This window comes from Protopterus annectens, chromosome 1.part1, assembly GCF_019279795.1.
Source record: "Protopterus annectens isolate FY-2018-M chromosome 1.part1, PAN1.0, whole genome shotgun sequence".
Classification (NCBI taxonomy): domain Eukaryota; kingdom Metazoa; phylum Chordata; order Ceratodontiformes; family Protopteridae; genus Protopterus; species Protopterus annectens.
The window spans coordinates 1,153,199,538-1,153,271,626 of NC_056726.1; positions in this window are offsets into that span (position 1 = coordinate 1,153,199,538).

Below are 72,089 nucleotides of genomic sequence, written 5' to 3' on the forward strand. Positions count from 1 at the left end.
CCCCCTCACAACCTGACGTCAGTGTTTCATCGGACTCTGATGATGATGGTGGCCATAGTGAGGCACAGGTGCGGTTGTCAGTGGCTGAATCTGTCCCAGAGGTTGACATCCCTCTTCTGCCCCCATTGTCCTGCACACAGTCAGTATGCCCACACATACCCAGTCATCAGAGGCCACAGATACTGGACAGTCAGAGGGTGGTGACATAGTACAGGACAGTGTGAAAACTATGGCATCAGTGATATTAGACACTGGCCATAGCCAGAGAGCTGGTGAGGTCCCACACAGACATATTGACAGGGGTGCTTGAAGGAGGACTGCTGCTCATCCACCTCCTGTTGCAGGTGTCACATCGTGGGTCACTCTCTGCATGTTTTGGGTGTCATAGAGACACAGGTGTGAGCTGAACACAACACCAGATGGATACTTAGAGTTATGGATGCAGCACAGACTGACATTTACACACACAAGTTAGATGCTGTGAGATTAGAACCCCTACCTATCTAGTATGACACACTACAGCTCACAGTACTTACTGCAAGCTCCATGTTGTTTATGTGATAATACACTATTAGCCAGTGCTCTTAAGGTGGATGCCATTAACAGGCCTTGTAACAGAGGCTAATGTTGATGCCAGCAACTAGTCAGTGGGCATAAAAAACATAACCATTGCAGAGAGGTAGCCCATACAGGCTTGTCTGAAGTGCTGCATGGGGACATATTCACACACACACACACACACACACACACACACACACACACACACACACACACACAGTTGGATAATGTGAGAATAGAACTACATATTTAGTTGTACACACTATAGCTTGCAGTGCTTATTGCATGCACCATAGAATTTACCTGTTGTAAGATAGTAAGCTAGTGCTCTTAAGGTGGATGACATCCACAGGCCTTGTAGAGGAGGGAATTTAGAGGCCAGCAGCCAGTCACAGGGCCATAAAATGCATACCATTGGACAGAGACAGTCTATATAAGAATGTCCATAATGCTGCAAGGGGATGCAGTGATACATACACACAGAGTTGTAGGATGTGAGATTAGAACACCTACCTATTTAGTATAACACACAACAGATCACAGTACGTATTGCACATGACACATGTTATATCTCTTGTATATGTTGATGCAGGCACAGTGTTTGTGGAGTATGCAAAATGGCCTTGTGTTAGACAGCAAAAACGGCCTTGTGTTAGACAGCATGTGTGGCCTGCAGAGTGATTCTACTTGGTATTATTATTGTGTCTAGTGTCCTTGGGGGGATACCTTGTAATATCCCTGCTATGTGTGTACACTTACCAGTCTGGCCATATGTGGCTGTTTGCAGTTTGACAGGCAGATATGTGGCCTGTCCAAGGAATGTGTTGCACCCATTGTAAATTATACCACCTGCATACCTATGTCTGTCTGCAAGATGACAACCCACAGTCTCAATGTTTTGTGGGTGAGTGGATTATGTACTGTTGCAGCCTTGGTCTGGTGCCATCGGACAGCTGTTGTGATGTGTATGTGCAGATAACCCCAGCATTCAGGGGTATGTGGGAATATTCATAATCCCTGCTCATATCTATATCAATGTGTATAACAGAGGTGTCTCCTTAAATGTAGTTGTGTGTATCAGTAATGTAATTATGTTCTGTAGAAGTATGTGGGGACTCTATGTATCACTGTACTTTATATAGCTATATATACATCTTGTTATCATATATATATATATGAGTGACATACTGATAGAGACACTAATCAAGCATGAGCGGGATAGGGAGAGACAGATATGTATACGTGGATGTACATCTGTACAGACATATTTCCACATAGCAGGTCTTTGGGCAGTAGAGACAATGGAATTGGGCTCAAGTTAGTTAAGTGTAAGAGCATGCCCAGTGCGATTGTCAGTACTTACAAGGTGGCTTCAGGCCAGAGCTACTTGTACTCCAGTCCAGGATTATTGTGTGCTGCAGGCCATTGGCTGCTGCACCTGTTACCACAGTACTGCAGTTGCCTGATATTGTCCAAGGCATTCCTCGGCTGTTTGCTGGCCTTAATATGTGACTCAAACTTCAGAACTGTAGAGAGCTTCACAGACTATCCAGACTGTTGCCACATATTTTTGGCCCATTTCACATAACATTGTTGTTTTCTGGCAAATGAGTGGCAAATCAGTCAAGATTGAAATAACTTAATAATGACAGATATTTGAGTTTCAGACTCCATGCACAGCAGGAGAGTCATGTGAATGCAGGACCTGTTATTCTGTCCACATTCTACGTTTGTAGGAGAAAATATTTAAAACCTGTCCCAAGCTGTAGGCCTTGGTCCCACTTTTATTCACTTTATTTCACCAGATTTCCTGCTGTAAGAGGTTGAGAGGTATAATGTGACTGGGGTATATTATGAAACATCACACACAGGGTGACAGTATGCATACCCATATCTTTGAGATTGAGTAAAGGATTTGTGAATCAATAAGAGTTTATGCTTTGTAATATTTGTTTTACTATGTGATTCTAACAAGTTGAATTGATGCATATGTATATACTAAGAACATGAAGGGAATTTTTATACTTTTATATATATTTATTATCTTTGATGCGCTTCATCACCCTTCTTGGGCTGTTATTGTTTATGTGAATGGTCAATGCACTTTATTTTATAGTGATGATACAGCAATGTTTATATTTAAAGAAATTATAGAGAATCTTGAAGCTTGATGAAACAATTTTCATGTATGGGAATGAGAATACGAATGTATTTTATTTACTATTTATTATACATACGTGCATACACGTATACATTATACATTTATTCTTGATCTTTGATATAATTTGATAGGAAGACGACTGTGATACTTCCTTTTGATTGGTAGAGTGAAAATAAAATTTAGCCAATAAAATGCAGGATTTTACCTGTTTTTGAATGGTTAATTTGATGCACTACATGGTTTGATTTTTTAAAATATGATTTGAGTACTTGAATTTTTTATTCACAAACATGATATTTATTTTTTATAGTATATAGTTATAATAACTTTAAAAAATGTGCATTTTGCTATTGTGACCTTTGACCAGAATAGCTATTGGCGATTAGGAGTATTTAAGGGTGATAACTGACAAAATAATTAGATCTGATGAAGGACTTATTATAAGTCTGAAAAAGCTTATCTGTATTTTTGTTTTTATTGTTTTTATTGTTTTTATTGTGCTTCTCATGTACATAAAGAAGTTTATGCCAGTGACCACAGCTTGGGTAATCGCTACTGTCTTTGGATTATATAGAGTATGTATATATATATATATATATATATATATATATATATATATATATATATATAAAACCTTCATTGGCCTAACAGAAGAATATCAGAAAGCAATGCCAATAGAAATACACACACACCAAAGACATGTAATAATATACATCCAAGAATCTACTGTTAAGGTTATATAACAAATAGGTTGTACACATGAAGTCTGAAAAAGTACACTAGTTAATTTATAACACACAAATGTAACAAAAACAAGGATGTCTTGCAAACAATAGCCAACAACTTGTATGCCTATGCCTGCATCTGTCTAATGCCCATGTAACTACCACGTGTTGACCTTCTAACAAAACAACTATATGAAAATTTATGAGAATTCCAAGAAAATTCCAAGAAAGATGAACACGTACCATGCATATGTGGAAGATATATGACATACCTACAAAGGTGAAAGTATGGTGGACAATGTGGGCCCACATCAAGGAGGACATGGCAATAAAGGTTCGCAGGCAAACCATAAAGCAAGACAACACCAAGGGGACACATTCAAATGCATGTGTATACGATATAGGGTGGTATTACAATTAATCCAAATTACACTGAAGTGAATGGCCAATGTATGTCACATGGGGAGACTGGATTACCAACATCAGTAAAAATGGACAAAAATGGCCATGTGTAAATTACACAGACACAGTATTATGCAATCATATAACAGGAACAGGCATAAGTAAACACGCTAAGAATTGGTATTACATTCACACACACACATACACACACACACACACACACACACACACACACACACACACACACACACACACACACACACACATAATATCATGCTAGTGTAAAGCAACATGTAGAACAAACACCTGTAGTTTGATATCACTGAACATGGGTATGATTGAGAAGAGGGCAGTCCTCTGAACAACATTACAACATGAAGTCAATGTCTGTTCACAGTCCCAAGGTACAATGGGGTGTCTGTATTGATCAGAATATATGCTGAGACATGTACATAAATACGTGCACATGTATACCATTTGCCAGAATGTGCAAATTCATGTGAATAACAAATGGATGTGGAAATGTAACATAGGTCAAAGAAGGCATACAGTTATTATGTGTTATGTGTTACTAAATAAATCATCAGTACCACAGTGTATACATGAATGGTACATTAACAGTTAATGGATTCAGTAAAGTAGGACTGCCTATATGTAGCAGACACATTTATATGATAAAACATGGCATCATCACTGTCAGTGCATGCCACACACAATGCCAATGTAACAACACAATTGTCATCAAAGACACAGGGCCAAGGACACGTCCTACTGTTGAACAGACATGACATGGCAACACACAAATCATACCCATACCACTGTGTTATTTGTAGATTATGGGTGACATGCTGTTTGTGAGTTGCTGTCAATCCTATATATGTATGCAGTGTAACTCTTGCAGCAGTCACAGCATGTTAACTGCTGAAACTCATGTGCAGCTGAATTTGAATGGAAGTTTAATGTGGTGATGTGTGTCATGCACCTACTGCAAAATAATACTAAATGTCGCATGACATCTGAAATGTACGTTTGGCCGTATATCACATAAGCATGACAACAAAATGCTATGTATGTACAAGTGTGCCTGTTCAATCACTTATGTGGCACACACTACGGTGGCAACATTACACAAGTGGATCACACAGACAATATTTTTAATCATGGTGGCCTACCTTGATGGGGATGAACATCAAAAAGGATCTCTCTGGCTATTTCCCTGAAAGGGTCTTGCATAGCCCATGCCATATCTTTTAAAAAACTCCCCATAATGTCCCTCATCTGTGTTCAAAAGACATCAGTCCTCACTATCAGGATCTGTTCATGATAATCATTGTGTTGTGGTGCTGGGCAGCATCTCTTCTGAGGTGAAGCAGGGATGATGACACATGCAGGTCCAGCTTGCACATCATCATCAAGTCTGTCATGGTCATCATCATTATCAGAGGACTCGAGCAATTGTCTGGAATGTGCTCGTCTCTGATATCTGATGGTTGAGCATCCACCGGTCTTGTACTATGTCAAAGTGAATCACAAGACAAGAAAAAAGTACATATGTATGCCTGTTACTTTATGACTACAGAATATACCCACTATGACACAATGTACAGGCAGAAAAAAGTCAATATTAAACTTTAGAATAAGCTATGGCCATAGTCAAATGCACCACCATATGTGATATAGGTCTTTACTATAAAACATAATAGTGAAAAACTGCATAATTGTCAGGGCACACATTCCTGTCAAAATCATTGTTGACATTAAACAAAAACTGATGTGCACATCTGTACTCTAACAGACATTAAGTACCATGCCATGGACATGTGAATCTGCATATAGGTTCATAGGTTCATAGTTGTGTACAAGGCTAATGACCCCGGAGCCTTTACAAGCCTAGCCCATAGGATTACCCTGGCATCATGCCACCCAACCTTAGTTCCTAGTGCCTCTGTCGAGTAGAGCCACTAGAGTGATCCCAGGGGTGAATTTTCTATTTTCCATCCACTCATCAAGATTTCTCTTGAAGAGGGCCAGTGAGGTGCTCTGTTTGACATGCATGGGATGTCTATTCCATAGCATGGGCAGTCTCTGGGTTATGAACCTTTCCCTCCAGCTTGTTCTGTTGATTGTCGTAATGAGGTTGAGGTCTCTGGAGCATGTGGTGTGGAGGGATTGGGATTTCTTTAGATATAGCATTTCTAACAGAGCTGGGTCAGACATGGCTTTGTAAGTCAAGCAGAGATTGCCAATAAGTAGGCGATATGAGACAGAGAATTGTTGGGGTTTTTTGAGTCTGTCCATATAGGACAAGTGTTTAAGGCCTAGGATCCTCTTTGTGAGGTACTTTTGTGGCCTCTCCAGTTGTTGCAGGTGTCTAGTGAGGTACATGCCAAATGGGGTATTGTACTCGATGACTGGCCTAATAAGGGAAGAGTAGAGGGAGGCAATGACCTCTTTCTTCCTGGATGCAAAACCCTTAGTAATGAGATGTGCCACATAGAAGGACTTTCTGACCACAATGGCAATGTGGTGGTCAAAAGAGAGGTTGCTGTCAACCTGTGATCCCAGATCTTTTATAATGCCTTCTGTGTTCAGTGGACTACCATCAATGTGGTAATTCATGGGAACCGGGTTTTTCCCAAAGGGGATGATGACACATTTTTTTGGCATTGAGCTTAAGGCCATGGTTCTGACACCAGTTGTTGGTCTCAGTGAGGCCTTTCTGTAGGATGAGAATAAAGGTATATCAACATACATTGCAGTTGTGGGAGGGTGGCCTAATGGTTAAGGTGTTTGCCCTGCAAGCACAAGGTGCAGTGTTTGAGCGTCACAAGGGATAATTGGCTAAGCTTAAAATGGCTCACAAGGGCAGTTAGCTTAGTATTAATCTATGAACCTATGAACCTATGATATGGTCTAAAATAATTATGTAGGAGAAGTATAATAAAAATATTTGCTCCTACTAGATGGATTCTCATACACATACACATGACACATTCCACAATACAGGCCCATGTCAGGGCCACTGTATCTATCACGGAATGTGAGCAGGTTACTCCAGGCCATGCTATTACATGCATAACACAGCTTACAAGTGGACATCCTGACATTACCTTAATAGTTGTTTAACAGCCATCATTATGCATGACAAGCATGTGCACAGCCAGCACACTTTAAATAGCCTAGCTTTGAAGAGAGTAGGCCATGACACTGTGTCATGCAACACACTGATATGTGTCTACCTTGCAAAACAAAACTGGGAAAATGATAACATAATGCAAGTGACATACAGTGATTAATACTTGTGATGTATGCCTTACTACATTGGCCAGCAGACTGTCTGACAGAATATCACGATTTCTATGTTTTCTGTCATATATGTAGGCTTTGCACATTCATGTTGGTGTGTGAATGTCAGCTGAAACCCAAATATCTTTGCATGTAATGAGTCATGTGAACAGTCACCAATTAACATATTGGTATAATAAAGATACAGTGAGATAACAATCCAGTGGGAAATATAAAAGCCATATGCAAAATATCTGAGCAAGGCAAAATGGTCATTGGCTGACCAAACACAATTTTTTTGGAATGCAACACAACACACTAGAAATAATGTACAACCATAAATACGTTGACACCCTGTGACATATGAAAACATAGTTTATATCCTACAAAAGGTACTGTCTGTCTACAAATGTATCAGTGCCCTATGTACAATTATTAGCAAACACTATGTACGATCCTGCAAAATGCAGACAACATGTTTCTGATTGCTGATTACTGATTATGTGACAGACAATTAGAAATGCCTATGTGCACAACTATCCCTAAACACAGGATACAAATGTGTTGTAACCAAGCCATCAAAAGTGTTATAAGCAAATGTGATACCCATTTTGAACTGAAGGGTATGCCAGACATAGTCCACCAACAACAGTGAGAATGATAACACAACAGACACCCATTTCATATGTGAAGAGGCAGAGTATTCACAACAGATTGGTCACTGAGCACCACATCCAGACATACAAATAGACCAACACCTGCATTATAACTGGTAGGCAAAGCACTGTCAGCTTATAGTACATGAACCATCAAATAAAGAGCACTGTGACAGTTACACACACACAGGACTGTCATCTAAGTTGTGATGTAGAATTCAAAACATTATCTTCAGCAAACATAGCTTAATGCTAACTCATAGTAAACAAATTTTTATGTAATTCACACTTGATCACAGGGATTCTATGACTATTGCACTTACCTTACAGATGCATGATAAATATTCCTGCAGTAGAAATCGTTTACATGGTAATGCAAAAAAAAATACTCTTTAACAATGATCAGATCAATTTCAGTTAAAAATTGTGAAAAAGTAATCAATGTAATTGTCTCCCTGTGATGCTCCAGCCTCTGCAGTCACTTGGTGCACAGGCCCCGATTCTTAGCATAATCTTCATCACTGGCAAAAAGTAAAAAGCATGTATGTATGATGTAGGTATAAACTAACACTTATATACATTGATCAACTCATGTTCTCTAACTTTTAAATCAAACACATTATGGAATATGCATACATACTTTTGAATGTTTCTTACACAGTCCTTTACACACTGGAAAACAAACCAACACACATTAGAGGACCTGAGATTCATCTCTCAGCTATATCCATGCTCTTTTCTTAACACCTGCCTTCCTAGCTAATCCATTTGGTCTAAGGTTGCCTGGAAGAAATGCAGTTAAACAAATCAGCAGTATGAATATGCGGGGGTGGTAGTAATATGGATCATGGCTTACGCTTTACAAAATGGTTAAAATATAATGCAATGTGCATGCATGCATAAAAATAAAATTGCAAGCATGAATGCATGTCAGCACATTGTTTACACCATAAAAACACAACTGTAAAATTTCATTCCTCAGATAATGGAACACTATTTTGTAACACACAGCCGCTCTTAACAGACAACTACACATTCCTGTTTATTGCATACACACAAATATAATTTGGATGGGCATACATAAAATATATACATGTATCTGGTTGTCAATTGACAAATTATACATTAAAATATCCTGATATCAGGGGATGTTCCTGTTCTATGGTCAAAATATATACATGACCGTCCACTCACTCCAAATATAAGTATGAGAAGGTGGTGAACTGGAATTAATAAATTTCAATAAATTAAATTAAATTTGCCAATTTTATCCTATTCCACATTATTTTTGCAGAACTTTCCCAGTATGTGCAAAGCTTTGCACATAAAACTGTAATAAAAGAGTGGCTGTTGGCAACATTATGCATAATGGAGATATTTGTAAAAATCTGACCAATAAACACTATAGTTTTAAACATGTGCAGAATATCTGTTTATATCAGCAAGCATGTATCTATACAAGCATTTTCAAAACTTTCAAGCAGACACAATGTTCTACATTTAATAAGCGCTATCCCCTATACAGATTTGTACCCACAGTTGGCCACAATACATACATATGGGGCACTTGCTTTACAGGCTGAGCTAACACACAGCCCAATGTATGCCTTCTTCACAAACTAGCACTGGGAGTGTGTCCATATTCTTGCAATAAGGGATGAATATGGAAATATCCAACACCTAAATGCTATAGGCTCTCATGCTCCACACACATGGCAGATAGCATCATGTTTTACAATGTAGAAGATATGGGTAGACACTCAGACCTACAGTCGTCTTGTGTTAAACAAACTGAATTTTAATAATACTGTGCACTCATAAAGCAGAAGAGACTAACAGATGTCTTTATGGATTAGTATTCAAGACCATGTAAAAAGCAGAACAACTTTTTAATAATAAGTCACTGTGGAAACAAAAAACGATAAGCACTTCCATCCCATAAAATTTGGCACTTTATCAGATGATCATGCAAGGTAAATGCACAAAGACTTGCTTGCCATGTTTAATCACCACGGTTATGAATACATGGACTTACTAGTGCAACATAACAAAAAAATCATTGTGGAATCGATTACTGAAACTAGCAGTCTGGACAATAGTATTACAATGGATTTAAATTATAAAAGATACCATTTTGAACATGTTAGAATTTTTTCTAGCATTGATGCCAGAATGGTACAAATTAAAAATTAGAAGATTTGGAAACTTGACAGGGACAGAATAGATTATGCCAATGGTGCTGCATATCCTGCCACACCGTGTTCACAAGTTTGGAGTAAAAAGTACCTTCATCAACAACCATTAGGTAACTTTAATAATAATAATTCCTTAAACAGGTATGTTCTTGTAGGAACTAGACAAGAGTATCACCCCAGTCTAAATCAAACTGAGAACTCTTACTCAAATAACCCCTCAGATTTTTTTGCTTCTGAGGAGGTCAGAAAGGCTGAAGGAGAAGAACAGAGTGAACCAATAGGTAGGAGAGATGGTGCCTTGACCCCCCAAATGGGGGTACATCTGCATTACTAGCATGCACTACTTCCCCATATGCAGTTGCACAGAAAAATGTAAACAGCATCATTGAACAATACATAAGGCTGCACTAATAGATTTTCCATATTTATTAAAGGTGAATCGGTGCAGTCTCTGGTTTATGTATGGAAACCTAAGGATTCCATCATTATCCATATGTTGTTGTCTGGTATGTATTTGTAGTACTGTTGTGGATATTTATTCACTGATGCTTATTAAAACATGTACTAGAACTACTGTCTTAATAAAACTAAAGGAGGTTGGCCTAATGGTTAAAGTGTTTGCCTTACAAACACAAGGTGCAGGGTTTGAGTCTCACAAGGGATAATTGGCTAGGCTTAAAAAAATGGCTTGCAAGGGCAGTTAGCCTAGTACCAATCTATGAACCAACACACTTGCAGATGTTAACTGAAGGCAACTCCTACAGGTAAGTCCTAGGCCCACTGTTTTTTTTTACTTTTCATCAACAGACATCCTTGGAATCTGACAGATATTTCTTATACCATCTCTGTAGATGATGTAAATATTACTAGAGCAAACAAAAACAGTGCAACATTAACTAATAAACTGCAAAAGGGTTTTGTATTTTGAACTGATCTAAAATGTGGAAAACAACAATTCCATTGACTTCTGGATCTGTAACGGATCAAAAGACATGGTAGAAATCACCACTTAGGAGTTCATAGAACGCTAAATACAAGGGCAGTGCTTCCAGCCTCTCTGGGTAGCTGTTGTATTTTAAGCCTGTGATCATTTTACTTAGGGACATCTGGGGTCTTTTTAGTTGATTAATATGCCTAGTAAGATTCATCCCGAAAGGGGAAATGCATTCAGTGTCAAGTGTTATTAATGATTAATGCAGAATATATTAGCGTAAGAACATTGTTTTGGATCTAAATGAAACACCCTTTGTAGTTACCTGTGCTAGGTAGAAAGATTTCGTCATGACCATTGCAACATGATAGTTAAAGGTGAGGGAGTTATCCTCCTATGATTAAAATTCTTTAAAAAAAACTTTCATTTTAAAGTGGGGTGTTGTCTATATTATATGATGGATAAAGTGACCATTTACCAAATGCAACTATACTGCACTTTTTATCATTTAGTTTTAATCCATGTTTTGAACCAGTTGTTGACATGTGTGAACTCAAGTTGGAACTTTGCGTATGACAGGGGGACTTGAGGATAACACCAAGTTTATAGTCATCCTAAGACTTGATTAGCCAGAGATCCCTATTTGTAATTTTTAATTATATTGCAAATCATAGAAATCCCATCACAAAGCCCTGAGGACTATCAATGTCACCTTCATGTTGAACAAGGATGTACCTGCCACCCTCACTATATGGGTTCTATCCCTCGACAATTTGCTATCCACCTAACTTTGTAGGGATCCATCTGAGATCATCCAACTTTTTTATTACTTTAGCATGTGTTATGGTGTCAAATATTTTAGCAAGACTGAGTTATAGTGTATGGACAGCATAACAACTGTACTTGGCTTGCGTTAACCTCTCAAAGAAAATGACCAGATGTATTAGACAGGATCTACCCTTAACAAAGCCGAACAGTGGGAGGTCAAGTCTTACAAGATGTCTGATATAATAGTTAATTAGAGCAGTTATGATACATTCCGTGACTTTACAGATGAGACCCATCATTTCTGGGGTCAGTGGTAGGTCCACTTTTATGAAATGGCAAACAAAACAGCTGTGATCCTGTGGTCAAGCTCAGGCTGAATAGCTTCAGGAGGGGATACATTAGAGTGTATTTTGTACTGTTTATCAGGCAACTGGATGATGCATTTTTTGTTTTGTGGTGCACCTTTCGCAAGTGTTCTTTGGTTATGATGGGGAGATTTTAGATATAGTGGGGTATGTAGGCTTTGTATAGTTCTTTCAGGTGTGCAATTTGCACTAAATTTGTTAGGTAGTATGTTAATTACATCTACTGTACCTGAGTAAGTAGTGCTATTTTTGATTAAGTTCTGAGTAATGGTATGTCCTGTCCCTTAATTTTCTAAGCTAACTAAAGGATGATTTGTAATTGATTTTAGCTTTGGATGCACACCCAAGCTCATGTAAGGCTTTCAATATTTTCTTATAGTGTTGTTCCATTGATAACTGTTTAATGTTGACCTTCATTTGATTTTCTTGTAGTATAGTTTAAGAAGGCTGTTCTCTTTTAATTGATTTTCTATTTATACATGTGGGCCACCAGGCTGGTTTACTTTTAAACTTTTCATTTAGTTTGGATCTGGTTGAGATATTAAGGAAAAGCAGGGGGAAACACTAAATCAGATACCAAAAACCCTTTAGCACTACACTAATATCTAGATGACTGAATGAACACAAAAGAACATTTTACCCAAACAGTAAACAAAAGTACCATAACACTGAATCAAATATCTATAGGACATTTTTAAGTTCAACTGAAAGCAACTATTTTCCTGCTCTTTAAACGAGGAATTAGTCCAAAACACCAACTTTACAAGGATATAAATGGTATTGTAATTATGAAAAGTTTCCTTTATATGCAGATAATATCATTTTCTTGTTGAGTAATCCAGAAAAGGACATTTTTGCATTGTTAAACACTTTGCTACAGTGTCAAGTTCTTTTCTGGATATAAAATTAATGAAGATAAAACAAAAACTATAGAGGTAAACTAGATACCAACCAACACATGAATTAGTTCAGCAATGCCCATATTTATGGAAATGTGATACATTGAAGTATTTATTTGTGTGGATTAAAAAAGGATTCTGTTATGGCAGCTAAGGATATGTGGGTAGAGAGTAAACAAAGGATAATATAAATACTGAGAAACATTGAGCTTTTGTATGTGGATATGGATAGCAAAAAAACAAGCAGGGAAAATGTTTTAGTCCCTTTAGTTTTATATAAAGGTCAGGCACATTTTTATCAGCCAGAGGAGAAATTGAAGATGATAATTAATACAGGAGAAGGAATTTATCTGAGAAGATAAACTAACTATGCTCCCTGGTTAAGCAAAGACGCTCTCTCCCTCTTGCAGAAGAGAGACAATGCTTGGAAACTTTGAAATAAACTCAAAACACCCTCTAGTCTCCAAAACTATAGGGAACTATGGAACACTGCAAAAAAGTGTCATCCTTGGCAAAAAATACTTTTATCTAGACCCACAAAGAAGCCTGCACTCTAACGCCAAAACATTCTGGAGTACTATCAATAAACTACTACACCCAGGGAACCCATCTCCTCCTAACCCATCCCCAAACAGCTCTTCTCTTGAAACCGCCACTTTTCTGAACTCCCATTTTATTAACTCCATACAAAACCTAATTAAACCAAAGATACCTGCCTTGATTCCCCCCCCCCACAAAACTCCTTACTTTATTAAGCCTGTACTCACCTCCATCATCAGATGATTACTCTATAAACTAAAGCCCTGCTCCCCTTCCACTGATATCTATACCTCAAACTAGCTGCCCCTTCTATCACCTACCTTGTCTTCATCCTTATCAATAGGTCAATTCAGGAAATACTGTCCCTAATATCTGGAAAAAGTCCTATATTATACCATTACATAAAGGGGGTAACTCTTGCCAAAAATAAATAAATACAATAAATAAATAATAAATTAGTGTCATGCTTCTTCCTCGACTTTTCCAAAGCATTTGACACTGTGTCCCACAAACACCTTCTCTCCAAACTCTCCCACTTTAATCTCTCTACTTCTACTCTATCCTGGTTCTCTTCATACCTTTCTAACAGAGCTCAATCTGTCAAATGGCTCTCTGCAACCTCACCTTTCCTGCTCATTCAAACTGCTGTGCCTGAAGGTTCCATTCTTGGCCCACTATTATTTAACATCTTTACCAACAATCTCTACCAATCATGCCCGCTCTCCACACTCATGCACTATGCTGATGACTCTACCATCATCATAACCTCTGACAATCTACCCCAACTACTCTCCCTCACTCAAGACACCTTCCATTCAGCTGAAACATGGCTCACCTCTAACCAACTGCTACTCAACCCCACCAAAATGAAACTACTTCTCTTCCTCACTAAATCCCTTCAACACCTCAAATCCTCCTTCTCAGTCTCTTCTCTAAACAATACTACTATTATGGTTGAATTTCACAGAAAACTTCTTGGTGTTTATATTGACGATGAACTTAAATTTGACATCCACATCCATAACTCCATCATGAAGACACACCAGAAACTAGGATTACTATACAGAAATAAAAAAATCCTAACACAAGAATCTAAATTGTCTCTAGTGCAAGCCTACATATTGCCTACCCTACTATATGCTACCCTAATTTTCACTAACCTCCAAAAAAATATGTCAACCAAACTCAAGCTTACCTACAACAAAATTGCTAGATTTGCCACAAACCTTCCCTATCACTGACATTACTGCCTCTCCTTACAAAAACTCCACTGGTTAGAACTCCACAATCAACTGCTCCTACCACAAATTCTTTTGACACATAGCATCATCCATCAACCAACAGCCTGTCCGTCTCTAGCAATCATCATCTCTCCTTATGTCCCAAACTGTGAACTTTATAGCTCCGACCAACATCTCCTTCATATCATTAAATCAAATATAGCTATAGGAAAAATGCTGTCGAGCCACTCAGTTGGCTCCTCTTGGAACCACCTCCTCATCCATATCAGAACTATCCAAAACTCATCTAACTTCAAACTCGCTATGAAGGAATATCTGCTTAACTCCTGGAGCTGCCCCTGTAAAGACCCTACCTGAACCCTGCCTACACTCCCTCCTCCTCCCTCCTCTTTCTCAATTTCCCTGACTATTCTGCCTCTTCTCCGCCCCCCCCCGCTACTTTCCCTCAATGATACATAGTCCTATCTTTATTTCTAAACTCTCCCGCTTTATGGCCATGCCCATCCATTATACTCTAATCTCCACTCTTAACTTCTACCTCCATTCTCACCCTCCTCTGTTGTTCCTTACTCCTCGTCTTCTTTCCACTTTTTGCAAGGATCACTCTCTCCGACACCTGTAAACCTCACTACACCAAGGCATAGATTAGTAATTTCCCTTTCCAAAGAACTGATTATCATTTTTTTATGCACTTCCTGTGCCTATAAGGCACACATTTGATTGATCTAGATTGTTGAATGTTTTTCTTTTCTTTCTTTGTCTCCAGATACATTGTAAAATGTAATCTAGTCTGTTGTATGTACCTGCTCTATATTGACAATATAAATGCTGTATAAATTGGATGTGCAAATACTTTATTGATTGTAAAAATTTCTGTCCTGTGAGTGGAGCTTTTCTCCTCAGGTCTCTGCTGAAAAAGGGCGCCTGCCCAGCCAGACCAACTCGGTTAACAAATGGCAAATAAATAAATAAATAAGAGAAGAGGGCAAGAGTGAAATAGGATACATTGATTCTCTCCATAGCTGTACTGTTATTAGTGTGCACCTGAAATGTTCCGTGCTCTAAATAGCTGTCAAGCCAAGTTATTGTATCCTGATCAACGTTACATTTGGCTAACATATGTAACAGCAGGTTATAACTGTTTGCACAGCCCTAATCATGCCTTCAAAGATGCCAGCAGTTGCAAGGCCTTCGTTGATGTTAATGTAGGTGGTGCTTGTTGCTGTGAGGAGAGTGGTAGTAATGTTGAGTGTGTTTCTGAATCCATGTCGCTTGACAGGCCAGAGTTATATATAAAGAAGTTTTTCAAAGATTTTAGCCAATGGATGGAGGGGAGAAAGAGGGCAAAATTCCTTATGAGATTTATGAGAGGGGGAAGAAACTTTAGGAAAGGAATAATAACAGAATGTTTAAAAGTAGGGGGAGAATACCATCATAAGTGGCAAATTATACATATAAGTAATATGTCTTGCAATTAAGTTTGCGTGCTTTCTAAGGAAAGTAGGGTAGAACTTAATGCTTCTGGGAGAGAATTGCAGCAAGTTAATTAGTAGCTGTCTTGTTTCTTTAGAAGACATCATTTTAATTTGGAATGTTGAAGCATACTCTGAGAGCAGTTAGAGAGAAATCGGTGGGGGGGGGGTCATTAACTGTAAAATATGAGATACCAACTTGAGAGAAGGAGTTTGTGATGTCATTGATTGTGGAAATGATGAACAATGTGTACTCTTTTGCATTATGTTTGTGAGAATTGCTTGCCCCAATGGAGGGTGATGGAAGTTGGAAAGTTATATTTTATCTCTGTTCAAAATTGTTTAGAGATGTCAGCATCTCACAGATGAGTCAAAGTTTAAATGATTCTTTTGATTGGGGATGCCTAAGCATGGTAAGGCCTTACTAAGTTTAATGCTACTGGCTGCTAAAATATAATTACTGGAAAAAAGTCAAAATCTAAAACAGCTGCAACTGAAGTACTGAATATTGAAAAGGAGATTATTAAACTGTAGGAGGGATATTTGGAAAATGGAAGGAGCATATTACTAATAAACAGAATTTGGGGGAACAATACATGCAGAAAAGTGTTACTGCCTGGTTTCAAAGCTACCTCTGTAATCAATTCCAACCTGTTACAAGACTTATATTAATTTCTCCCAGTCTCCCCTGGATTTCTTCAAGGCTCCATCCTGGACCTTACACTGTTCAACATCTTCATCTACAACCTCTCAGAAGCCACAAAGTCTACCACCTGTCCTACTCAAAACTTACTGTACTACAGAACCTCATTTACAACTGCCCCTACTGCCCTTCCTTCTCAACCCTCATTAACCATAGTCCAGTATGCTGATGAGCCCACTCTTATTTGTAGTGACCATAACATAGATAAATTGCAAAAAAACTACCCAAGATTTCCTCTCTTCCATTGAAGAATGGCTAACCAACTCTCAACTATTCCTCATCTCCCAAAAAGGTAAACATGTTCTCTTCACACCACAACACATCTCATCCCAAAAAGCATTCTTTGACATGGTCTCTAGAAATAACACCAAAATTGATATTGTCCCACAGACTAAACTTGTAGGTGTGCACAGTAATGAGTACCTCAGATTCAACTACTGCGTCCTACACGGTGAAAAAAAAGAAGAAAACTAGGATTCATCTATAAAATCAAACGGCACTTCTCCAACTCAGCCAGAAAACACTTAGCTGTAACACACTACTTCTCCCATCCCTTTTCTACTGTGCCCCTATCTTACTAACTTACAATAAACACAACTTGCAAAGCTTGAATAATGCCACTATAAGATAGCTAAATTTGCTTATAACCACCCATAGAGGACCCATCATTGCATAGCACTCAAATAACTAAACTGGCTGGAACTGTTTACCACCTGTCTTACTCCAAGCTTACTGTACTACAGAACCTCATTTACAAGCCCCCCTACTGCTCTTCCTTCTCAACCCTCATTCAGCAATACACACTCATTAGATTACTATGCTCCACAGAAGTCTCCTCCTTCAAGTCACCAAATCTAATAAGGCAGCCGTTGATACCTTTTTTTCCAGTTATGTAGTCAAAATGTGGAACTCTGTACCTCCCCAACTGAAACAGCTGCAAAACCAGAAACCATTTTAAACTCTAGCTAAAATCACACCTATCCAAGCTTTGCCTCTGCACATGCACTACAACCAGATAACCAACAACCACTTTACCTCCGTCTATACCACTAAACTCCCTACTTACCACTGTAACTTCTTACTATGAGCTAAGACATTGCCAACATACTGGCAGACAGGTTCAGCGCAAACTTCACCCCCCTCTCCCCCCCAAAAGGAGAGATAACTATCCCAACTGAGAGCAGCCTCCCAGACATCTCAAATGCGCAGGTAAAAGCTGCTCTCTCTAAAGCTAAAAACACAGCATCAATGGGACTGGATGGGGTCCCCGGCTGTGTGCTACATGAACTCAATGAAGAACTAAACCCGCACATAAGGCAGCTGTTTAATCTTAGCCTCACCACAGGATATGTGCCCAAGGAGTGGCGTACGGCAACTGTGGTCCCACTCCACAAAGGCGGTGCCTCTACGGACCCTGGTAATTACCGCCCCATAAGCTTAACAAGCCTGGTCTGCAAAGCTATGGAGAGGATCATAATGGAACTCATAAACAAGGACATAGGGAACTTGCAGACCTTGGACCCAACCCAGTTTGGCTTTGTCAAGGGCAGATCTTGCCTTTTGAACTTGGTCGACTTCTTTGAAACAGTCACCAAGGCCATTGATGAGGGAAAGGCAGTCCATACAGCCTACCTTGACCTTGCAAAAGCTTTCGACACAATACCCCACTCGGGTATTATAGAGAAACTTACCAGCTTAAATGTAAACCCATAGGTCACAAGATGGGTTGCAAACTGGCTAAAGGACAGAACCCACAGGGTTAGAGTTGCTGGAGCCATGTCAGACTCCAAGCCGGTTACAAGTGGAGTCCCACAGGGCTCAGTCCTTGGCCCCTATTGTTCGGCATCTACTTCTCAGAAGTACAGGCAAACATAGGAGGACTATGGCTGACAAAGTTTGCGGATGACTGCAAACTGGGTGCCATAGTGGATAGTACATTGGACACAGACATCCTTCAGAGGGGTCTCACGGAAACTGATAGCTGGTGCCAGAGCCATGGCCTGAAGTTAAACGCAAAAGTGTATAGTCATACCCTTCGGGAAAAACAAGGTAACCCCAAGCTACCATATAGGTGGCAACCCACTAAGCACAGAAGAGGTTATCAGGGACCTGGGGACCCAGGTTGACAGTGGCCTCTCGTTTGATGCTCACGTTGCTAAAGTGGTTCAGAAGACCTTCTACATTGCCCACCTGATCATGAAGGGATTCACATCCAGATCAAGTGAGGTCATTGTTCCCCTGTACTCTTCACTTATCAGACCAATGATCGAGTACAATGCCCCATTCGGGATGTATCTCACCCGACACCTGCAGCAATTGGAGAGACCCCAAAAGTTCCTCACCAAAAGGATAAAGGGACTCCAAAACCTGTCATATGCTGCCAGACTGAAGAAACTCCAACTCTATTCAGTTGCATACCGTCTGCTCAGAGGTGGCCTGTGCCTGACATACAAGGCCATGACCAACCCGGAATTAATGGACATGCTCCACCTCAAAAAATCCAAATCCACCAAAACCACTAGAGCGAGAGACTTAAACCTTAGCACGGATATAAATAGGACGTGCTGGAGGGATAGATTTATCACCCAGAGACTCCCCATGCTGTGGAATAAAATCCCGGTCCATGTGAGGCAGAGCACCTCGCTGACTCTGTTCAAGAGAAATCTTGACCAGTGGATGGGAGATCGTAGGTTTACCCTGGGAATCATCTCTGTGTCACTACTGGACAGAGGCACAACAAACTAATGGGCACAGTATTTCTAACATAAGGGGCGGCGTAAGCCACATAACTTTGGGCTAGGCTTATAAATGCCCTAGGGCAGTTAGCCTAGTATAAACCTATGAACCTATGAACCTATTACCCCCTCTGCTTTTTACTATCATGCCCATCTACATTCCTCAATCTCTTACTTTCACTTCCATCCACATTCCTAATATACTCCATCTCAATCCTTTCTTTCCTTCACTTTCCCAACTTTCTTTGACTTTCCTAATTCTTATTTCTTGCTACTGATTCTGTGCCCATTGCTCAGTTTCAACTTATGTTAAAACAAGTTGTCGATACTGCAATGACCTGATGTACTTGACTCTCCTTGTAATTGTAAATATATAATGTTTTTCTTTGCTATGCTATCAATATGCTTATGTACACTTGTTAAACCATCCACTGTACTATTTGGAGTTTTGGCCCCTTAGCCTCCACTGAATAGAGGACTTGCACTCAGATGGAATTTCCCAGTCAACAAATGAAATAAATAAATAAATAAATAAACAAATGAATTAATTAATTAATTCATCTGTCAAGTCTTGATCAATTTTTCACTGTTCCAGGACTTCTTTATACTTGCCACTATAACTATAGGCGTCCACGTTTTCTTTCCTTTTCTTCAGGTCTTGTTCTTTACTCTATTTCTTTATGTTTTGGCACGTTCAGTTGCTCAGTGATTCTCATCTAAATTTGCTATAATTTCCATTCTGAGTCCTTTCCAAAATGCTTCTGCTAAACTAAACACAGATGTCTTTTTAAACATCTTCTCTTCATAGTTTAGAACTTTCACTATGGTTGGATCTGATGATGCCAACAAATATGTATATAATCCCACAATTGCTTAGACCTATACATATCACTAATATCAAGAAGGCCTATATCTCATTCAGAATGAGGGATATACAATCCTTGCACAGACTGGGGATGTATATCATCTGATAACCAGGAAGCATCTTTATTGAATTCTTCAACAGCTTATTCAATGCTGTTTGGGCTAGTCAATCAGACTGAAGTTGTCAGAACATGAAGAGCAAGTTAATTTATAGTGTGAACTTTAATTCTAGATGTCAAGGCAGCTTTCAATATTATCTTTAGTTTTTTGAAGAATTACTTACTAAGCTTTGTTCTCATATTTTCGTGTTTTATTGTTGACCGTTCATCTATTCCCAAATACTTATACACATCTCCTTTTCCTTTATATCATATTCCTGTCCTACAATAATATTTTCTTGGTTCTGTAGATTTCCTACTTTAAATGTTACTGTTTGCACTTTTAGAAAAGTCAAATGCCATATTTTATATCTGAAAATGTTTTAACCATTTGGCATATGTGTGTTCAAATGCTTGCCTGATGAGATATGCAGTCATAAATCATCCACGAAAAGCTGATAATGTATCTTTGAACAAGGCTGGTTTCCAGAAGTCTCAGTTATAACTGATTTCCCTTCAAATATCATTGCAGCTTCATTTTTTCACATTGATTAATTTGGCTTTCTCCTGACCTTAAATATTGCACATGTCCATCTTTCTCTTGTATAGCTTCTGACAATCTCTATTTTGTTTTCTATTTTGTAACACTTTTTCTTTTGCTTCCTTTTCTAGGCAGCCAAATGTTTCTTTCTCTGGGTAATGATCTGCTTGGATCTATTTTATTAAGGATCTTAAATTATTATCTGGAGCTTTTAACAACTTTTCTTGTGCAAGTATTGTTCTTTCCAGTAATTTCTTTTGTTTAGTTCATATCTTCTCTATGGAAATTCTGAGTTTGTTGCATAATAGTTACAATGCATAATGTATTTCTTATCATCAACAGTCAGCTTTACTGTCTCCATGTCTCTTGCTTGGCCTATCTTTTACTTACTTCAATTTGTTTCATATATTCTATCCATGTAATATTTTATTGAATTTATTGCTCTGCAGCCTCTTGTCATGTGTAATATGCTTGTCTAACTATTGCATATTTATCATTTTAACTTTTTATTTCTGCATAGCTTTTGAAGCTGCGGTGGTGCAGCGATAGCATTGTTGCCTCACACCAAGAGGTTCGCCCGTTCGATTCTTGGCTGGAGCGCCTTCTGTGTGGAGTTTGCATGTCCTCCCTGCAGTCGAGTGGTGTTCTAAAGACATGTGTAGAATGGGCATGTCTTCGTTGAAGGTTGGACATTGAGCTGGCGCCTTGGCACCCATAAAAAATCTACTGCTAATCATTAGTGGACCGGAGTTCTGCTGTGGCGACCCCTAACCAGGAAAAGACAAACATTTCTGCATAGCTTTTAAGCAGATAAATAATCTTGAACTTACTTTAAAATGTTGATTCCAGACGTAGTACAGCAATGTATTCACTATACTGCACAAGTGCGATGCCTGTCATTTCATAATGCTAAGAAAAGTGAGAATTTTTTACAGTGACTTAGAAAATTGGACCAATATTTTAATGATACCTTAATGGAGAACAAATGTTCTCCAACAGGATATTAAAGTTCAGATAAAGGCCAGTAAAATGCAAGCCTGCAGCTTCATGAGAATGTCTCAAGACACCATGAAGCACAGATGAAATAGTAAGAAATTACAACCATTTTGTTTACACTCACTAATCATGGCTGAAACACTACAGCTAGACAGCATGAACAGAGTAAAAATAATAGCGAATAAAAAATAATTCCAAAATGAAACAACCAAACGATCAGTCCACACACAAGAATTAGAAGTAGATCAAATTATAAATAACTCCAAAATGAACAAAATAAAAATAATAATAAAATTGAACAAATGAAAGAAACTGCAGTGGTGGTTATAAGCACTTCCCTTTTCATTGCTAAGAGCGGTTGTTAAGGTGCTGTGCTTAGTAGGCATGAGAACAAATGAACAATGAAAGTAAATGCAGCACCAGCAGCAGTTACAATAATTTGTGTGTGTGTTTGGGTGGGGGGGGGGGGTGTATGTTTTTGTGACAGTAAGAGAGAGAGAGTGTGTGTCCATGTGTGTGTTTGGGAGATGTGTATTGTATATTAGTGTTATTATTATTCTTTATGCATTTCTTCATTTGATCACAATATGCACCAACTTAATAATGTGTGCTAACTCTAACATGGCCCACTTCTCCCAAGCCTAACCCTACACCTTACTTTAAAAAGCTCTGACCTCACATACACAAACACGTACAAACATACACACTAAGAACTCCACATCAATCCCCTTACCTAAAAATGTACAATAAGCTGGTTGCATAAGTGTGCACACCTTTAAACTAATACTTTGTTGAAGTGCCTTTTGCTTTACTTACAGCATTCAGTCTTCTTGGATACACACCTGCCATCAATTAAAGAGATTTGATTAACCCCCAAATAAAGTTCAGCTGTCCTAGTAGGATTTTCCTGACATTTACTCAGTTGCCTGCTACAGTAAAATCCATGGTTTACAGAGAGCTTACAAGCATCAAAGGGATCTCATTGTTGAAAGGTATCAGTCAGGAGAAGGGTACAATAAATTTCCACAGCATTGGATATATCATGGAACACAGTGAAGACAGTCACCAAAAAGTGGAGAAAATATGGAACAGTGATGTTGCAAAGAACTGGATTTCCCTCCAAAATTGATGAAAAGACAAGACAAAAACTGGTCAGGGATGCTGCCAAGAGATCTACAGTAACACTAAAGGAGCTGCAGGAATTTCTGGCAAGTACTGGTTGTGTACTACATATGACAACAATCTCCCATATTCTCCATATGTCTGGCCTATGCCATAGGGTAGGAAGACAGAAGCCTTTTCTTACACAGAAAAACATCCAGGCCCAGCTAAAATTTGCAAAACAATACATCAAGTCTCCCAAAAGCATGTGCGAAAATGTGTTATGGTCTGATGAGACTAAGGTTGAACTTTCTGGCCACAATTCTAAAAGGTACGTTTGGCACAAAAACAACACTTCACATCACCAGAAGAACACCATCCCCACTGTGAAGCATGGTGGTGGCAGTATCATGCTTTTGGGTTGATTTTCTTCACATGGAACTGGGACTTTAGTCAAGGTGGAGGGAATTATGAACAGTTCCAAATACCAGTCACTTTTGGCCCAAAACCTTCAGGCTTCTGCTAGAAAGGTGAAGATGAAGAGGAATTCCAGTATGACAATGATGCCAAGCATACATTCAAATCAACAAAAGAATGGCTTCACCAGAAGAAAATTAAAGTTTTGGAATGGCTCATCCAGAGTCCAGACCCAAATCCAATAACAAATCTGTGGGGTGACCTGAAGAGGGCTGTGCACAAGAGATGCCCTCGCAATCTGACAGATTTGGAGCTATTTTGCAAGGAAGAGTGGGCAAATATTGCCAAGTCAAGATGTGTCATGCTGATAGACTCCTACCCAAGAAGACTGAATGTTGTAATTAAATCAAAAGGTGCTTCAACAAAGTATTAGTTTAAGGGTGTGCACACTTATGCAACCAGATTATTGCGCATTTTTTATTTTTTACATTTTTCCTCTAACAGATTTTTCAATTAAATTGTACACATTATAGGTGATGATTTGTAAAGATTTATTGTGATATCATGATATCACAAAAACCTGGCATTTTAACAAGGGTGTGTACACTTTTTATATCCACTGTATATCTGGATCTATATATATATATATATATATATATATATATATATATATATATATATATGTATATATATATATATATATATATATATATATATATACACACACACACACACACACACACACACACACACACACACACATTATACAACTGCAAAGTTGACCATGTAGGGTAAGATTTCTGATTTGTTCATCTGTACTGGAATTTCTGAAAGATTACATTTCAGTGATCATTTATTATATCCCAGTTATTATAATCCCTGATATTACTTGATCTATCTAATGTATTGCATGTTCTGTAAAAAGCCAACAAACTCTTACATATTAACCACAATATATGCTTATAATATTATTAATATGGACCACAAAGAAGACATTTTTGTTGTTGCTTCTGTCTTTAGGCAGTTATGAAAGTTTATTTTTACTGTTAATATTATATGATTGTTAAATTTACTAACACTACTACAAGGAATTATATATATGACATATTCAGGTCTTACTAGTAATAACATCTACAGCCTGACAAATAATTCTTTTTTTTTTTGCCATGCCGTATTTTATCTATACATTCTTGTGGTTTGTGCCTGTTTTGAACTGTTGGGCTTTAGCCCACTTAACTTTATCAGGCTTTATTATTTTCTTTTTCCTAAGTGACAAAACCTTCTCTACTTGTTTGTTCTCATAGAACATTTATCAGCCTTCCTTCCAGGGATGTAGCTAGGCATACTCAGTGTACTCAAATTAGTAAATTTTTTCAGAACATCATTTTGCACATTTTATGCATGTAACAGCACAGGATATTTAGGTCCATCTAAGCCATGTCTGTTGTGCGTCACCAGTCAAAACATGCTTACATGGTAGGAGTACCTCTTAAAATGTCCTTTTTATGCTTATATGTGGCAACAGCTGACAATAGTGTACCCCTTTCTGAAGTGTATAGGGACAGCATTTTGAGGGCTGAGTACATTTTTAATTGACAGGTGGGTGGTGGAGGGCAACAAAATGAGATTTCAGTGCAAATATGAATTTCTAGCTACTCCCCTGTTTCCTTCCACCATCTGCGTATCATTTGTTTCTGCCTTGTGTGATGACAGAACATTATAATAAGCACGTACATTTCTGTACCAGGTATATAGTCACAGAACAGCTGGTGCATAATTACAAAGAAACAACCCTAAATGTCACTATCTGATTGACTGATTTAATTTTCGAGACACGAAGCTGGCAGTATTAACAATCCCAATATGGATATCTTGAAAATGTAGTAAGAACAGTACAAAACTGAAAGGCAAAACTGAATTGACTTGTCCAAGTAAAATAATTGAATACCCAATATGCTCAGCCGCGGTGGTGCAGTGGTAGCATTGTTGCCTCACAGCAAGAGGTTCTCCTGTTTGATTCTCAGCTCGAGTGCCTTCTGTGTGGAGTCTGCATGTCCTCTCAGTGGTCGAGTGGCGTTTGAAAGACATGAGTGAATGGGCATGCCTTTGTTGAAGGTTGGGTGTCGGGCTGGCACCGTAGAAATCTACTGCCAATCATTAGTCTGCTGTGGTGACCCCTAACCAGGAAAAGCTGAAAGGAGAACAACAGCCCAATATGCTCAGCATTTCTGCTGCTAGAAGGAAATAATGCTGAAGTATATATTTCATAGGATGTTTATCTTGCAGTATGTCTCTTACACCTGCAAAGTATATCATTTGCAAATGGTGCAGTATTCTTAGTAAAAGTGAATGCACATGATACAGGTAAAGCATGTGTGGTAGAATCTGCAATTATACCACTGAAAACATTTATTTTTCTTAGTGACAGGAGGAATAATGAATTCCTTGAAAACCTTTATTCTTAGATAATTTTACATATATAACAGGCTAGTTAGTTTTTATTTTCTGTTCCAAAAGTGATGCAGACTTTTTTGTAACTCAGCAAAGATTGCTATGTGCTTTATTATGAATAAGTATAAGTGTGCTTGATCATTGCCACAACAGCAAAATACCCAATTCTACCACCCTCGAGCAGGAGATGACTACTGCTATTATTTTGTGGTCCCAGCTGTCCTATTTTGGGTTGAGATGGCTGCTATATTCCAATACAGGATCACCCCCTATCAAAGGTTGTGAACATTCTAGTCTTTGAGAAAGTGAAGGACTTATATACAGGGTATTTATTTCCTGGTCTAGCGTGGAATTTGTATACATCTTAGTTTTCTCTCTACATATGCCCTAAAAACAAAACAAAACAAATAAAACAACAAAAAAAACCTCATCCATTCTACTGATACAATGGCCCAAGGCATGCCTCTGAACTTCTTAGCTAAAGAATTCTAGACAAAGCCAGAAATAATGGGGGAACAGGAACTAAGGTCCAAAATTAGAGACAATTTTAACTATTACTCTAATGTATTTAAAAATATAAAAGAAAATAGATTTTGTATTGATATGCATTTTCAGAACAAAAATAAGTAAGAAACTCTAATATCTGGAAATATGTGAAATCATCTGATTTACCAGAAAATCAAAAATGTTATGAAGGATAAAAGAAAAAACATATGGGTCAGGATCAGGGATATTCTGCAAAATCAAGGGCAGTTTGGAAGTATGGTCAAAATGACTATTTAGAATCTGTTTTCCTTTTGCCCCCCAAGCCCTTCATGATCCAAGAGACATTCATCCCACTGTAAAAGTGTTGACACAACCAGTGTGTATGGGATGGCTATACCAGGGGGTGAGGGAATAAATGAAGAAGTAGGAGGAGTTTCATTAGTGTCACATGGGAAAAAATAGTCAATGAAATGAATAAGTGCAGGTCCAAGCCTTACTCTTTGAACATGTTTGCATCATAGGATCATAGGAAGTTACTAGGCTATTGGCCCTGAGGCCCTTACAAGCCTAACCAAGAATTTAGCCTATGTTCCAACAATTCAGCACCCTATGCCACTGTGCAGTAAGGACACAGGTGGAATCCCAGGGGATTTTCTGTTCCCCATCCAGTTATCCAGGTTGCACTTAAAAAAGTTTACTGAGGTACTCTGCTTTACATGAACTCAGAGTCTATTCCACAAAAGGGGGAATCTCTGGTACACAAATATGTCCCATCAGTAAGTCCTGTTGATGTCACAGACCAGGCTCATAGGTTCATATGATGATACTAGGCTATTAGCTGGGAGGCCCTCATAAGCCTAGCCAAGAATTTCATCCATGTTCCCTCAATGTCAGCACCTGTTTCCCCTGTCCAGCAGGTGTATTTTCTGTTTTCCATCCAGTCGTCCAGGTTCCTATTAAAGAGGACTAGAGAGGTACTCTGCTTGACATGGAGAGGGAGTCTATTCTACAGATGGGGGAAGTCTTTGAGACACAAATCTATCCTGCCAACAAGTTCTATTAATGTTACAGATCAGGTTAAGGCCTTGAGTGCGGGTTGCGCGAGTGGAGTTTGTCTTACGGATATGCAGCAACTCCATCAAGGCTAGGTCTGAAATGGCCTTGTATGCAAGACACAGGTCACCTCTCAGCAGTTTGTATGAGACTGAGTAGAGGGACAGGGCTTTTAGCCTATCTTGATAGGATAGGTGTTTGACACCCTTAATTTTCCTGGTCAGGTACCTCTGTGATCTCTCCAACTGCTGAATTTGCTTGGCAAGGTACATGCCGAATGGGGCATTGTACTTGATAATGGGTCTGATAAGGGAGGAGTATGGGGATGTTATGACCTCCTTGTTCCTGGATGAAATACTCTTATTTATGAGGTGGGCCATGTAGAAAGCCTACTGTACAATTAAGGCAACATGGTGGTCAAAATTCAAGTTGCTATCAACCTGGGTGTCCAAGTTCCTCTCCACTGATTGCATGCTTAGTATGTTGTTATTAATGTGATAATTAGTGGGGATGGCATTTTCCCCAAAGAGGATAATGATGCATTTCTTGACATTCATTTTGAAGTGATGCTTCTGGCACCAGTCATTAGTTTGGGCAAGGCCCTTTTGGAGGATTTTCACATCACTAGGGGAATTTAAGACCGCACATAGCTTGCAGTCATCTGCAAATGTGGTCAACCACAGACTGCTGGTTTGGCTTGCACCTCAGAAAAGTATATCCCAAACAGTAGATGCCTCAAGACTGATACTTGGGGTTCACCACTCATTACAGGTCTACTATTAGAGGTGGCTTCCTCTACTTTGACTGACTGGGTTCTATCAGTGAGACAGTTAGCTACCCATCTGGTAACATACGGGTTGATGCCTAGCTGGGAGAGTTTATCTATTATGCCCAAGTGGGGAATAGTATCAAAGGCATTGGCTAGGTCAAGGTAGGTGGTGTGCACTGCCTTCCCCTCATCCATGGCTTTGGTGACTGTTTCTAAGAAGTCAACCAAGTTTAACAGGCATGATCTCCTTCTGACAAAACCAAACTGTGTGGGGTCAAGTGTTTGGAGGTTGCCAATGTCCTTGCTTGTAAGGTCCATGATAATGTTTTCCATGGCCTTGCATATCAGGCTAGTTAGGCTGATGGGCTTATAACTGCCTTTGTTAGTGGATGTTCCACCTTTGTGTAGAGGGATGACAGTGGCTGTCCTCCATTCAGCTGTTATGAAGCAGATGCTCAGGCTTTGGTTGAATAGGGTGTCTAATGGAGCTGAGAGTTCATGCCTGAGTTCATGTAGGATACAGCCAGGGATGTTATCGGGTCCCATGGAGACTGTATATTTTGCCTTTGAGAAGGCATTAAGGACCTGCTCTCTGGTGATGAGGGGAGGGAGGCAGGTGCTGGGTATTTCCTGGTTTACTAATGGAGGGGATTGGGGGCTGAAGCTTTCACTGAAACTGTCTGCCAGCAGGTTGGTTATATCTATGGTGTGGTCATGCATGTGGGTTATGCAAGTGGAGCTTGACTTGTGGATATACAACAGTCCCATGAGGCTGGGGTCTGAGATTGCTTTGTATGCCAGACAGAGGTCACCTCTGAGGAGTCTGTAGGAGACTGAGTAGAGGGACAGGGCTTTTAGCCTATCTGTGTGGGGTAAATGTCTGAGGCCCTGGATTCTCCGGGTGAGGAACCTCTGTGGTCTCTCCAGTTGCTGCATGTGCTTTGTGAGGTATATGCCGAATGGGGCATTGTACTCAATAATGGGTCTTATAAGGGAAGAATACAGGGATGTTATGACCACCTTGTCCCTGGATGAGATACCCTTACTAATCAGGTGGGCCATGCAGAAAGCTTTCAGTACAATGGAGGTAATATGGTGGTCAAACGTCAGTTTGATATCAACCTGGGTGCCCAAATCCCTCAAGTCTGATTGCTTGCTTAGTGCCTTATTATCAATGTGATAATTTGTGGGGATGTCACTCTCTCCAAAAGGGATGATGATGCATTTTTTGGCATTCAGTTTGAGGCCATGTTTCTGGCACCAGTCATTTGTATGGGTGAGACCCTCTTGCAGGATGTTCACATCACTAGGGGAATTGATGACAGCATCCAGCTTGCAGTCATCTGCAAACTTGGTCAGCTATAGCCCACTAGATTTGGTCTGCACCTCTAAGAAGTATATCTCAAACAGCAGAGGCCCCAAGACTGATCCCTGGGGTAGACCGCTTGTTATGGGTGCACTACTTGAGGTGGCTCCCACTAGTTTGAATAGGTGGGTTATATCTGTGAGCCAGTTTGCTACCTATCTGGTAACATATGGATTGATGCCTAGTTGAGAGAGTTTATCTATTATACCTGAGTGGGGAATAGTATCGAAGGCCATGGCCAGATCAAGGTAGACGGTGTGCACTGTCTTCCCCTCATCTATGGCCTTGGTGACTGTCTCAAAGAAGTCAACCAAATTTAACAGCCATGACCTCCCCTTGACAAAACCAAACTGTGTGAGATCAAGTGTTTGGAGGTTGCCAATGTCCTTGTTGATGAGGTCTATGATAATTTGCTCCATGGCCTTGCAGATCAGGCCAGTTAAGCTGATGGGTCTATAATTTCCTGGATTGGTGGATGCTCCACCTTTGTGTAAAGGGATGACAGTAGTTATCCTCCACTTGGCTGGGATGAAGCCGGTACTCAGGCTTTGGTTGAATGGTGTGCCTAATGGTGCTGCCTGAGTTCATGTAGGGTGCAGCCTGGGATGTTATTGGGTCCCATGGAGGCTGTATTTTTTGCCTTTGAGAGGGCAGTGATGACGTGTTCCCTAGAGATAAGGGGCAGGTTCTAAGGATGTCTTGTTTTACTGATGTGGGAACAGAGGAGTGATGTTTTCACTGAACTTGTCTTGTCAACAGGTTGGCTATATCTACAGGGTTTGTGTATGTGGTGTCCTTGACCACCAGTTCTGAGCAGACCTGCGTGCTTCCCTTGAGATTGTGGACATATGTGAAGAAAGCCTCATGATTGTCTTTAGTAGATGTGGCCAGTTTGGACTCGAAATTTGCTTTGGAGGATTTCAGTAGTGCTCTTATTTGCTTGTTCAGGCTAAGGAGAGATTGCTTCTTGGTCCTGGACAGCAATTTTTTCCTTTGATTATAGAGTTTATTTATTGTAGATGTCCACTAGACATGTTTACTCTTCCTTGAGGAGGATGATTTCATCCTATCTGGTATTCCTGATTCCATGCAGCTACATAAATGCTCATGTAGTACTTTGGTGTAGGTTTAGACATATGTGCCAGTTCCTGTGGAAGCTGTTTATACCTTCCCTCAGGAGGTTGTAATCAGCTTTGGAGAAGTTTTTTTGTTTGACCCTGGCTGGTGGGTGAGGGGTCAGGGGAGATGGTGACTTCGAAAGTGACTGCTTTGTGGTCGCATCTTACCAGGGATGATGATACTGTAGGGATGCTGCAGTGGTTACTCATGCTGGTTATTACCAAGTCCGAGATATTTTCACCTCTTGAGGGGGTGTCAACCAACTGGTCCAAGGAATTTGCATTGACGAAATCAAGGAATTTCTGAGAATTTGTGTTTTGGCATGAGTATTTCTTCCAATCTATGGCTGGATAGTTAAACTCACCCAGGATCAGGGTAAAGGGTTGAATCTTGGTAGATTCAAAGAGGTCCAGATAGGTGGAGTGGGCGTCTTGAGTCAGAGTTGGAGGCCTGTAGCTAGCTATGATTTGAATAGGGGTCTTGTCAATTGTTAACTGCACCTGAAGTATTTCCTGTGCATCATACTGTTTGACCAGTCTAGAGGTGTCTATGTCTTTTATATATATTGCAACTCCACCTCCTTTTGTTTTGCTGCCCACAGTTTGGGGTCTGAATGAATGATAGGATGAGTAACCTGGTATGGCTTGGGTGCTCTCCACAGCTTTGAACCAGGTTTTTGTGACTGCGCAAATGTCAGCTACTTCCAGGGTTAAGAATGTTTGCAATTAGTGCAGTTTCATGTTTAGACTCCTAGCATTTAGCAGCATGACCTTTAATTTACATTTTGAAGAAATTTTCATGTTGGTAGTTTTGACCTCATGGCATTGCCTGAAAAAAACACTATGGGGGAGGCAAGAGCCTTTGCTAGGAGCCTGAAGCCCAAGGGAGACAGATGCAGGCCATCTCTGGCAAAGCATTGTGGCTTGCAATCATGTCATCCCAGGCTGTCAGGTACTGGGTCCCCTTGGAATGACACCAGAAACTAAGCCAATTGTTAAAGTCAATCATTTTCTGTTTGTATTGAAGCATCATTCTGGGTGATGGTAGAATGCTGCTTAAGGCTAGGAACATACCTGCCTGGAACACATACTCAGTGAGCTTGATCATGTCTCTCTTCATATACTCCTGGGAGGTACGTCTCAAGTCTCAAGTTATTCACTCCAACATGAACTATGACAGAGTGATAACAGTACCTGTTAAGAGACTTGTGTGCATTAGTGATATGGTGGATTCTAGCACCCGACAAACAACTAATCGTGACTTTCTCCTTATCCAGCCTGGTGAGGGACACATCCATGTGTCTCACAATGGAGTCTCCTATGACTATGGTGGGTTTATTTAGGCCTTACTGACTGTGAGACACTGATGTGTGGACTATGTGTGGTGTGTGGTGTGGTGGTCAGTGGAGTTTGCCTGCGTTTATGCCTCTGAGGTCTCTTTTGTTTGGGTATGCTTTTGTTGAGTACCTCTGCATATGTGGGGGTGTGGTGTGTAGGTGTTGGTGGTGTTTGAGGTGTGGTGTTCATGTTGCCAACCTTCTCAGTGCCAGATATACTGGTTTGAGGGGGAGAGAGTAATGACACTAGGTGCTTGATGTAATTGCATCTCTCACAAATTGTGTTCTTAGGTGGTAATGGTAGAGGTTTGTCCGTGTACATGAGGCAGTTGCTACACTGTCTCAGGATGCCCATGCTGACCAGACTGGCAGGAGAACATGTAGGAAATTGTCCATCCCTATTTGTCAGAAACTGAAAGAGCTAAGAGGGTAAAGGGAGAAGGTCTAAGAGTAATACTACTAGATGGCAAGTGCTACTAAGGGAAACTTGTAGCTTGAATACCTCAAAAAGGGTTAAAAAATGTGCAGCTGAAGCTCTGGATGCAGCAGACCTGTATCTAGACTATGCTACTCAATTTTAAGGTTAAGAACTCAGTAAGAAAAAAGTCACAATGAACCACAGATTAATCACTTATAGTCAAAAGACTAGAACTCGCAGTATGAAAAAATACAGTTAAACAGCAATGAAATACAGTGAAATGTAGTTAAACATTAATGAATTGTAGTCAGTAGCAATGAAATATAGTTAATCAGTAGATTGCTTTAAAACAGTAGCTCACAATCAAAACAGTAACAGTACAAACAAAGCAGTGATTCAGTAGAATACTGTCATCAATTTAGTGAGGCTACCAACAAGCAGTAATAAATATGGCAAACTAAATGCAGTTAGGCTCCTAAGCACAATCAGCAAAATGAAGTAGAAAGAGCAACAGTTTTTTTTTTTTTTAGTAGAAAGTGAAGAGACAGAAGATAATAAGATAATTCAAGGTTCAGAAGCTAAAGAGGTGGGCCTTTATTAAGTTCTCACTTTAAACAGTAGAATGAGCTGATGTAACATGGCTGGGGGAGTGTCTAGTATCAACTTTGTACCAGAGGCGTGCAACTCAAAGCCACCAAGATTTAAGACCACCACAGCAACTGGATGGGTGGATGGGACAAAAATCAGTTGCACAGATTACACAGATATACAGTAAAACTGAAGTGCAGAAAACAGTTGAAAATAAGCACTTCTTTTCCCAATATCACAGCAGAGCAAATGGCAGAAGGCCTATCTCACTGCAGCTTTGAACATCTTAAGTAAACAACTACAACTGGTTTAAAACACTGGCTATTAAAGGCTGAGAAACAGAAACCAGCCCAATTATCCAAACAAAATAACAGTGTTGCAAGAATGCTTCTAGCTAGATCAAACCAGACCGATTCTTTTCGCCACAAAGAAACAGCTAGGCCTCTTTAGACAAAAGATTTCACTACAAGCTTCAAAGATCACAAACAGTAACAGATATTCATCTCTCTCAGGCAATAAAAAGGAGACTAAAAACAGTTGCACATATTACACAGATATACAGTAAAACAGAAGTGCAGAAAACAGTTGAAAATAAGCACATCATTTTCCAATATAACAGCAGAGCAAATGGCAGAAGGTCTATTTCACTGCAGCTTTGAACAGCTTCAGAAAACAAGTACAACTGGCTTAAAACACTAGCTATTGAAGGTATAACTCTGGTACAAGTGACCTGAAAAAAAAATGGTGTTTTGGTGCACAGTCTTCATCTTCATCTTCATCTTCATGACAGAAGTCATATTATACATTGTTCAAACTCACTATACATGTTTGGCATAATAAATGCGAGGTGAAAAGCTAACAAATGATGCTTGGAACTGAATTTTTTCCAGGTACTCTGGTTTCCTCCAACATTCCAAAGACATGCATCTGGAGTGTTTCTCTCTGGGCCTCTGCTTGAAAATAGGCTTTGTCCTAGTCAAACTTTCTCAGTCAGCAAATGTTAAATAAATAAGTAAAAAATAAAGGCCAACAGGCAATTATTGCTGAAAAGGGTCTAAAATGAAAAGCTGATTTTCACTAATTTGGCTTCTCATCATATTGAAACTTCACTCTTTTGAACAAAGAAAGAAATCACGCCACCCCCCCCAAAAGCTGTATAATAAGGCTTCTTACAAGGTGGACAAGCCCCCCCCCCACATGATCCACACCCAGCTACATTAAATATACCAACTCCAGGATCCCACACCAGTGGGGGGGGAAGCGAATTCACATAAACCACTATGTGTAACCTTACACAGAACACACATATCTTTGCAAACTAAAATCAGTTTAAATAAATCTAATAGATAGATCTTACATTGGTTCATAGGAGATTACTAGGCTAACAGCTTAAGGGCCCTTACAAGCCTAGCCAATATAACCTGATTTTACCCAATATATGGCTTCTACAGGCAAGAGGATGGCATGGATTTTTGCCTGTACATTAAGTATCTTTCAGTTTGCCCCTGTCCATAATTGAAATAGTCACTACCCCAGGTGTGAATTTGTGATTCCCCATCCCTTGATCCAAATTACGTTTGAAGAGGGCCATGGAAGGGCTCTGCTTAATGTGAATAGGAAGCCTGCTTCAAATAGGCAATCTCAGAGACACATATCTGTCTCTCCAGCATGTTTTGTTTGAGTCGCTGACTAAGTTTAGATCCCTAGATCAGGTGATCCTCATGCTGTTTAACTTGTGGATGTATAGCAGCTCCATCAGGGCTGGATTTGTGAGTGCCTTGCATGGCAGGCATAGGTCACCTCTTAATAATTGGTAGGCATCAGAGTAAAGGGATAGGGCTTTTAGTCTATCTGCATAGTTCATGTTTTTTACACCCTGCATTTTCTTTGTGAGGAACCTCTGAGGTTGCTCCAGCTACTGTAAGTGCCTAGTCAAGTACATAAGAAATGGCACACTGTACTCAATTATTGGTCTAATGAGGACTGAGTACAGCAGAACTATAATTTCCTTGGAGCTGGATGCCATACATTTACTTATAAGTTGTGCCACACAAAAGGATTATCTCACCACTGTGGACACATGGAGGTCAAAGTTCAGGCTACTATCTATCTGTGTACATAGAGTGCCTCTAAGTCCACTCTAAAGGGTGTGGTATTGATGTTGTAATTTGTAGGGGTATCTGACTTCCCAAAGGGTATGATAATGTAAGTTTTTTGCATTTAGATTTAGGCCATGGTTCAGGTACCAATCATTTGTCTGATCTAGACCCTCCTGGAGGCTATCTACATTGTTGGGTGATTCAGTGGCTGTCCCCAGCTTGCAATTGTTGGCAAGCTTTGTCTTCCATCAGCCTTCCACATTTGTCTTGACTTCAGAAAAGTATATTCTGAACAGGAATGGTCCCAGTACTGAGCTATGTGACACACCACTAGTAAATGGCCTCTTGGTGGATCTGGATTCACCCACTTTAACCATGTGCCTTGTCCATGAGCCAAATGGTTATCCATCTGGTGATATAAGGATTTATGCCCAGTTTTGTGTTTATCTGCAATACCTGTATGGGGAGTTAAGTCAAATGCCTTGGCATTTAGTCTCATCCATGGCCTTAGTGACTTTCCTCAAAGAAATCCACCAGATTCAGTAGGCATTACCTGCCCTTGACAAAGCTGAATTGGTCAGGCCCAGTGTTTGGAGGTCTCCTATGTGATTATTTATCTGGTCCATGATTATTCTTAACATGGTCTTACATATAAGATTATTCAAACTTATGGGTTTGTAATTTCCCAGGTTAGTAGATGGTCCCCCTTTATGCAGAGGGATGACTGTTGCTGTCCTCCACTATATTGGGATAAAGCCAGCCCAGAGGCTGTAGTTAAATAGAGATCTTAATGGACCTGATAAGTCCTGATTTAAACTGTTTAAGAGGCAACCTGATATATTGACAGGTCTCATTGAAGCCACATTTTTTGCTTTAGAGAGAGCAGTGGCAACCTGTTCTTTGGTGATAATGGTGATGGAGTGGTGAATGGCATTTTTGGGGGAGAAATGGGGGTAATGGGGAAGTGAAATTTGAGCTGAATTTGTCAGCCAGCAGATTTGATATGTCTTCTGACTGAGTAGAGGTGTTGCCCTTAAGATTGCGGACATAAAAAATGCCTTATAGTTATCCGTGGCTCTGGAGCTATTTTTGCCTCAAAGTCTGCTTTCACAGACTTGACTAGTACCTTGATTCACTTGTCTAGACTAATGAGGAACTTAAATTTCTTTGCTGACATTCCCTCTTATTTCTCTACAGGATTTTCTTACCTTTGTTGTACAACCTATTAATACTAGAAGTTCACCAGGGTAGCTTGTTTTTGTGGTTTCACCTGGGTTTATTTCAGCCCGAGACTGTCATTTTATGCATTTGCTTATATGATCATACAGGGCTTTTGTGTATGCCTCTGTATAGGGTTCTATGTTTTCTGGATTTGGGGGAGCTTGAAAACTAGTCATGTCATCCCTTAATGGGGGTAATTTACCTTAGAGAAGTTCTTAAAGTTTTGTGGTTAGGTGAGGGACTAATTTTGCTTTTACTTTAAGGGAGACAGCTTTGTGATCTGATCTTACTAGTGAGGACATAACACTGGGGGGATGGGATATCTGTTCCCCTAGTGGGAGTGCAGAATAGCTTCTCCAGGGCATTTGAATTTACCAAAACAAGAAGTCTTTGGGCCTGCATGTTTATGGTTGTGTATGGGTAGTTAAAATCACCCATGAGTATAGTATCAGGCTGGATCGTGAGTGATTCTAGTAACTTCAGGTATGATGTATGGCTTTCCTGGTATGATAATGGATTTTTCCCATGTTTAGTTGTAGATGGAGTAGCTCAATCATGTCATATTGTTTGACCAGCCTTGAGGTGTGCTTATCCTTTATGTAGATAGCTACACCTCCACTTTTAGGTCATTCATGTTCAGTGGATAGTCAGAATGCATGAAAGGCATTATAGCCATGTACTGACAGAGTGCTTTCTCCAGCTTTAAACCATGTTTCTATAATTGCACAGACATCAGCATCAGTATGAAGAGAGATTACAGGGAGTGCAGTTTCTTGTTGAGGCTCCTAGCATTGAGCAGTAACACCTGTAGCTTTTCCTAAGTAACTTTTGTTATGTTGGAAGGTTTTTTTTGTTTAGCAATGCCTAGAAAGTCACTATAGGGGTGGATAATTTTTGGCCAATATGCAAAAGCCTAGAGATGACATGTGGAGACCATCCCTGGCAAAGCAGAGTGTAGTGGCCTATCAACTGTGTCCTCCCAGGCTGACAAGACTGGACCCCTTTGGAATGACACCTGTAGCTAAGACAGTTGTTAAAGTTGATCATTTTCCACTGTAACATAAAGAGATGCACTCAATCAGTTGCCCTCATTGATGTACTAAACATTGATGTAATGCAGCAAAAAACAACTTTGACCGTGTGTGTTTTAATCAGGTAAATAGGACAGGCTAATAACTTGCAAATGTTTTACTGCATAATGTAGAAATTCAAAGAGCTCAGAAAGACTCTGCTCAGCATGGATCTAGGCCATCTAGATTCTAGAAAAGGCACATTAGACATCAGGTTTTGCTGTATGTCCCCCAACCAAGGAGATACTCAACAAAACAGGGTTGACAGATTTGCAGGAATTCTGAAAACTAAGAAGAGTAAATCCACATGATGGTCATGGATGGGTACCACGTTACAGCCATCTACAGCACAATGCATCCTGGCCATGGTACATCTCAAAGTAACTGGAATATGAAAGAACTCTGCATCTGCGATATTTATCACTTTCTTGAATGCCACATAGTGGCATCTAAGGAACACTCTTCCACCTTGGAAGTCTTTATGTAGTTCTTCACTAGGCCTGCATTGTTTGGGGCTCTAGACAGCAAACATACACTGATATGGGCACCTAAGTGTCCTAACAAAGCCAGATGCATAAACTATAAGAAGTACTGTATCAACTGTCAGGATGTGGTCAAGGCTAGGGATGATCACAAATATTAAGGTATACCTGACCAGCTGTGAATACAAATCATGCATCTGCCGGATTACTAGCCTCTGCAGCGTATTCAGTAATTTCCATAATAATAATTAATGCGTGATAAATAATATCATATGAATGTATGCTCCGTGGGAAATGCACAGAGAATAAACTGAATTGAACTCAAATGGCATATGCCAATAAGCAGAATATCAACAAATCAATGTTCTTAATCTATAAGTACATTGCAGACATGTTTGTGACACTGATTAGGCATCCAAAGACCTTAGAGGAGGAGGATACATTCAATGCAGTGGATATCTAGAATGACATTGGTGTGGGACAAGTATAGTGTCAGCTGAAGCAATGTTTCTGTTGTCTGGACAACTCAAGCTAAAGATTAAAATACACACCTAGAAAAGGAATGAATTTTGTCCTGGCATGCTGCACACTGTACCACAGGCTACTGTGTCACAGATACCTGCAGACACAATGATAACATATATACCATCTGTCCTTCTACCTGAAAGGAAGACACCAATGAAAGAAGACAGAAGTTAAAAATGTCACCCACAATACTTGCCACCTGGACAGACCTGTGACAACATGTTCAGCAGTGACATGCTGTAAATGATATATCTCTATCTATAAATCTACATCTATCCATCTATCTCTCTCTCTCTCTCTCTCTCTATATATATATATATATATATATATATATATAAAAAATGAAAGGTCATTATTTAATATTAATGACCAAAAATAAATGGTTGTCTGGTGCCATCTGCAATCCAGACCGTAAAGCAATCAGTCAACACATATGAGGGTATTGGCATAGAAAACTTAAAAAATCATACATACCATGAGTTTTGATATAGAATACTTATTGTACATTACTGTCAGCATTATGTGGGATGTATACCACAACAATGGTAATATATCTGCCCAGCAAAGGTATAAAATGACAGCTGTATCCATCTCTTTACTCTCACGTGAGCAATACACTAAACACAGGCAAGATGGAGAACAGGCTACGGACACTGATAGTTACACCTACGCATAGTTATGTTTCTGCAGTCTTGGTGTGTCCACAAACCTTCAGCCACTGATGCAATGAACAGATTTTGGTGGAGCAGTCTCCTGCTAATGATTCCACTGTGGGCGATACATATGTTTAGGTACGAGGGATTTGTGGTAAGTTGATGATCATGATTGTCTCCTGATGTGCAGCCATCCTACTCTACTGACATTAGGAATATCAAGTGAATGCACTATATTACAAGCAATGTTAGTAGCAGATATAGGAACCACAGGAATATTGGTGCATCGTGGAAACAGCCTTTCAGACTTTCACAGTAATTGCTGTGGTCTCACCAAATGTGCACTGAAATCACTGGTGACTTGGTGACAGCAGATCTGAGCATTACATCAGCATACAGAAATATAATTGGTGGCAGCACAGAAACATATACTTATGAAAAAGCCATGGCCAATACATAGTCCGAAATACACTTGTATGACTCATACATTCTCAGCTTAGCTGGATGGGTGATCTACAATGTTTGTTATATTATAGGCACATTTGCAGTTTTATATGCCACCTCAAAATCATGTAGGTCATCTTATCAACAGGTAAGACATGCTCCTCCTCATCTTTACCAGTGTAGCCACAAGCTGATGATTTCCCTTAGCAGTTTGAGTCAGGGTGAGCACCATTTGATGAGACTTCCTGGTTTACCCACAAAGTAGTGCAAGACTGACCAACAATATCAGCTGCTTGATGGCACTAGTCAGTGTCTCTACCTTAGTCAGTATAACATTTCTCAAACCTGACAAGCTTCAATACGAGACCAGGTAAGTATTGGTATAGCAAAGCTATGGAATGCTGAAGTGTATGGCCCTAATAAAGTATCAGAATGAGCATTTCAATAATGAAATAAATAAAAATAAATAAGCAAATGATGTCTGGCTTGACTGTCACAACAGCATATTTGTTGTTAAGAATTGGCAGCGGTTCTTCTCCCCATTTCTGAAAGTATCTGTAATACCAAGACTGCACAGATGTTCAGTTGATGGTTCATAAAACAGTAGGCCATAATGGCTTCTGGGTGGTATTACTTGCACTGGTGTACCATAAGGCCTCTTATCCTTTTACAACTTAAGTTATAATTGTCTGGATGGTAGTGCTATAAGTCTGTAAGTTTAAGGAAAGAGGAAAAAAGCAGTAAGTAGTTGCCTGTGGCTTTCTTACTCTTGCAGTCATTACTTTTTTTAATTCCCATTTACCAATATTTAGTCAATATGGGTTATCATTCTTGTAACATCCGGCTAGTAAGCCTTTTATGAGGAGATGTCACCTAAGTGGGAATGGGTGCCTATTATGCCTGGGATGTTTTGCCTGCTTTTCCTTCTGGGTTTAAATTGCTAACATACTGCAGTTTGAAATCTCACATTTTTCTAATTTCTAACCTCCAGATACTTCCATTTTATTAGACATGAAACATTTTATTATTATCTATTATTGCTGCAGTTCTGAACTTTTCAGTTAATTTCCGTGGGATCTGGCGGACTACGTTTGCAGATAACGGCAAGCTAGGAACAGTCGCAGAATCTCCAAATGTCTTCTCCATCCTGCAGGAAGGTTTGTCCCAAATAAATAACTAGTGCTAAAATCATGTACTGAAACTAAATGCAAAAATATATATTATTGTATCTTTTGGGAAGTCATCTATCAAGGGAACTGCCACACTGACAATACATCCCTAAGAGTTGACACATTCCTTCAGGATTTGGGTACCTATTTGAACACTGACTTAACTTTTGACCATGTTTCCATTTTTTGTACGAAAATCCTTCTATACTGCACAGCTTATAAACAACGGGATTGTGTCCAGATCTAGGGATGACATTATCTCTCTTTTCTTAGCCTTCATTTGGCCATTCAATTACAATTCCCTTTTGGCATGTATCTATCTAGACACATTCAACAACTGGAACACCCACAGAGATACCTTACTAAAAGGATACAAGGCCTACACAACATGTTTTACACATACTGACTCAAAACCCTGTCACTAGGTAATCCTCCAGACTGTTAAGAGGTTACTTGTTTCTGGCATACAAGACATTCTCTGACACAATACTGATGGACCTACTGCACATCAGAAAGTCAAATGGCATTAGAAATATTCATGCTAGGGATCTAAACAACCTCTACAACATAAACAGAACTGTTTGGAGGGACAGGTATATCTCGCAGAAGATTTCACTACTATAGAGCAGACTCCCAATCCACATAAAAAATTTCATCCCTGTTGACATTCAAGTGTAACTTAAATCAATGGATGGGAAACAGAAAGTTTACCCCAGGACTGCCCCCTGTACTACTAATCAAGACAGCTCCTAAATGTTTTACCCCATACATGGTTCCATTCAAATTATATATGGTATGATCCCAGTTATTCTCATTAGGGACAATATATAATTATCTGTCATGGGATGGGTGAGGATAATCTTATACCAATGGTATAGGTTCTTTCGAGTACAAAAAGGGAAATTGGCTATGCTTATAATGGGCTACAAGGGTAGCTAGCCTAGCATTTATCTATGAACCTAGGGACCTGTGATGATAGGAGGTACAGCCCCAGCCATGCCATGAAAAATAGGGCAGTGGATATGTAACATATGCCAGCACAGCTAGCTGGCATTTTGTAAATAATTATAGGTCATTTCTGTATCAAACTGATTTGTACAGATGCCTGTGATGAAAATGTTTTTGTGAGGTTTGCTTGTGTTAAATGTATCAACAGTGTGCCCTGCGGGAAGGAAAAGAGATGCACATGCATTATTGTAACTGTTTAAATGTATACATTGTAACAGCATATACAGGAAGTGAAGAGGTTCATAGGCTGGTACTAGGCTATCAGGCCCTAGGGCCTATACAAGCCTAACCATAACAATTCCCTGGATATTTCTTCCCACAATATTTAATTCTCTGGACCCCTGTCTAGCAGGGCGACTGACATGATCCCCGGGGTGAATTTCCTATCACCCATCCAGTCATCAAGGTTCCTTTTGAAGAGGGCCAAGGAGGCGCTCTGCTTGACATGTATGGGCAGTCTATTCCAGAGAATGTGGAGTCACTGGGTCAGGAACCTATCCCTCCAGCATGTTTTGTTCATTGTGATGACAAGGTTTAGATCCCTGGAGCATGTGGCTCTAAGGGATTGGGATTTCTTTAAGTGGAGCATGTCCGTCCAATAGCTCAGGGTTTGACATGGCCTTGTATGTTAAGCAGAGATCGACTCTGCGTAGACGATATGCCCCAGAGTATAGCTGGAGTTTTTTAGACGGTCAGCATATGGCATCTGCTTTAGGCCTGTGATTCTTTTAGTGAGGTATTTCTGTGACCTTTCCAGCTGTTGCAGATGTCTTGTGAGATACATACCAAATGGGGCATTATACCCTACAATGGGTCTAATGAGGGATGAGTACAGTGGGACAATGACGTCCTTTTTCTGGATGAAAAGCCCTTAGTGATGAGGTGTGCCACATAGAAGGATTTTCTGACTGTTGTGGCGATGTGGTTATCGAAAGTGAGACCACTGTCCACCTGTGTCCCTAAGTCTCTCATCACACTTTCGATGTTTAGTGTACTGCCACCTATGCGGTAATTCATGGGTACATGTTTTTTTTCCAAAGGGGATAACTATACATTTCTTGGCATTAAGCCTTTTTTTTCCAAAGGGGATAACTATACATTTCTTGGCATTAAGCCTGAGCCCATGGCTCTGGCACCAGGCATCTGTTTCTGTAAGGCCCTTTTCTAGAATATCCACATCATTTGGGGATTCAGTAATGGCTCCCAGTTTGCAGTCATCTGCAAACTTTGTTAGCCAGAGTCCCTTAGTGTTGGTCTGTACTTCAGAGAAGTAGATGCCAAACAAGAGTGGTCCCAGGACTGAACCCTGAGGTACTCCACTTGTCACTTGTCTGGAGTTGGATTTGGAGTCGGCTACTTTTACAGTCTGGGTTCTGTCAGTAAGCCAGTTGGCAACCCATCAAGTGACATAGGGATTTATGCCCAGCTTAGTAAGTTTATCCATGATTCCAGAGTGGGGGATGGTGTTGAAGGCCTTGGAGAGGTCCAGATAGGCTGTGTGGACCGCCTTACCCTCATCCACAGCTCTGGAGACTGATTTGAATAAGTCAATCAGATTCAGGAGACAAGATCATCCCTTCACAAACCCAAACTGGGTGGAGTCCAGTGTTTGAAGGTTGCCAATGTCTTTGTTTATAAGTTCCATGATAATGTGTTTCATGCCCTTGCAGATCAGGCTTGTCAGACTGATGGGATGGTAGTTCCCGGGATCCAAGGCGGATCCCCCCTTGTGGAGTGGGATAATTGTAGCTGTGCACCACTCAGTGGGCATGAAACCTAAGGTGAGGCTATGATTAAACATGACATTACATTGTTGGAAGGGTGGCCTAATGGTTAAGGTGTTTTCCTTACAAACATTAGGTGAGGTGCCAATTCATTTTGTAGTTCATGTAGTACACAGCCTGGGATGTCATGTGGTCCCATGGATGCTGTATTCTTAGCTTTGGAGAGTGCAGTTTCTACCTGTGTGGCCGTGAGTACCGGAATTTGGCAATCTTTTGGTATTGAGATGGGCCCTTTAGGGGGTGAGGGGGGGTGAAGTTGGCACTAAATCGATCTGCCAGGATATTGGCAATATCCTTGGGATCAGTATATTTAATGCCATTCTGTTGTAGCTCAGAGCAGATCTGAGCATTGCCATTTAGATTCTTGACATAACTATAGAATGCCTTGTGGTTGTCTTTGGAATATTTGGCAATTTTATTTTCGTAACTAGCTTTTGAGGATTTTATGAGGGGATCTCAGCTTCTTACTGAGGCTGGTGAGGGAGTTTTTTGCATCCTGGGGTTTTCCTCTTTTCTGCAACAGTTTCTTCCTTCTGTTGTATAGTTTGTTTATAGTAGGGGACCACCAGATTGGCTTCCTTTTTTTGGAGAAGAGCATCTTGGTTCTATTTGGGATGGCATGATTCATTCCCAAGTGGATGTGCTCGTACAGTGCCTTAGTATAAGATTCTGCAGTCGGACTTTCAGATCCTGTCTGCATGGGTGTCATGAAGTTTGTCACGTCTGACTTCAGTATTACGAAGTTGGCTTTGGAGAAGTTTTTTAAGGAGGTTTCCTTACATGGGGTGGGGGTGAGATGTGGATGTCAAGGGTGATTTGCTTATGGTCAGACCTGACCAATGAGTGGGTGACCACTGGTGTGGAGCATCTATCTCCCATGTTGGTAATGACCAGGTCTAGGATATTGGAGCCCCTGGTGGGACAATGGATTAGTTGATCCAGGGAGTTGGAATTTATGAATTCCAAGAACCGCTGGGAAAAGGAGTTGGTACCCAAGTAGTTATCCCCATTAATGGCAGGGTAGTTGAAATCACCCAGTATTAGGGTGTTTGGTTGTATCTTAATATTTTCCAGTATATTTAGAAAGGTGTAGTGAGAATCTGGGGGCATGGTGGGGGATCTGTAGCAAGCTACAATTTGTATTTCAGTCTTACCTAGTGTTAGTGGCACCTGCAGAATTTCAGATGCATTGTGTTGGGTAACTAGCCTGGGGGTGTGAATATCCTTGGTGAATATGGACACTCCTCCACCTTTAATGTTTCGGTCTTGGTTTTGTGGCCGAAAAGTGTGGTAAGATTTGTAGCCTGGTACTGCAGGGGTGCTCTCTGGAGCCTTGAATCAGGTCTCAGTTACTACACAGATATCGATGTTCTCCATTTTTAGGAGTGCCTCGAGAGAGTGCATTTTGAGGTTTAGACTTCTAGCACTGAGTAGCATTACCTTCAGATTTTGCATGATTGTATCTGTTATGGTGGTGGTTTTATCCTTTGAACCTTGCCTAAAAAAGGCACTATAAGGGTGGCAAGAGCTTTAGCCAGTAACCTGAATCCCAGGGGGTGACAGTTGCAGACCATCTCTGGCAAAGCATCATGGTTTGTTGATCGTGTCTTCCCAGGCAGACAGATACTGGATCCCCTTTGAATGACACCAGAAGCTTAGACAATTGTTGAAGTCAATTATTTTGTCCTTATACTGTGGTATCATTCTGGGCGAAGGAAGGATGCTACTCAGGGCTAGGGTCATACCTGCCTGGGCCACATGATCCAAGAGCTCTTCCATGTCTCTTTTCATGTAGTCCAGGGAGGTACATCTCAAGTCATTCACTCCATCATGGACAATGACATAGTTGTATTTGTACTTGTTGTGTAGTGACTTGAGTGCATGCATTATGTGGCAGATCCTGGCACCTGACAGGCAGCTGACTGTAATTTTCTCCTTGTTCAGCCTGATGAGTGGGACATCAGTGTGCCTGACTATAGAGTCACCTATGACTAAAGTGTTGGGTACATTGTCTTGCCTTAGGGGCTGTTGTTGGGTGGCACACTGGTGTTGTGAGCTATGTATCACTTTGGTTGTGACTGATGTTTATGTTTCAGCTTCGGAGGTCCTTGTTTCTTGGGCAGGTTAATGTTAAGGGCCTCTGCATATGTGGGTTTAGTGTTGCTATGTGTGGGTGTTGATGGTGTGGGTTTTGAAGGGCTATGAGTTGCTTGAGGTGTAGTGCAGGTGTTAACCTTCTCCTGTTGACTGTCTAGCACAATCTTGGCCAGAGAGGGCTTTGCGTCCAGTTTGGCTACGTAAGTGCATCTCTTGCAGGTTGTAGTGTTGGGTGGTGGGAGGAGAGGGTTGTCTGTGCACATGAGGCAGTTGCCGCATTGCCCCAATATGCCCAGATTCACCAGGTGGACAGGTGAAATCACCAGAAGCTGACCCTTGGACATGCCTGTTTAGGTGCTTTTTTTGTAAAGTTTAAGAGCTGTGTTTCCTTACTTTTGCAAGGTACTTTGCAACTATAGGCTGTTTAGTGCCTATGATTAATTTCTCCTTAGTGACAAGGAGAGTTGAGTGCTTGTATCAGTTTCAGGCTTCCTAGTGCTTTCCAGCAGGTTCTAGAGCAAGTGCTAGTCACAGGGGTTCAGATTTTAGTGCTACTACTGAGAAACCAGCTAGTTCTAAGGGAAACTTTAAAGAGCAGACTTTCTGCCACCTGGAATAGTTTAACTGTAGCCTCGCAGTGCTGCATGATGTGAAAAATGTGCAAACACATGCATTTTTAAGCCAGAAAGTTGAAAGGGATAGAAATCAACCCAAAAAGGCTAATAAAATTACAATTTCAGAGCTGGAAACCACTCCTCTAGTGTTAGATAGGCAGTAAAATGCTCACCACTCCCACTGGTAAGCAGTAGGACTTCCCTCTACCACAGCAAGATATGGATAGCTCTGAACATAGAAAATAAAGTCCTGAGACAAGCAAAGCCTTGGGATATGGACTGGCTAGGAAAGGTGGGAAATGAGCAAACAAGATATATATATATATATATATATATATATATATATATATATATATATATATATATATATATATTTGTTAAAACAGGCTAAACAATGCAATAATAACAGTAAATAAACACAGAAAAGGCTAACATCCCTCTGAAACTGCAAAATATTTTGAAATTAAATTACTTTATGGGTTAGGTCATAAAGATGCTATCCCACAGTTTGGAAGGGAGATAGAGATGCAATGTCTATGCTAGAGAATAGGGTGCAGCTCCTGTAGGAAAAGTGAAATGGTTTTATTATTTTGACTTCCAGCAGCTGCATCACATCTGAGCAAAGCTCTATCTGTGTGCATAGCAGCACATAGGTGCTAAACACTGGTAGCTTCTAATGATGGAGGATAGTGCAGGAAACAAAGTCAGATGACCAGACATATATGATGTTATTCTGTAAGAAAAAGAAATAATATTTAGATATTAGTAGGAGGTTGCTCTCAGCATTCTGTATTCTGTCTTGGATCTCACAACAATGACCACTCACCCAAATCATCTTCCCTTGCTATATTCAGTAAGTAGGAACAGTAATGATTTTAGTCTATCAGGAATAGATAGTGAGATTAGAAGCACTGATTTTTTTTATAACTGTGTGAAAGTTTCCATTGCTGTTATTTTTTATATTTCCTGTGTCTGAAACTCTGGTGTTTACTGTAAATAGATATTTAGTATTTTCATGTTCTTTTATTATTTATTATTAGATATATTTAAACCTTTCTCTGTGGCTGGCCCTTTTAGAAAAATATTTAAGTTTTGAGAGTATTTGCATATACTTATTTGGTGATACTCTGGCAACTCCTGAAAGCCTTGCAATTTGGTCAACATTCCCATTTGTATTAATATTAATTTCACACAGTATAATTGGTTACTCTTGTAAGAGCCTTAGGTAGCTGGCTTTGTAGTGCTTGGTGGCAGTGATAACTACTTTATAGTCTGGGCAGAAGGGGGCATAGCTAGTAAACCTGTTCCAGCCTCCCCCAAGTGTGTGTGTGTGTGTGTGTGTGTGTGTGTGTGTGTGTGTGTGTGTGTGTGTGTGTGTGTGTCTGTGTGTTTGTGTGTGTTTGTGTGCATGTGTCTGTGTGCAAACTAAATCTCACATCAGCTATTTGGAGCAGAGATATGAAGCACTGATTTCACAGAGGGAGTGGTAGAGGACTTGGCTTGTGCACTCGGCTGAGGACTTAACTCTGCAGCTGTACCAGTAGGGAGTCTTACTGGGGACCTGAAGGGAGACAGATAGAGAAACCAGACCCCAGGATGAGTGTGTTCCCTGTGTGGTCTTAATGGAAATTGTTCTTGATGTAGAGAGATCTGCATCTGGAAATACTGATATCCATTTGTATTTCAAGTGAACATCTCTCTCCAGTGTCAGCGGTGAGTATTCAGACTCCTTGATTACTGGCGCAGATTGGGGATGTCACAGGACCTATGAAGCAATGAAATAAATGAACACTTACATGAGCACAGAGGTGTGTTGGGACAATTTTTGTCATTACAGAAATTGTGGTGTTGGCAGGCTTCTTGTGACATAAAACATATAGTTTTAAATGCACACACACACACACACACACACACACACACACACACACACACACACACACACACACACACACACACACACACACTTCAAACACTGCTTGATATTCCTTACTACTAGGATGTATGCTTAGATGACACATCATTAACAACAATGCATTATTAACAGGCCTTTCACTACTTCACTACTAACACACTGGAAAACAGTATATTGCCATCAGTACTTACAAACAAATCTCTAGCTCTAACCAATGCTCATTCAGAGCTACTGCACTTTTCTCTTCCCTATCCAAAATCCTTGAAAATGCAACTTCTCAACTACAAAAGCAGTTTAAAGCATATCTAAGCAGTCATCAACACAGACCTAGAAACAGTAATGGCATTTAAAAGTCTTCTCAATCAAACATATTTAATTTAACTCTCAGTAAATGAGGACAGCATAAAAGCTGCCATCTTCATTGGTGGTGCTAAAGACTTTGAAGTTATATAGGACAGACTGCATATTAAATAGATCTCATTCTACTGCCTTAACTCCACAGTGCTAAAATGACTTTTTGATTATATAAACAATAGTTTTTAAAATTGCTCTCTCATGCCTTGCCCCCTTCTACTCTGTTTTATATAGAGATCCCCAGGGCTTTGCTCTTGGGTCACTACTGTTTCTTGTATAAATCAACTCACTTATTACATAGACATCTAACAGTAAATTGCTTTGCAGAGATGGTATTGTCATCTGTGAACATGCAGCCCTTCTAAGACCATATGCCATGCAATCAGTACTATCCTGGCTGATGTATGCCAATCTTGTGAGCAGGAAAGCCTAAAAATTAACCTTAATAAGTCATGGTCTTTGTTACTCAGAAACATCAACTCTTGCATGTCCAAGTGTAACCTTCCAGGTTCCACTGGTAATGCATTACAACTAGTTAGTTCGATAAATACCTTTTTATCTAGTTATATTCCTCATTTACCTTCTTTATTCACATTTATAACCTGTATCCCTATATCACAGATGTTGCACAATCTCCCATCTTCTAAATGGGTCTATATTATAACTTCGAGGTTGTAAAACATTGAATGTTATAATATCGGACCCACTACATCGAAGGATGAAAATAGCGAAGCCCCAGAACATCGAAATCTTACCTAGGGCAAGATTTTGGTGGGCCGTTCTAGGGCTTCACTATTTCCTCCATTGTGGTGCGATAGTTACGGACCTTAGGGTTAGGGTGCAGGTTAAGGTAAGTGGATAGTTAGTAATGTATGCATGGTGTAGTGTAGGGTTGGGTTTTGTTAACTGTATGTGTGTGTGTATTAATTAGTTTGTTTGTGTATAGTTTTGTAGGGTATGTGTGCGATAGTTACGGACCTTAGGGTTAGAGTGCGGGTTAAGGTAAGTGGATAGTTAGTAATGTATGTATGGTTTAGTGTAGGGTTGGGTTTTGTTAACTGTATGTGTATGGTTTATTTATTTTGGTGTGCGTGTGTTGTGTGTATGTTTCTCAGAACAGCAATTTTTTTCCCTGGGAAAAAATTCGCTATTCTGAGTGTTCGATGTTATCATAATTCGAAATTCCAAGTTTGAACTTATGGTGTTCGATATTTTGGAATTTTGAATATATGATATAGACCCTTCTAAATAAACATGGGTGAACATCCATTGGAAAAGGAGTATTACCTGTTTACACTTGAATACCCCTTCCAGTCATTGGCTCCATATTTCCAGAAATATTGAAAAATGTCAAACTATTCATTACTTCTGTAATTTTATCGCTGCCACTGACAAAAAGCTTCATTACTGCACTGCAGTAGAACAAGAAGGTTGTCTTCTGATTCATTTTACTCGTTGGCTTACTAATTTACAAAGTCCTGTGTTGATGCACATTTTCCCCCAGCTTGCATCATTCATCTGAAACTTTAGGCAGACCACTCTTTGTAATCTCTCCTCTTTCACTTCCTCATCAAAGCACCTAAAATCATACTTAAAACATCTTTGTAAATGCAGTTGTACTGGATCTTTAACCTAAACTCCACTCATAAGAGAGTACATGCAACATAAGGTAAATTCTAAGCAGTGATGTGTCATACAAGGATAAAGGCCTGGTTATGGCTGAAGTGACCTGAGTGTGACTGGCATCTTGGGCATCTGGTGTGCTGCCAAAGGATGATGGATGTACCTATCCTGGAGGAAAAGGGTGTGAAGCATACCTAGTTATTGATCTCTGGCAGAGGTGGGGGCCACACAGGTTGGGATGTCTTCAAGGAGGCAGGGTATTGGCATACCTACTGTGAAGGTGGGATGATATTATAGCATGCCTTTGCGCATCTTTTCCTTAGACAACATATGGGCTTGTACAGGAGGGGACTTAGGGCAGATCAAAAATTACCCTTAGCAGCATAAACGAAGCTTCCCCAAGTTGCCTCAATTTCCTTGCTGGTTCCAAACAAGGCTTGAAAAATGTCTGGTGGATTATATCTCTCAATGTTTTCCTGCAAAGTTAGATTAATTTTAAATGCTGGCACTATTAACAAAGAACCTATGAAATAATTTCAAATTTTAGCAGAAATTGAGCAAAAGTTTGAGAATAAATTAGGGGTTTCCTTCCTAAATCTGGACAATTGAGAGGTATGCAAGCAGAGGCATGTTGGATTTGGTACAGCTGGTAGATGAGGAGACGCTGCTGGGTCAGCTGATAGTTGTGAAAGAGGCCAAAATATTTAAAAAAAAGGGGGAGAGATGCTGGCCTTGTTCAAAATACAAAATTTTCAGTGCTACTAGGGCATAGGTTCAATTTTTGTGAATAACGGAGAGGGGCTGGTAAGTACGATGGTAATTTATATTAGTTAACCGAGCTACCACTGTGAAGACTTCTATGATCCTCAAATATAAGAATTCCTGGGATTAACAGAATCTTTCTTTTTTGTGAACCCTAAGTTGTGTTTAACAATCAAAATATACAATGATATAATTATTCTGACAGACACAAACAGTTCTGCATTTGCTTGAAGATGGAACAAGACTTTTCTCCATTAGGATAACCTGGTTCAAGTAAATTAGTCATGGTGCATTTTTTTCTGACTGTGGAAGACTCTTGCAAAGAGGCAATGACTAAGAATTTTTTTCCAAAGAATGATTCTATTGGTTGCATGATTCTGAGACACTGGTACACAACACACTGGGGAAATGGACACATCCAATTTAGGCAACTACCACATATTGACAGATACATGCTGCTTTTCTATCTTTTACTCGTGTATAGTTCTTGCTAGGTGAGGAGTGAGAAGGATAAAAGGATGTGGTACTATCCATTGTTTTAATGAGGGCAATAGTTGTTATATCACTGGGATCTCAAACAACTTTGAGACACCAACTTACAAAATCTTCCTTGAGTAACATGTGTGATAAATCTTTTATATGAATGCCAGTGACTGAGAATATGACCGGAATTAACAAGAATAATAAAACGCTGCATGGAAATGCAATGTCTGGCTAAAAGGGCATCAGCCAAGATAGGATAGTGATTATGTAGTAAGAATCTTTGTGTTCAACATCTTTGTATCATGTATAGTAAGGGTTAAAATGCGAAACTGCATTGCATGCAAAGAAATAAGCTAAAATAAGTTGTTTTTCTTGTAAAGGATTTGCTGACCAAAGAGGAATGCACAGATGATACCTTGATCCAGGCACAAGCTTATCTTGTGCCTGACCTCTGACCATCTAAGGCTCCAGGATGTGAATTTATAGCCTTGAGTGAAATTCCTTGTCTAGTAACCAGCCACTGTGTATGTGCAAGGAAGGGTATAAAAACCCATGTGAAGTGTACAGAATTTAGACTGCTGACATACCATGTACTTTGTAGCATGTCTCCATGCATGTAAAATAAACCTTTTTGCTTATTTTTATCTGCGTGATTCTTCCAGTATATGTTAAGAGTGTTAAAATCTTTTGACATTTCTGGCGCCCAAGACCGTGGGGCCACCTCTTCACGGTACGAATCGCATAAGAGGGACTGAAAAAACCTGTACAGGAAGGGGAGAAAGAATCTTGGGCTCCCTTGAACGGAAAGACCTCCGACGAAGAAGTCGTAAGTAGAGGCCAGTCACTCTTAGATTCGATCTGTGGGACGGTGACGAATGGGGCAGAAGAACCGCAGAAAGGTAAGTGTAATGTTTTTTTTTTCCCTCTTTTTGTATTGTTCTCTTTTTTTAAAAGAACAAAGGGACTAGTCATAAGGGAATCGTCTTTTGATTTAATTTTACAAAAGTACGATAGAGATCTCAGGAAAAGGAAACTAATTTTTCTCTAAGAGTAGAAAAATGGGAACAGGAAGTAGTTGTTGTAGGTGCAGCGACCGCTTAAATAAAAGAACCAAGGATGAACAATATATGTTCAACCTGCATCCAAATAATTTAAAATTTCTAAAAAAATGGAAAAAGGATTATGAGTTTAGTGGAAATCTAAACAAATTAGAATGTCAAAATTTGGTAAAAAGTTTACGTAAGGATGCAGGAAATAAGGTTAAAGATCAAAAGAGAATAGGATTTCTCCAGGCTCAGAAGTGGTTAGAGGAAGCTAATAAAAAATATAGAGAACAGCTTCAAAACAAAAAAACTGGTGACTCGAGTGCAAAAGATACATTTTTCGTCCAAAAGGACGATAATGAAACATCTGCCGTCTGTCACAAGGCGACGGCCCCACCCTTATATCCAGACCCGGAAGCCCTTAAAACCAGTCCACCTCAGTATCAGGAAAGTGAAGAAGTGAGCCAAAGCAAAACCATACCTCCCGTAGTTTTACAAAAACAGGCGGATGACACTCTGGACCTACGAACCCGTAGTACAGACAAATCAGAATGGAAACAAAAGGAAACCGAAGTCAATTCAGCATCCACAGAGTATCCTCTCATAGAAGTAGCAAATCCGCAAGCGGGTACGTTCGGACAGGGTCCCACCATTTTAGTCTATCGACCCTGGACGCGGGAAGACATTCGAAAAGCCGTAGAAGGAATACCACACCCTAGGTTAGATATGACCAAGTTTTGTGAGGACGTCGCAGGCATGATAGAAAGTTATAAGCTAAATGACGTAGAGTTGGAACAAGTAGTTCAACAAATTTTGGGTCCCGACTGGCACTTGGTCTGTGGGGACTGGGATCCCATAACTAAAGTAGATAATAAACCACTTGCCCACAATTCAGACTCATACCAAAAGCAGGTCAAGCATTTACTAGACCGTATTTTGGACAAATGGAAGCCTAGGGCAGACTGGACCTGTATCAATAGATGTGTACAAGCAGACGATGAAAAAGTAGACAACTATTTGCAGAGACTTACCCAGTGCTTTGATAACCATAGTGGTATGCAAAAAGAAACAGATCAGTCAAAAGACTCCTCATATGAACAGCAAATAAAAATGCCTTTTTAAAAGGATGTAAAAGTGCTATTAGCAACTTTGTCCAAAAGCATATGATAGACCATCGGACAGCATGTCTGCAGCCCCTACTGGAGTATGCAAGATATGCAGAAAAATATTTAGAAGAAAAGAAAAAAAAACAAGCTCAAACCTTTACGGTGAGCGAAGATGGGACACTTATGCTACTGCAAGGTCCAACTAACAGGGGTAGAGGAAGGGGCAGAGGCAGGGGTAGAGGAAGAGGGAATGTGGGACATTCCGAAGACTATGAAGGCAGGCAAAAAAGAGGGGAATGTTTTAAATGTGGTAAAAAGGGACATTTTGCGAGGGATTGCCGGTCTTCAGAAAAAACTAAAACCACCCCGGATCATGGGTCAGCATGACTATATGATGGTGGTGGAGGTGAATCAGACCCGGATAAAGAGCCTGATTGGCCAGAATCAATAAGGCAGAGTGAAGAGGAAGATTTTGAGGACGTAAACGAAGAGGGTAAGGGAGAATGTGCAGGATGGGAGAATGAAATGACTGATTTTTCAGAAGAAGGCGAATATCAGGTTGTTAATTTAACAGCGCTGGCCGCAGCTATGCAGCTAGAAGCACAACCGATAATCACACTTCAAGTAGAGGGTAAAGATGTAGAATTTCTGTGTGATTCAGGGGCCTCCAGGACCCTGCTAAAAAACTCTGCAGTGCCATCCGATGTAACTTATGATGACTATGTATTAGTCAAGGCAGCAAATGGCCGCATTTATAAGGAACCATTATCTAAACCTTTATTGTTCACGGACCCTGCAACTAACCAAACTATCATGTTTCGAGTCATTATCTCCAAAATTTGCCCTGTAAACTTATTAGGAAGAGATTTAATGCACGTGTTTGGCATAGCAGCTGTACCGACTGCATCAGGGATTCTAGCCAAATGAGTAGAAATTCAAGATGTTATGTTACAGGTGGGGCAGGGTGATTTACACTACTGGTACAGTAATGATTTTGTTGAAACTGGACCACAAAATGTAGTAAATGAGCTAATTTGGCCTTAAGCAAATATGGCACACAACCGCCAGTGGTAGCTAAACAACTACACTGTACAATGTATTACAGAAAGTATGTGGGACCAGATGACAAATATGAGGAGCAATTTTTTAAACACAAGGTCACAAAGATCCTGTTACTAAATCTCTATTGGGATAAATTAGGGAATTCTGCAGTTACATGCAGTCTTACAAAAGATATGCAGTTACTTTTTCGCAATAATTCTATTGCACATATCTCTGTAACAAGGGAAGAACAAATGGCATGGTATCTGGTGGGGAGGAAAGTTACTGAATGGGCCAAAATGACGCCAGAACAATTGGCATGTAAAGGAGTTCAGGTACAAAGACTAAATTGGGTCACCCAGGCTAGACCAACAGTGCACCTCCACAAGACAGGCTAACGCCACCCGGGGGAGGGCCATTCTGACTATGTCTCCTAACCCCGCAAGAAGAATTAAAGTTACAATCAGTGCCAGACTCCTTATGGTCCCGTGGGCAACACGACATTGGGCTAATAAAAACAGCAGGACAGGTTAAAATAACTCCAAAATCCGATTTTAGACCTCACAAGCGTCAGTATCCATTAAGTAAAAAGGCAGAAGAAGGCATTCTACCAGTGATCACGGCTCTACTGAGAGCTGGGGTTTTAATTCCATGCACAGATTCACCGTGTAACACACCCTTGTTCCCAGTAAGGAAACCGGATGGGACATGGAGAATGGTACAGGATCTGCAGGCTGTAAATGCTGCTGTAGTGCCAAGGGCTCTTATGGTCCCAGATCCATCTGTTTTGTTAAATTATATCCTTCCCACGGATAAGTATTTTTCTGTTATTGACATTAGTAATGCATTCTTTTCTATTCCCCTACAGGAAGATAGTAGGTTTTGGTTCGTTTTTACGTTTATGAGTAAGCGGTACACATACACACGACTGCCGCAGGGATATTGTGAAAGCCCTACAATCTTTTTGCAAGAAATGTCGACAAACTTGGCACAGTTTCAACCAGAACATGGCTGTCATCTACTATTGTAAGTGGATGACATCTTACTGGCTGCACCCACGTAGGCTGTCTGTGAGTCCGAAACTATTCGGTTATTGCATTTTTTGGCGAAAGAGGGACATAAGGTAAATAAATCTAAATTACAATTTTGTAAAACTGAAGTACGATATCTAGGCTATACCATTTCAATTGCTGGTAGACAACTAGATAAATGTAGAAAAGAAGCCATTTTACAGGCACCAATGCCCAGCACAAAAAAAGAAATGATGTCATTTTTAGGAATAACAAATTTTTGTCGTAGTTGGATTCCCAACTATGCAGAGGAAATAAGTCCATTTTCAGAACTTATTTTTGCACTTCTGATGGCAGCACATGACGCGCTGCAATGGACGGATAAGGCAATACAGGCATTTACTAGGGTAAAACAGTTGATAGCAGGATCTGCAACACTTAGCTTCCCTGACTATACAAAACCCTTTGTTCAGACAGTAAGCAGGGCTTTATGACATTGGTTCTGTTGCAAACTTATGGGGATAAGTTGAGACCATTAGCTTTTTATTCCAGTAAATTGGACACAGTGGCACAATCTTTGCCACACTGTGTACAAGCAGTAGTCGCAGCCGCACAGGCTGTGCAAGCGTCTGCAACCCTAGTTTTGTTTCATGATCTTACCTTACGAGTACCACACTCTGTCGCGTTAATACTACTACAGGATAAAGTTACCTTTCTCTCTCCTAGCAGACACTTATCCTGCATGACAACGCTACTATCGCAACCACACATGACCATTGAGCAATGCACCACTCTTAATCCAGCCACGCTGTTACCTACAGCCGACGATGGTGCCCCTCACATGTGTTTAGATTTAATACACTCTAATGTCTTACCAAGACCAGACCTTAAGGACCAACCTTTGGCAAATTCAGATTGGACCCTGTTTGTAGATGGGTCAGCACGTAAGAATGAGGCAGGTATCACACAAGTGGGGTATGCAGTCACAACTGAGACTAAGGTACTGGAGGCAAAACCCCTCCCCAGGAACCTGTCCACACAAGCGGCCGAATTGATTGCTTTGTCCAGAGCATGCACCATCTCCAAGGATAAGGCAGTTACTATCTACACAGATAGTCAGTATGCTTTTTCCACGGTCCATGTCTTTGCACAGCAATGGAAAAATAGGGGAATGGTTGCGGCCTCAGGAAAGGAAATAACCCACAACGATTTAATCCTTAGTCTCTTACAAGCTGTCCAACTGCCACGGGGACTGGCCATCTGTAAGTGCGCAGCGCACATGAATGCCAAGGATCCGGTATCACTTGGAAATGCACTGGCTGACAAAACTGCTAAAAGTATAGCCTTAACCTCTACCTTTGGACTCAAGACCACACAGAAGGAACTTCACCCTACAGATAAATTTGATTTACAAACTTTGCAGGTAATGCAGGAACTTAGTACAGTTCAGGAAAAACAGCGATGGATTAAATATGGGGCTATTCAAAAGCAGGGAGTTTTTGTAGGTCCAAATGATAAGTATGCCTTGCCAACAAACCTTTTTAGGTATGCCTCATTAGTGACGCATGGCCCATTACATCTGGGCCCTGCTGCTATGGTTCAAATGATCCAGCAAATTTTCTGGACCGAGGACTTTATAGCATACGCTAAATGATTTTGTTTATCGTGCCTGCTTTGTGCACGCTACCATGGTGGTGGGGTGCGGATCACCCCAGCAGCTTTTCCGCTGCCTCCGTATCCATTTCACACAATCTGCATGGATTTTATTGAACTAACTCCTGTTCAACAGAAGTGATTTGTGTTAGTCATTATTGACGCTTTTACAAAATGGGTCAAAGCTTTTCTGGTAGCACACCCAGATGCACTATCGGTAGCCAAGGCCCTTACAAATAACATTATCCATCATTTTGGGCTACCTACACGCATCTATTCTGATAATGGCACACATTTCGTGAACCAAGTTATTCAAAAGCCAATCGCCGTTTTTCAGATCGAGTTAAAACATCACTGTGCCTACCACCCACAGTCAGCAGGGTTGGTTGAATGCCATAATGGCATTCTCAAAGGCAAGTTACGTAAAGTCATGGCTGAGACACATCAGTTTTGGATAAACTGCTTACCTCTGGCACTCCTGTCCATGCGTACCACTCCCACCTCAAAAGGGGTCACACCATTTGAACTATTATACGGGAGACCTTATTACATCCCGCAGTGGCAAAATCTTTTGCCTGCGGAACGTGAGGGGGGTGAAGAGATAGCAGACTACATGAGGAAATTGCTGACCAAAACTAACACTTCTTTAATGAATAATCGCTTTTCAGATCAGAAGAACAACAGGATCCTGGAAGTGAAACCCGGGAACTGGGTTTGGATTAAAATTGTCAAGAGGAAAAACTGGGCCTCGCCTAAGTGGGAAGGTCCATACCAGGTTTTGATAGCAACACCTACAGCAGTCCGAATAAAAGAAAAAACATCGTGGATCCATCTGACACATTGTAAACTGGTAAAACAGTTTGAACTGGACAAAAACTTGAGTTCCCCTGAGGAACACTGATTAGTAGTAATCTTGTTTTGTATGAATATCTGACTATTGTAGCAATGCAGAGAAATACCGGGAGGGAGCAGCCCTTTCCACAAAAGCATTCCAAAATAATTTTGTTGTTAATAAGTGTGATTGTTACTTTTCTGTTTTGGCAGTTTTTATTTTCAAACAAGACTAGCCAAGTAAAGAGAGATGAGAATACGGCTTGGCATCCGCCTTTTAATACATACCAAGCTATTAAATATGCATATGCCCTGTCTTTTAATGTTTCAAATTGTTGGATATGTACGGCTATCCCTACTGTACATGGTCGTCTAATGTTAGGTACAGTCCCTTTGGGGGCAAATGATACATGGACTAATTTACTATTTGAAACTTCAAAGGTAGCCTTAAAGGACAAAATAGCATTACCCCTCATGGGTCATCAGAATGGAACTGTATGTTTTCAAAGAATGGGCAAGATTAAGGTTGGATGGAGTCAGTGTAATGTAACCATAATTCATAACTGTACAATAGATGGGCACTGTGCAACGAGTTTCAAGCCTATAAAAGTGCTTGTTAATAGTACAGGGCTTGTTAATGACAGAAGTTTCTTTGAAAAAATGTTATCTGTGTATGATTTTTTGTTTAAAGGGCTGCAAGACAAAGGAAATTACTCTGTTCCAGTCAATATTACACTTAAAGTAAATGATTGTTATTTTATCTGTGGTAGAAAAGCATACAAATGGTTACCAAGGAATTGGTCAGGCAGTTGCTTTTTGGGTTATTTAGCACCAGCTATAAGACATACATTTTCTCTTCCCCAAGGTAAAATACGAAATGTACATGCTGTTAATAAACCTGTTAATCCCGTAGGTAACGTTGATGCATCCTGGATCTATCACCACGATTTGGCCCATAGTAGCAGCAAGGGGCTATCACACATGGACTTGGGTGATGATGTTATTTCCTGGGCTGGTATTCTTCCAGCTTATGGGACAGTAAAATCCATTTGGGAGCTCAGAAAACTGTCAAAATTGTTAGAAACTCTGAGCAATGCAACTTTTTCTGCACTAGAATTGGTGACGGATGAGTTAACTGTAATGAGGACTGTAGTGCTGCAGAATCGTATGGCGCTCAATTTCACCCTAGCGGCGAAAGGAGGTACTTGTGCTCTTATCCAGGAGGAGTGTTGTTCGTTCATCCCAGATAACGAACATGATATTGACAGTCATCTAGAGATCCTACAACAAGTTTCTGAACTTACAAAACCAGGACAGAATCCATTAACTGACTTTTTCCAAAATTGGTTTGGAAATTGGGGAACAGTACTTATGAATGTCTTAATTGCTATATGTGTTGGTGCCATTATATTCCTACTGTTGGGTTGTTGCTGCATTCCTTGCATCCGAATGATAATATCAAATGTATTGTCTGCCAATGCAACTAAAGCTTATTATTCTGAATATACAGAACACGAGTCATGCGAAAAACTGTGTGAATAAAATGTATTACTGATGATACAAAGTGTTGTTAGGGGGAAATATAGTAAGAATCTTTGTGTTCAACATCTTTGTATCATGTATAGTAAGGATTAAAATGTGAAACTGCATTGCATGCAAAGAAATAAGCTAAAATAAGTTGTTTTTCTTGTAAAGGATTTGCTGACCAAAGAGGAATGCACAGATGATACCTTGATCCAGGCACAAGCTTATCTTGTGCCTGACCTCTGACCATCTAAGGCTCCAGGATGTGAATTTATAGCCTTGAGTGAAATTCCTTGTCTAGCAACCAGCCACTGTGTACGTGCAGGAAAGGGTATAAAAACCCATATGAAGTGTACAGAATTTAGACTGCTGACATACCATGTACTTTGTAGCATGTCTCCATGCATGTAAAATAAACCTTTTTGCTTATTTTTATCTGCGTGATTCTTCCAGTATATGTTAAGAGTGTTAAAATCTTTTGACAGATTATGAATAATTTCTCTCTTTATCAAGGCATAATTATCAGTATGAATACATATTTATGTTGAAATTAATTCCTCTGTCAGATGTAAGCCAGCTATAAAATGTTGCTGTGGTTCTTAGAACTGCTAGCTCAGCCTGCTATTAGAATAAAAACAGTATGAAAAGGACACAGCAAACTGGAACAAGGGTCACACACTGACAAACTCTGATGAATTGTAACAGCATGGAATGGCACTTCTATTAGAAGTTTTATAAACATGGAGTAATCAGTAATTTTCTATCTCTATCAAAACATTCTTAAACTATATGTGTAAAGAATAAAAAAAATGTAAAATACATGTTCTGTAAACTGTGCATATATATTTATAAACATCAAAGGATAAGACACATAAATACATGAAAACATACTCGGAGGCTCTAAATAAAAATCTGCAAAAGCAACAGAGACCTCCAAAGCAGACATCCAAGCAACCTCCATCCCCCAACACAAACCATGAATCACATACTTCACAAAACCAGTGTGCCACACAATCACAGCCCTTAAGCCAAAATAACATATCCAACATACTAGTAATAGGTGACTCTATAGTCAGGGACACTGACGTCCCTCTCACTAGGCTGAACAAGGGCAAGGTCACTGTTAGCTGCCTGTTGGGTGCCAGGATTCGCCACATAACACAATCACTCAGTTCACTCCAGAACAAGTGCAAATACAACTCTATCATTGTCCATGTTAGTGTGAATGACCTGGACTACATAAAAACAGACATGGAAGAGCTCTCTGATCACGTAGCCCAGGCCAGTATGACCCTGACCCTGAGTAGCATCCTGCCCTCACCAAGAATGATACCATGGTATGAAGAAAAAAAAAATTATCAATTTTAACAATTGGCTAAGCTTCTGGTGTCATTCAAAGGGTATCCAGTGTCTGTCAGCCTGGGATGACATGCTTGACAGGCTACGCTGCTTTGCTAGAGATGGCTTGCACCTGTCACCCTTAGGCTTTCGAATATTGGCCAAGGCTCTTGCCACCCTCATAGTGCCTTTTTAGAAAAGGCTCAAAAGACAAACCCACCACCGTAAATAGCACAAGTAACAAAAAACTGAGGGTAATGCTACTCAATGCCAGAAGTCTAAACCTCAAAATGCACACACTTGAGGCACTCCTCAGGATGGAAAAAATCGATATATGTGCAGTAACAGAAACCTGGTTTAAGGCTCCAGAGAGCACCCCAGCACTACAAGGCTACAACACATACCATACATTTTGGCCACAAAACCCAGACCAAAGTACAAAAGGCAGGGGCGTATCCATATTCATCAAGGATACCCACACCTCCAGGTTAGTGGCACAGCACAATGTTTCGGAGATCATCCACATGCAACTAACAACAGGCAAAACTGCAATTCAAATTGTAGCTTGCTACAGATCATCCACCATGTCCCAGGGCCCCCATTCTGCATTTCTGGAAACACTGGGAAACATAAAGGTCTCACTAAACACCCTGATATTGGGTGATTTCAATTACCCAGACATTAACTGGGAGAACTAGTCAAGTACTAAATCCCTTGCCCAACATTTCCTAGAATTTATAAACTTAAACACCCCAGATCAACTGGTCAAAACCCCCACTAGAGGTGGCAACATATTGGACCTGGTCATCACAAACATGGGCGACCGGTGTTCCACACTGGAGGTCAACCCCTCGCTGGTTAGATCTGACCATAAACTAATCACTCTGGATATACACATTCCGCCCCCACCCCTGGTCAAAGAAACCACCCTGAAAAACTTTTCAAAAGCAAACTTCACGTTACTTAAGACCAAGGTGGAAAGTTTCAAAGCCCCCATGCTAAAGGATAACGCTGCCCAAGCTGCAAAATCCTTTACTAATGCACTCTACGGGCACCTACAAGAATGCATGGATCGTGCTATCCCAAGCAAACCAAGACTCACTCCTCCAAGAAAAGGAAACCAGTCTGGTGGACCCCTGCCATAAACAAGTTATACAATAGAAGGAGGAAACTAGTACAGAAAAGAGTAAAATCCCAAGGGAAGGCATCCCTGATCAGTATCAGCAAGAAACTAGTAACCCTCATAAAATCATCCAAGGCTAGCTTCGAAATAAAAATTGCCAAGGACTCCAAAGATAACCACAAGGCATTCTTTAGCTATGTCAAGAATCTAAGTGGCAATCCTCAGATCTCCTTGGAGTTAGTGCAGAATGGCACAAAATACACTGAACTGACCAATATTGCCAACATCCTGGCAGAGAGGTTCAGTGCAAACTTCACCCCCCTCTCACCTCCAAAAGGGCCCATAACCATACTAGAAGAATGTAGTGCCCCTGAAATCACAGACACTCAGGTTAAAACAGCCCTCTCCAAAGCCAAAAACACAGCATCAATGGGACTGGACGGTGCCCCAGGCTGCATCCTACATGAGCTCAAAGATGAACTAACCCCTCACCTAAACACACTGTACAAACTCAGCCTCCCCACAGGCTACATGCCCATAGAGTGGTGCACAGCAACGGTTATTCCACTCCACAAAGGTGGAGCCACAAAAGACCCTGGGAGCTATCACCCTATAAGCCTGACTAGCTTGGTTTGCAAGGCTATGAAGCACATCATCATGGATCTCATTAACAGAGACATTAGGAACCTGCAAACACTGGACCCTACCCAGTTCGGGAAGAACATGCCTCCTAAACCTGGTGGACCTCTTTGAGACAGTTACCAAGGCTATATATATATATATATATATATATATATATATATATATATACGAGGGAAAGGTGGTCCACACAGCCTACCTAGACCTTGCAAAGACCTTCAACACCATTCCCCATTCTGGTATTATAGACAAGCTCACCAGCCTGAACATAAACTCCTACATCATGAGATGGGTTGCCAACCGGCTCATGGAAAAAACCCACATGGTAAGAGTTGCGGGAGTTAGGTCTGACTCTAAACTAGTTACAAGTGGCATTCCCCAGGGCTCAGTCTTAGGACCCCTCCTGTTCAGCATATACTTCTCAGAGGTACAGGCAAGCACAGAAGGACTATGGCTGACCAAGTTCGCAGACGATGCAAACTAGAGGGTGGCAAAAGGCAATACATTCCTGCTAGGCTTATAAATGCCTTTGGGCAGATAGCCTAGTACCTACCTATGAACCTATAAAATGTATATTCTTCTATTTCATACGTTATCTATAGAATGAAGGACAGGAGCAGATACTGTACCTTGTATATACATGCCTCAGATTTTATATGAAGTTTTGATTAAGCTTTTGTACTACTTTGTATAATGCAAACTTTCATTAATTCTTAATCATTCAACAGTAATAATACAAATATTAACTGCAGCTGTAGCAATAAATTATTAGAAAGGTTTAATAATTAACTAGATATGATAAAGCTAAGCAAGAAATGCTTGCATCTGTACTCTTCATCAAAAATGATCTGTCGTAGCAGCACTTTTGAAAGCAACTGCATGACCAGATTTGGACACAGTGCATGTCTAAGGAGGCAGGACTACATCTTTCAAAACGGTATATAAACAAGGTGATCTCTTGTAATCTTTGTCAGATACATGAGGAATAAACTGTACTGACTCAAATGAGGTGCTTTGCTTGCTAACCATTTCTCTTTCTTGTTATTCTAACTGCCTGTATCTTTTCCTTATAGATGCAGTGCTTGTACATACTAGTACAATAGTTTAACTAAGTATGGCATGCTGTAGAACAGTGATATGTTACTGCAGAAAGTGAGGGGATTCTCAGATTATATTAAATATCTGTTCTTTGTCTTGACAGCTATGCTCTGTCTCACCACACAATGTTACAGGGTACTACATGGGAATGTTTTATGTCATGTCTAGTGTAATAAAATATGTTAAAGGATTCTGACTATAAGCTAATGGGATGAAGGCAAAATGGTGAAGTTTCATCTGCATATATTGTTTGAGGGTATCTCTTCTTGGTAGTTGTAAGATGACCTGGGATGTTTTTGTCCATTTGGTTGATAAGTAATCTTTGGAGATCAGTTGGTACTTTCAACAGTGGTAAACATAGTTGTTACTCATAGTGTGTCTCCAGCTGTGTGGCACAAAGCTGCCAAATCCACTCACATCAGTAGGGGTGGTGTATCCTCTCAATGGAAGCCGAAAGCAAATTGCAAAATAAGAGATGAATTGTTAGTTATGGAGGCTGGCTTTCTGTGTTAAGGGTTTTCTTGAATACATCTCAGAATTAGTATACACTTTTCAAAATCAAAATTTCAGTCTTGCTGTTCTAAAAATTGCAATTGCAGTTATTCAATGTTCATCAGATGCCCAGCCTTGCATGTTGTAAATTTGTACCAATGCATAACCATTTTTACAATGCCCAGATATATTCATTACTACTACTGATGTGCACAGAGAGCTCAAAAACCAAGAATGTACTTCAGTAAAAATGAAAGTTGTCATTTCTTTACATTTGTACACCACAAGCTTAATTAATTTAGACGTTGTTATCCATATAAGACAATCTGAAAACAAGCTCCAATTTTTAGGGAGACTAAATATTTGGAACGAGAAGTTGACTTCTGAGATATACAATATACAGGTGGAATTTGTAGGACTCAAGCCCTGATTATACTGTAATGTTGTTGTGTCTTTCGGCTTAGGTTAGGGGTTGCCACAGTGGAACTCCAGTCCGCTAATGTTTGGTAATGGATTTTTACATGCCGAGTTACCAGCCCTGATGCACAACCTTCAACGAAGGCACGCCCATTCACGCATGCCTCCACACAGAAGACGCTCTAGCTGAGAATCGAACGGGACAACGTCTTGCTGTGAGGCGACAATGCTACCGCAGCACCTCTACCTGTAATAGTTCCAAAAAAAAAAAAAAAAAACTAAATTATAATGTGGATATCCAGTCTAGAAAATATTTCCAGCTGAATCAAATGTAAATTAAACAAAATAATCTGTTTAAACAAGTCTATTCTCTATACATTATAAAACTGCTTCTAAATAATCATTTTATTTGTTCTTTTTTTTCAATGTTCTGGTTGCCCTTTTACCAGTTTTTTACAATAAATACAATGAAGCAATGGATGTTGCATCCAAATCCTGGAATGTTGTACTGGAGTATATTGATTTATTAATTTCCTTTTTAATTTAAATTCATTGTTTTTTTTCATGTGAATCTCAGTTGCACTTGTAGTATTACTTAAGCTTTTAAATGTTTGATCAAGAGTTACAGATAAAATATATAAGCTGCACCAAAACAAATGTGCTGAATTTTGTGTCTAGCCACATTTTTAATTGCCTTGAATATGCTACATACACTTCTGCTTATGTCGCTTACATTATTTTTACAGAATGTTTTAAGTTCAAATGAATATCAACTGCTTCTTTTCACACACTTTCTCAGCTGCATCACATACACTCACCTTTGTGTCACATATATAACCCATGTTTTATGGCTGCATCATATAAAAATAAATGTTTACCCAAAATCCAGCTGTTGTATCTATTTGTTACATGCAAATATCTTACTTTCAGTAACATATCACTATTATGAAATATCACTATAACAGATGTGTCATTACGTGACAGTTTTGCCATGTATTATATGAGCCTTTTATCCCCAGTCCTCCTGTAAAAATGACCTCTGCTCAGAGGATACTGCTAAATAAGAAACACAAATTAATTAATTATCACTGCAAATGCTTTACCTGTTCATTTTTACTTGGGCATACATTTTAGTTGGCCCCTTTTGGCATGTACCTTTCCAAGCACATGCAGCAATTGGAGAGACCACAAAGATTTCTCACAAGAAAAATTCAAGGTCTTCAGCATCTGTCCCATGTGGATTGTCTAAAATTACTATCACTTTATTCTGTTTCTTACAGACTACTCAGTGGTGATCTCTGCCTTGCATACAAGGCAATCTCTGACCCTACTTTATTGAAAATGCTACATCTCTGTAAGTCAAACGGTACATGGGTTACTCACTCTAAATACCTTAACATAGTATGCAACATTAATAGAACCTGTTGGAGGGACATATTTCAGGTCTATATTATCGAAGTTTCAAAACTTCGAATGTTCTAATATCGAACCCTATTCATCGAAAGCTGAAAATATCGAAGCAACAGAAAAATGAATTTTTTCCTAGGGCAAGAATTCAGTTATCCACTTCTGTTGCTTCAGTATTTTCAGAGCTGTGGTGGAAAGTTACGGGTCAGGTTCAGGTAAGTGTGCAATTGAGTGCGGGTTAGGTTAGTTATGGTTAGGGTGCGGGTTAGGTATGTGTGCGATTGTGTGGACGTGAGGGTTAGGGCGGGTTAGGTGAGTTAGGGTTAGGGCGCGGGTTAGGTACGTGTGCGATTGTGTGGATGTGAAGGTTAGGGCGGGTTAGGTGAGTTAGGGTTAGGGTGCAGGTCAGGTAAGTGTGCGATTGTGTGGATGTGAGGATTAGGGCAGGGTATGTGAGTTAGGGTTAGGGCGCAGGTGAGGTGAGTGTGCGATAGTATGTGAGTTAGAGTTAGGGTTTGGGTTAAGGTAAGTGGATAGTTAGTGGTGTGTGTATAGTTTAGTGTAGGGTTAGGTGTAAGATTTTAGGTGTATGTGTGTGGAATGCTGTTTGTTTGGTGTGCTTGTGTTGTGTGTATGTGTTTTGGAACAGCAATTTTTTTCCCTAGGAAAACATTCTCTGTTCTGTATGTTCAATGTTTTCAGCTTTTGCTGAATAGGGTTTGATATTAGAACATTGGAAGTTTTGAAACTTTGATGTTCTAATATAGACCCCAGATTTCTCTCCCAGAGATTATCACACCTTTGGAACAGACTCCCACTTCATGTCAAAGAGAGCACCTCATTGGCCCTCTTCAAATGCAATCTGCACGATTGGATGGGTAACCATAAATTCACCCTGGGGATTCCACCTGTTTCCCTCTTGGACAGGGACAATAAGTGTTAATCATGGAAATGAGGGTAGAACTTGGCTAGGCCTGTAAGATCTCTAGGGCCATTAGCCTATAACTTTGTATGATCCTATGAGCCTATGTTTTGAGACCAGATTCAAATATGTTTGCAATCTTCCCTGTAAAACTGGTTGAAATACTTTTTTTATACTGTTATGACATTTTGATGGCCATATCAATTATTTGACTTAATACAAAGCAAGCATTTGAAAAATCTGAAAAATTAATGACCCAGTACTTCTGTCTCTCAAAACTCTTATCCCATTCAATATGGTTATCAAAGGAAGCAAACATTTCAGTTTAACAATAGCTAAACTGTAAAATACTGTTGAAGCTGGACTTTTAAGGTAAGATCAAATAAAATTGTTGAGTTTCTGAGATATTCAGATGTACATATATTTCTTTTGTTTTCAATTAACCAGGTGTTACCATTCTGAAGTTACATGAGAAAACAAAATCCTTGGCTGATCTTATTCTCCTCCACAAAAGGAAAATATACGTCCATGTCCCTTAGTGAGGTACGTTGTGTCATACTTCCTAAATTAACTGTCCTCTCATACTTCCTACTTTTAGCATGGAGGGTAACCTATCTACAATGTGACAGTGGATTCTCACTCCTCTGTACTTAGATTGAACATTAACATACAGTGCAAAATATTGGTGAACTTATTTTAATCTGTGCAGAAGCTCTGTAAACCACAGTATATTACTTCTAATGGTACCATTTAACACAGTTGTTGTATCTTTCGGCTTTTCCCGGTTAGGGGTCGCCACAGCGGAACTTCGGTCTGCTAATGATTAGCAGTAGATTTTTATGTACCGAGTTGCCAGCCCTGACGCACAACCTTCAATGAAGGTACGCCCATTCATGCATGTCTCCACACAGAAGACACTTTAGCTGAGAATCGAACAGGACAACATCTTACTGTGAGGCGACAACAAATGCAGCTTTTTAAAATACATTTTACCTTTATTTTGTCTGTTTATTCATTTCCTAAAAAAATAAGTGTATTAGTCCTCAAATCCTTTTTAGACAAGACCAGGGTCTCAGGTATAAAGATAAATGCAATACACTGGCAGTTTAAAGTAGCCATGATACTAACATGTTTTAGAGAGGCAACCCCCACAGAGGAAGAGCATGTAAATTGCAGAAACATAGCTATTGGATGTCAGGCCTGAGGCCCATACACTGACACCATGAGACAGACAGACTTACCATTAAGCCACCATGCTGTGCAGGAGAGTACTGTATTATCACTTCTAATATGACCGATACAGGTAGAGACGATAAAGGCTTTTGAATATACTTCAGAATGTCACATTAATGATGGTGCTATTCGTAGATATATATTGCAGGTACAAACTTTAATATCAAATTATACAGATTTTGTGGCTGCATCAGATTATATCTTACATTTTCATCACTAATTAACTTGCTATAGTGTATATATCATTTTAAGACAAATGCACCACAATAATAACATAATACAGGACTGCAGGTTGAAATGCATCTCTTGATCTCAGTACAGGAAGGGAATTTGCGCTAAAAATTCTCTTGCCCTCCTGTCATGACATAATGAAACTACTGGGCACATCCTTAGCGAAATGATTCATTATTTATCCATTTATCTGAGGTGCTGTCACTAACACAAAGAACATGGCATATATTTTACACTTAAAGATTGGTATGACTGAATGTTATATCTCAAAAGGGTCAGTTTCTCTATATTTAAAAGCTTTCCAAACTTCATTGAGAAAACAGATTCACAATAATTATAGAAACAGTCTTGCATAATTCATTTTATTATACAACATTTGATAAACTGAACATCTTCAAGGGATAACACCCCATAAATGATCATCGAGTTAATACTAATAAATGTCTCATAGAATGAATGGTGCATAAACACTAAAGTTACGTTTTTTCCACAGAACAAAAGTCTAAAGTCCTATATAATCATTAGGCTAGCGTAATATATATTGTTTAATTGGGTCTATATTAGAAGACCGAAGATCTGTTCGAGCGAATCGGAATTGAGTGGCACATATAGCGCAAACTACAGTAATGGTGAATGTCCAAAACCACAAAAAATGAAATGTCGAACTGTCATGGCTGGCCCGTCTGCAGTATAGCTCTGTAAGGTAAGCGTGCGATAGTTATGGACCTTAGGGTTAGGGTGCGGGTTAAGGTAAGTGCATAGATAGTAATGTATGTAAGGTTTAGTGTACAGTTAGAAGTAGGGTTTGGTATGTATGTGTTTTATTTATTATGTTTGGGTATGAAGTATATGGTGTCGGCCGACTATGACAATTCGAGATTTTAAATTCCACAGTTTAGGGGGTTTGGCGTATTTGCGGTTTGGGCTATGTGTGCCAGTGTTGTAGTATTTGCTGTAATGGGTTTTTGGTTTCATAATATAGACCCGTTTAATTAATAGTACCAATAGTATTAAGCCCATATTGAAAAACAGACATGCCTCACTGGCCCTCTTCAAGAGAAATCTTCATGAGTAGATGGGAAATAGAAATTTCACCCCAGGGATCACTGCAGTGGCTCTACTTGATAGAGGCACTGGGAACTAACGTTGGGCCAGGGCACTTTTATGGGCTAGGCTTGTAAAGGCTCCAGGGCCATTAGCCTAGAACACACCTATAAACTCTATGAACCCTATGAATATGTATATAAGTAGTATTTATTTTTATTTTTATCGTAATAGTTAGTGTAATAATTGTTAGTATAGTTATTAGTAATACTTATATAATATATTCTTTATTTATATTTGGATTTATTTTTATTGAGTCCTGGGCTTGTTTACATATGTGCATGTGTTCCTTTTATTATGCTGTTTTATTTTAACTGCATTTAGCTATTTAATAACCAATGTGATTTTAAGAGTATGTATGAGTGCCTGGTATAAATACTTAAACACTGTGAAGATAATGAGATGTGTAATTGCACTGAGAAAGAGTTTTCTAACTCAAAATCTTTGCTGTGTTTTATTATTTTACTCATTAAAGTAGTGTTTGGTGTTGAGTTTCTATTTTTTTTTTTGGATATTTTTGTTGCTTTGTCTTCAAGATCTCTTTGAACACCAGGATTGATTGGTTTTGTGTGTTTTAACTAAATATAATCGCAAGCTTAAAATTTATTCGAGAAAATATGCCTTGGTACCCACCATATGGTATGTTTATCAGGACAACTTCTGATTTATACAAACAATAGTTAAGTTGTCACCTCTTACAAACACTTCTTAGTTTTGTTAGGAAATGCAAGTTGGCATAACAAATGTTTGGTGTACTGTGACATAGTAAAACAGTAGCAGCTGGCAAACCTGCTAAATATAACAGTGACAGAAATATATGGTTAACATAGTAAGTAATTTGGATACTCCTCCATTTCTCATTTTCAGTGTGCAGTCCTGTCCTCTTCCATAGATACACATCAGAATGAAAGACTGTACATTTACTGTTTTTTTCAGATATATATCTACTATTAGTCATGTCACAAGATATTAGCAATTATCAAAGCAAAATCTGTATTGTATTATGGCATGCAGGAATAAATTTAAATTCCTTTTCATTACTCTATTTCACTGTATGTTGTAGTCCCATAAAATTAATGCATACCAAGATGCAAAGTGATCACAGTTAAAAAAATAAGTTTTTTTTTTTTTTTTTTAGCAAACATGTTATAAAGATTCCATTTGGCACTGCTATAGCTCTCTTATTATTTCACAATGTATAAAAAGCATTATTTTTACAAGTTTTTAAAGTCAGTCTTCAATTAAGCTTTTTCTATGTAATGAGAGGTAAAAATTCAAAGGGTACAATGCAGCGGGTCTATATCACTTCAACGAAGTGACAGTTCAGCAAATGGCATTTCATCAGAAATGCTGTTCATCAAAATTCACTCTTGTGGGGGGCTTCACCCCCGCACCCACCGGTAATTATATGTATACCAACTTTGAGATCCGACTACAGTGGAGAAAAGGCAAATTTCTTGATCCTCACTGTACTGCGATCTCAGTATGAGCAGTTCAATGAACAGCATGTTCAATGTATGTGAACTAAAAATGCCATTCGCTGAACTGAATTTTCGCTGAAGTGATATAGACCCCAGTGCAGCTGTGTGCTTTTAGAAATTTTTTGTGATTTAAATGACAGAAGTAATAAAACTCAGAGGATTAAAAGGTCTGTCATGAGTTTAGATTTCAACACCTATTTAGGTATACCAGCAAGCTATAAGCAGGAGTACAACAAATTCGCAGTTTGTGATCTACATAGCTTGTTTTCTTTTATGCAGAGGTGAAGAATTTTGTTAAATAAAGTCATTGGTGAGTCTTCTATAAATATTACATGACTGTCTCTCTTTCTTCCTTTAGTTATCAAGTCTTTCATTTGTCATAAGGCACTGACACAATCTTCTTCTTTGTTAGACTGTTTAGGCCCTGATGATGGCAGGGAATTCTCTGATATTGAGCCATTTTTTATGTAGCCAGGCAGGTTGTGGTGTCCATTTAGTGCAGCTGATGCAAGTCTTGGGTTCAGATGTATTGCCAATGATTTTCTGGTGGTCACTTTGGTAATGTTGGTATGGGAGACCATTGATCAATAGCTGTAAGTGATACTATCAGTCTGACTTTTTTTGACGTTAGGTGGTAAAGTCCACCTGCTCCAACACTTCTTTATCTCTGCTTGTACCTAGAAGACACAAAGGAGGATTTCTCAGTCTTACCAGGTTTAAAACATACATGCAAGTAAGAGATTTTTCTTTCAGAAGCTGACTACATCAGATATGGGGCCTGTCAGCCCTCAATTGATATTCCGGATCTCTAAGTAGTAAAGTTTAAATGAAATATTTGATAAACATCATTTTGGCTG